Source organism: Bufo bufo, chromosome 9 (assembly GCF_905171765.1).
Source record: "Bufo bufo chromosome 9, aBufBuf1.1, whole genome shotgun sequence".
NCBI classification, from domain to species: Eukaryota; Metazoa; Chordata; class Amphibia; order Anura; family Bufonidae; genus Bufo; species Bufo bufo.
Window position 1 is genome coordinate 171258672 of NC_053397.1, and position 72089 is coordinate 171330760.

General features: G+C 44.3%; 1 protein-coding gene across 1 annotated transcript; it reads left to right on the top strand.

Annotated features, from left to right (window-relative positions):
- Positions 1–5819: 5819 nt before the first annotated feature.
- Positions 5820–59346, top strand: IFT27 (intraflagellar transport 27). Its single transcript, XM_040407212.1, has 7 exons — positions 5820–6003; positions 33956–34035; positions 39452–39511; positions 47010–47069; positions 52940–53057; positions 53328–53437; positions 58453–59346. The coding sequence occupies exons 1-7, from the start codon at positions 5871–5873 to the stop codon at positions 58549–58551; spliced, it is 660 nt and encodes a 219-aa protein (XP_040263146.1). The 5' UTR covers positions 5820–5870; the 3' UTR covers positions 58552–59346.
- The last annotated feature ends 12743 nt before the right edge of the window (positions 59347–72089 follow it).

Here is a 72089-nt window from a genome sequence, read left to right on the forward strand (position 1 = left end):
GTAATCTACCTCCAGCCTCATACTTAGGCCTCATGCACACGACCGTTGTTTGGGTCCGCATCTGAGCCGCCGTTTTGGCGGCTCGGATGCAGACCCATTCATTTCAATGGGGCAGCATCCGTGGCTCCGTTCCGCAGCCCCGCTAAAAAAATATAACATGTTCTATTCTTGTCCGCGCTTTGCGGACAAGAATAGGCATTTATATTGCCGGCGCCCGTTACGTTCCGCAAATTGCAGTTTGCGGACCGCAAAAAATGGCACGGTCGTGTGCATGAGGCCTTACTTGTTCTTTTATGTACGCTGAATAAATAATTGTTGCGGCCTCGGAGGAATTCAACACCAGTGACGACCACGTGTTATCAAATTTCAACTATTATCATTAGGGTTTTTTTCAAGAGGGGGGATTTCGTTAGTCATTTTTTTAATCCAGTTTTATATTTTTTAGTTCTTTTAAAGGATTTCTGTCACCTGAAAAATGGGTATTAAGCTGGCTGACATTAGCGATGTGCTAATGTCAGCAGAACATAACTATATTAGTGCCATCTCACTGCCTAAAGCCTGAAGTTGTTTTTTTTTTTTTTTTGTGTTCTGGTGTCTATAGCATGTCTCTGCAAGCGTTTTAATGTAAACACTGCCTTTTCAGAAAAAAAGACAGTATTTACATTACTGCCACGGAACACCTCTAGTGGCCACTCATCATTATTAAAGTTTACTACTCTACGAGGTGTGTGGATTTTTTTTATTTTTTTTTGTGTGTGTGTGTTGTGATGGAGGGCGTGATTGCATGCTAGGGTGTGGGAAGGCGGGTAAATTCTTACCCAAGTAAATTCTTGCCCAGGGTCCAATCAATATTAAAGACGGCCCTGATGAGGCCTAAGTGTTTGTTCAACCGACGTCTCTTGAAATCCATCGCAGATTCTACAGTACAAGGCCACTGGCAGGAGCGCGGGATCCTCCTTCCATTGTTTTCCATCAGAAACCACAATTTATAGCCACGTCAAGAAAGAAAATGTCCCTTGGCGTGGCTGCGTCCGTAAACACGCTGTGTGAACACGTGGCAGTGCTGATTGGATTATTCCTGTACTTTAATATCATGTGTACATTATACCAGTACATAGCATCATTATAACTTTTCCCCTTTGCTGTGAGGTCATACGTAGATGGCAATCTTTTTTTTGCGAGCTATATCATGTTGTACATTATTCTTGCTCGTGCACATGACTGCTGTTGTTTTGCGGTTTGCAAATTGTGGATCCACAATACACGGATACCGGCCGTGTGCAGTTTGCGGAACGGAACAGCTGGCCTATAATAGAACAGTACTATCCTTGTCCGTAATGTGGACAATAATAGGACATGTTCTATTTTTTTGCGGAATGGAGATACGGACACGGAATACACACAGAGTACCTTCATTATTTATTTATTTTGCTGCCCCTTTGAAGAAAAACGGTTCTGCATACAGGCCAGAAAAAAAGGAATGGACACGGAAAAAAACAAATACGTTCATGTGCATGAGCCCTATGTTTGTATAATATTTATGCTGACACATGACTGAGTAGATGATCCCTGTACTGTGGCATCACTGTGCACATTATTAGACTGTTATGACATCACTGTGCACACTATTTCACTGTTATGACATCATTGTGCACATTATTCCACTGTTATGACATCACTGTGCACATTATTCCACTGTTATGACATCACTGTGCACACTATTCCACTGTTATGACATCACTGTGCACACTATTCCACTGTTATGACATCACTGTGCACATTATTCCACTGTTATGACATCACTGTGCACATTATTCCACTGTTATGACATCACTGTGGACACTATTCCACTGTTATGACATCACTGTGCACATTATTCCACTGTTATGACATCACTGTGCACACTATTCCACTGTTATGACATCACTGTGCACACTATTCCACTGTTATGACATCACTGTATGCATTATCCCTGTACTGTGGCATCATTGTGCACATTATTCCACTGTTGTGACATCACTGTGCACATTATTCCACTGTTATGACATCACTGTGCACATTATTCCACTGTTATGACATCACTGTGCACATTATTCCACTGTTATGACATCACTGTGCACATTATTCCACTGTTATGACATCACTGTGCACATTATTCCATTGTTATGACATCACTGTGCACATTATTCCACTGTTATGACATCACTGTGCACATTATTCCACTGTTATGACATCACTGTGCACATTATTCCATTGTTATGACATCACTGTGCACATTATTCTATTGTTATGACATCACTGTACACATTATTCCACTGTTATGACATCACTGTGCACATTATTCCACTGTTATGACATCACTGTGCACATTATTCCATTGTTATGACATCACTGTGCACATTATTCCATTGTTATGACATCACTGTGCACATTATTCTATTGTTATGACATCACTGTGCACATTATTCTATTGTTATGACATCACTGTGCACATTATTCTATTGTTATGACATCACTGTGCACATTATTCCACTGTTATGACATCACTGTGCACATTATTCCACTGTTATGACATCACTGTGCACATTATTCCACTGTTATGACATCACTGTGCACATTATTCCACTGTTATGACATCACTGTGCACATTATTCCATTGTTATGACATCACTGTGCACATTATTCTATTGTTATGACATCACTGTGCACATTATTCCACTGTTATGACATCACTGTGCACATTATTCCACTGTTATGACATCACTGTGCACATTATTCCATTGTTATGACATCACTGTGCACATTATTCCATTGTTATGACATCACTGTGCACATTATTCTATTGTTATGACATCACTGTGCACATTATTCTATTGTTATGACATCACTGTGCACATTATTCTATTGTTATGACATCACTGTATGCATTATCCCTGTACTGTGGTATCACTGTACACATTATTCCACTACTGTGACATCACTGTATGTAGTGTTAAGCGAATCAGGTTTGGATTGCTGTATCCAAACCCGATTTGTTTGTAAACTTTGTTCACAGTACAGCCTCCGTCCTACCATAAAATGTATGGGCTCTGCCGAGGTCTTTGCGAACTTGCAGCAAATATTGCAAGACTTGCTTCGTCCCGCGTCCATGACGTGACACTTCGCTTAGTCGCATAAATTACAGTGTCACAATCGAAAGCTAAACTCAACTTCCTGCCTCATTAATGAAGCCGAGTTCAGCTTAGGATTTTGACACTGTCATTTATGCTACTAAACGAAGTGTCACGTCATAGACGCGGGACAAAGCAAGTCTTGCGATATTTGCTGCAAGTTCGCAAAGACCCTGTGGAGCCCATACATTTTAGTGTAGGATGGAACATTCCAAATTCGATTCGCTCAACACTAACTGTATGCAGTATCCCTATACTGTGACATCACTGTGCACATTATCCATATACTGTGACATTGCTGTGCACGTTATTCTACCACTGTGACATCACTGCGCACATTATCCCTATACTGTGACATCACTGCGCACATTATCCATCTATAATGACATCATTGTATGCGTTTATGCCTGTACTGACATCACTGTATACATTATCCCTATACTGTGACATCACTGTGCACATTATTCTACCACTGTGACATCACTGCGTACATTATTCCACTATTATGACATCACTGTGCACATTATTCTACCACTGTGACATCACTGCGCACATTATCCCTATACTGTGACATTGCTGTGCACGTTATTCTACCATTATGACATCACTGTGCACTTTATCCATCTATAATGACATCACTGTATACATTATCCCTATACTGTGACATCACTGTGCACATTATTCTACCAGTTTGACATCACTGCGCACATTATCCCACTATTCTTGATAAAAATGAGGTCTGCTCTTTTGTTAGAGACCAGTGCTTGTGAAGGACATGTCAGTCATCAAATATATTTCAGAAATGTATAGCACTCCACATACACAATGCAATTAATTTATATTTTATTTTAAGGGATTGTACATCCAAGTACATATTAATGTATTGTCAAAAAGGAAACTGCTGAATATATTTGACCAGATGTTCGGTCCTATAAGGACCTTTCTCAAAGATTATTCCTGTATGGTGACATCACCCTACCACTGTATTCCTGTATTGTGACATCACCCTACCACTGTATTCCTGTATGGTGACATCACCCTACCACTGTATTCCTGTATGGTGACATCACCCTACCACTGTATTCCTGTATGGTGACATCACCCTACCACTGTATTCCTGTATTGTGACATCACCCTACCACTGTATTCCTGTATGGTGACATCACCCTACCACTGTATTCCTGTATGGTGACATCACCCTACCACTGTATTCCTGTATGGTGACATCACCCTACCACTGTATTCCTGTATGGTGACATCACCCTACCACTGTATTCCTGTATGGTGACATCACCCTACCACTGTATTCCTGTATGGTGACATCACCCTACCACTGTATTCCTGTATGGTGACATCACCCTACCACTGTATTCCTGTATGGTGACATCACCCTACCACTGTATTCCTGTATGGTGACATCACCCTACCACTGTATTCCTGTATGGTGACATCACCCTACCACTGTATTCCTGTATGGTGACATTACCCTACCACTGTATTCCTGTATGGTGACATCACCCTACCACTGTATTCCTGTATTGTGACATCACCCTACCACTGTATTCCTGTATGGTGACATCACCCTACCACTGTATTCCTGTATGGTGACATTACCCTACCACTGTATTCCTGTATGGTGACATCACCCTACCACTGTATTCCTGTATTGTGACATCACCCTACCACTGTATTCCTGTATGGTGACATCACCCTACCACTGTATTCCTGTATGGTGACATCACCCTACCACTGTATTCCTGTATGGTGACATCACCCTACCACTGTATTCCTGTATGGTGACATCACCCTACCACTGTATTCCTGTATGGTGACATCACCCTACCACTGTATTCCTGTATTGTGACATCACCCTACCACTGTAGTTATAGACAGCACTACTTACTAAGCAATCTCGGATAGTCCAGTATGTGGCGGTGTCCGCGGTGCCAAGTCCCGGTCTCTGTGTCTCCTCACAAAACCATAAAAGATGAGATAACCGCAGCACTGTCTCCAACATTCAATATCTTCAAGGATTCATAAAGAGCTTGATAAAGACCAGTGTGGTCGAAACGTTGCTGCATTCGGTTATAATAAATCCTTGAAGATATTGAATGGTTGGAGACAGTGCTGCGGTTATTTCACCTACTATTGTAGTGTCACTGTATGCATTACCCCTATACTGGGACATCACTGTGAGCATTATTTCACTATTGTGACTTTACCAGGTGTAGTCTCTGGACTGTGACATCATCCCAGTGTGCATGTCCCTGTACTGTGACATTATCTCACAAGTGACATAGCAGTGAGATTTTTTCCCCACTATTGTGACATCACAGTGAGCATCACCCCTGTATGCTGGCATCACTGTGTGCATTATCCCCACCATGGCTGCCTGTACATGGTCCTTACACAGCACTGTCTGATGTCACACGCGCTGTCACCAGTAATGAGCATGAAGAATAAATCCTTCACTTCAGACATTCAGTACATGAACACTCAGCCAGAGCATAGCCCCTCCCCACACAACGGACTGCGGATCACGTGGTCGTGACATCACCAAAGGGCCTTTTCCTTCACCCACCACCTTCTCGCATTACTTATTGCAAGAAATGTATTCCAGAGCCTGACTCCTCCCGTACACGTGACTGATCACATGGTCATGACATCACCAAAGGTCCTTGCACCCTTGTTTTTGTTGCTATGGTAGCCAGAGCGTCTCCGTGTCTGGGGCAGATTAGCGCACCAGGTGTCTTGCGGTCATCATACATCCCGGCTGAGAGCGGTACCGGCGCCGAAAGCATGGTGAAGCTGTCAGCCAAGTGCCTTGTAGCTGGTGAGTCCCGTCCTCCATGCAGAAGAGCATGCTGTGGGGTCCTGATTCTTCCCTGCCTGCAGCAGCAGCAGCTCCTGACGTGTCCCCTGGCCAGAGGAGAGGTGATGTAGGCCTCCTCCTTCTTCCATTTAATTTAAGGCGCATTCACACACTGCAGATTTTGTTGCAGAAATATCTGTGACTGATAATCAGTTTCTGGAACTGATTATCATTGGCAGAAATATGTGCAGCACAATCTGCATTGTGTGAGTGAGTCCCATGCACGTGACCGCAGAGCCACGAAACACGGACACCGCCGGCTGCGTGCACACCTCATCGCAGTGGGGACCCATTGACTTTAATGGTCTGCAATCTGCATGTTGCAGCCAAAGGTATCTGCAGCGGCACGGCTGCAAGGACCCAGAAGACCTTCTGTGGCTTTCCAGGTCCATGCGAAAGCGGCACAAAAGATAGGGCATGTCCCTGTTTTGCGGATCTCTGTTCGTGTGCATGGAGCCTTAATCCCCTTGCAGACGAGCGTGTGCGGATTAGCTCCGGATGCGTTGCGAATGCATCCAGTGAAAAATGTGCGATTTTGCAAACAAAGTCATTCAGTTTTGTCTGCGATCGCGTTCAGTTTTTATCGCGCACATACAATGTGATTTAATGCGTTTTGCACGCGTGTGATAAAAAACTGAATGTATATAAACAACATCTCTTAGCAACCATCCGTGAAAAAAACGCATCGCATCTGCACTTGCTTGCGGATGCGATTTTCACCAGCTCCATACTTCTATGGGGCCAGCGTTGTGTGAAAAATTGCAAAATATAGGACATGCTGCGATTTTCACGCAATGTACAAGTGATGTGTGAAAACCAACGCACATGTACACAGCCCCATTGACATGAATGGGGCCGGATTCCGTGTGGGCGCAATGCGTTCGCATCACTCATTGCACCCACGTGGAATACTCACTCGTGTGAAAGAGGCCTTATGGTGATAGTATCCATCTAAAATCAGGGTGGGGTGCAGGGATCATGGCAGGGAGGCGAGTGACCGGCAGTGCCCTGAACCACAGGACAACACATCCTGGAAGCCAATGACAGGGGCTATCCTATCAGAAGTATGGCTATGCAATGAATAGGGCATTTGAAATGAAGTGTTATCAGAATATGCATTCAATTAAAATATTGTATCAGAATATACATGCAATATACATGCAATATACATGCAATTAAAATATTGTACGTTTTTTTAGCGCCCCCTGCTGTCTATTCTTCTGAAGATAAAATATAAAAAAGTGTGCTGTGGGGCTTGCCCAAGGGTAGTGGGCAGTTGCACAGGGGCGCCAAGGTGAAGTGAAGAAAAAAAAAAAAAAAAGAAAAAGTCAGGGCGGTGTAGTCTATGGAGGGTTGATACTTTGCTAGTTGGATTAGTGCTTCTGCTACACAGTATCGATATATTGCGGGGGCATATATATCACTGTGTCTGTATAGTTAGCGGTTCTATTACGCTTCTATTTATTTTTATTTTTTTTATATATATATATATATATACATATATTTTTTTTAAAATATATTTATATATTATTTATTTTATTATTCTACAATTTTCCTCAATAATTATATATTCATTATATTGTAACTATACTCATACAACCACCATCCACTATGTAATTTCCCAGGAACATTCCATATGTGAATACTTATTATACCCTTCCCATTATAATACTTTATAATATCCTTTGGTATAGAACTCATGTCATTTGTCCTTTTATACATATTCAGACTTTTATTTACACATATTTGGCTTTCTATTTAATATAAGGACTCCATGTGAGCCCATCCCTAAATGCCTATAGTCCCTATGGACTCCCCATTCTCCATTCCCGTTCGGGTTTCTCTTCCTGACCCCAACCGATGCCTCTGCGTCCCAGCCTGGAACGCACAGACGTTTGCTCCTCCCTGCCCTGTCGAGCGCCCCGCCCCTTGGTGCACTCCATACAGCATCTTCAAACGGCCCCACCTCCGGCCGGCACCTTTCCTTCCCCTCCTCCTGCTCATGCGTTCCACTGGTGGAACGCATGGCGCACATCCGCTCGAGACCCCGCCTCCTCACCAGGGTGTTTGCGTTCCACAGTGGAACGCACCAGGAGCGATCTAAGCATGTTAGAGGTTCTCAGGCTACAAGAACCCTGCTAGGCACTTCATAACTTCCTTCTTAAGATACTCTGAAATGCATTAAAGCACTATACTTAATCGGACAATGTATTTTGGATGACTGGGGGGGATCAGAGGACCGGAGGTGACGCTCCGCCTACTTCCGGTCCCCGCCAAAACTCTTGGTAAATTGTTTTTTGATTGTTTAATTAAGAGACCTATATATATTCCTGGCTACATGCACTTTATGTTATGTGTTTTTAACCAACACTGCTCTTGAGAAAGGGGAAGACACCCCGAAACGCGTTGAGCTTCTATCTATTTATGCAATAAAAAACTCTCCATTTGGAACCCTGACTACCATCATTTGGGACGTGGAGGAAAGTTTATACTACCTGACAAGCGATCTCGGCGGGGGAGGAGCAGGTATAGGTGTATTTTGCTTATCCTATATCTCCCTCCCTGGTGAAGTAAGTCGCCTTCCGTTTCTTTCTCATATAAACCTTTTAACATTATTTATTACTATTCATATTATTTATTATCTTTTTAAATACCCGTACAGTGACACATGTGTCGCCATATATCGATACTGTGACATAGAACCATCATAACAAAATATAAAGAGACACAGTGATATATAGGCCTACCATACACTGAGACTGCGTAATAGAACCGCTAACTATACAGACACAGTGATATATATGCCCCCGCAATATATCGATATTGTGTAGCAGAAGCACTAATCCAACTAGCAAAGTATCAACCCTCCATAGACTACACCGCCCTGACTTTTTTTTTTTTTTTTTTTTCTTCACTTCACCTTGGCGCCCCTGTGCAACTGCCCACTACCCTTGGGCAAGCCCCACAGCACACTTTTTTATATTTTATCTTCATATCATATTATCTCGCAGTGCACTGACGTACACTGCTTTAGGGTGCTGCCTCGGTGAATACCCACCTAACCACCTACATCCCATTCCTAATATTTTGTCACTTCTAAATAGTCCTCTTGGCGCTCCAGAGAATACTTTCCCTCCTTCCCCTTCTACTGCGGTTAATCCCCCTTCTCCCTTTTTTTCTCCTTATTTTTTCTTCTTCTTCAACAGTCTATTCTTCTGGTCCACCTTCTCCTGCATTCAGTGATCTCATAGAGAAGCAGGTGCAGCGGACATCTCTTATTCATTCATCTCTACTTTTAGAAATAAAAAAATATATATATATCTCCCTCGACAGTGGAGAAGGAAGTAGTTTACAAGCATTGTATGACCAGAAACCAAAAAACCTTTTATGCAATGTTGTGAAATGCGACTGCTGGAAAAACTCCCTGTAGGGGGAAAAAGGAACAAAACTGCTGTATCTGAACGGCATTCAGCTTTCCTATGGTTGCTTGGTGCCCCCTTAAAGGGTTTCTGCAGTTTGTTTAAACTGATGATCTGTCCTCTGGATAAATCATCAGCATCTGATCGGCGGCCTTCTCACTGTTTACCGCTGGCTCAGTGACGTCATTTGGATAGATGGGGTGAGCAGTCTTTTTCATACTTACCAATCAATCACTGGTGGTCAGCAGTGATGGCCAGTTCACAGTGTTGGCCGACGAACACATGCGATCTGCCATCTTTATTCTCAAGTCCAGAGGTAAGTCCTTACCTGTGCCTGAGCCGCGAGCCACTCTGAAACACATGCGGTCACCGGGAGCAGGCAGTTCTGAGAACAGCCTTCATCGTCGGCGAACACTGTGAACTGCCTGCTCCCGGTGACCGCATGTGTTTCAGAGCGGCTCGCGGCGCAGGCACAGGTAAGGACTTACCTCGGCATCGCCGGACTTGAGAATAAAGATGGCAGATCGCATGTGTTCGTCGGCGAACACTGCGAACTGACCATCACTAGTAGTCAGTAGGTGCCACATCACCATCTACATCATTGTCTAGATTCAAACTACTGTTAGGGCTCATGCACACGACATTTGTTGTTTTACAGTCCGCGAATTGCGAAACCACAAAACACGGATACCAGCCGTGTGTGTTCCGCATTTTACGGAATGGCCGACCCCTACACGAACTGACAGTGCCCACACTGCAGCCCGCAAACAGTGGATCCACTATATACGGACACCGGCCGTGTGCACACTATATCATGGATGCGGACCCGTTCACTTGAATGGGTCCGGAAGATACAGCGAGGAGGCACGTAGCAGAAGGCCACGGAAGCACTACATTTCAGTCCCTGCCTCCGCACCACAAAAAATATACAACAGTGCGGACTGATGGCGGACACGTTCAAGTTGAATGGGTCTGCATCTGTCAGCGCAGGCCACACGGATGCTGCCTGTGCATTGGGGAGTGCAAATTGCATGGGCGGCACACATTTGTGTGCATGAGCCCTAATTGAACAGTCCTATCCTTGTCTGTAATGCGGACAATAATAGGACACGTTTTATTTATTTTTTGCGGGACGAATATGCAGACATACGGACACGGAAGGCACACAGAGTTATTTCCGTTTATTGCGGCCCCATTGAAGTGAATGGTTCTGCATACGAACCGCAAGAAAACCAGAACGGACAAAAAATACATTCATGTGCTTGAGCCCTTACTTAATTTTTCCAGGCTCCTGATATTGACCTTTCTTCAGGATACGGTAGGTTCTTAATATTCAATCGGTGGGGGTCTGCCGATCAGCTGTTTCCTGCAGCCTCCGATGCCAGAACTAGAACAGAGCTGGAAGTACAGCTTCATTCCAAGTGCAGTGTCCGTGCTGGGTGACATTCATTTAAATGGGAGCTGGGCTGCAGTAACCCGGCACAGCCACTAGATGCTGAACGGAGCTGCGCTTCCTGTTCTGGTGTCAGAGACTGCAGGGAGCAGCTGATTGGCTGTGGGACCTCCACAATCGGATATCCGGAGCCGACCTGCACACGTTGCTTATGCAGAAAATCCACATGAAAGCCACACCAAAACAGCATAAAGAAGGCACATAAATCTGCACTATTTATCATGGTTTTGATGCATTTTTCCCCCCGTGGGTTTTCTCTTTATATTAACAACCGCATTGAAGCCTGTGGAGAAAACCACTATACATAACGTGCAGAATCGCCCAAATAATTGACATGCTGCAGATTTAAAAAATCTCATGACAGGTCAATTTCCCACACGAAACGAAAAAGCAAAGAATAATTGGGATGTGTCTTATGTCATACACTTTCCTGCTAATTTATTACGCTGCGGTTTTTCCGCACGTAATCAGCAACGTGTGCAGGTAGCTTTAAGGCACCCATAAATCCACGACAAAAACCTCACAAAAAACGCACCCAAAGTGTAGATTTTTGTGCGGATTTCATGCGGATCGTCTGCATATAAAACCTCCCCATGTGCAGGTAACTCGAGTGTCTGAATCGCCAAGGTCCACCGGCACAAAGCTTAGGATATGCATAAAAAAATCCCGCACATAGGGACTCTAACATATAACTGGCCAGCGCGTACTTTTATTAATATCCCGTACAATTTATGTATTTCATTGCTTCATATACGTTTTCTCCAGCTCCTCACGTGCTGCACATAACTGCCCTCCAGAGCTCTCCGAATCGCTGTGTCCTGTAACTGATATTACTCCCTATAGGCGGCCATACAATTCATGCTGCATACTGCGCAATATCGCTTTTTTCCAATATTCTTTCCATATTGCAGCCTGAACCATACAAGGAGCGTGCTGAGTTTTCATATTTTTATTTTTATTATTTTTATATTGAATAGATGTATTAGCAAAGAGGTTGTGTCATTTCCACATTCTCAGGATCCCCTCTATGAGCCAGAGCAAAAACCATTAGGTATCAGTGGCTCCTACTGGTAGTGGTTCTCGAGCCCAACAGCCGCAGAAAAGGTGAAATAATCTGCAGGCAGCATGTTATAGAGCAGGAGGAGCGGAGCAGATTGATGTATAGTTTTATGGGGAAAGATTCAGTATAACTTGTAGTTTACTTATTTATATCTGTGCTCATTCTGGGTTTTGAAGTCCAGGAGGCGGTCCTATCAGTGATTGACAGCTGTCTCTGTATACACAGTCATAGAGGGAAGGCTGATAGGGCCGCCTCCTTAATCCTGAAGGATTAAATGTGTGCAATCGATGTTATCGTCGATCACATACATTAGTCCCGGGTGCCTTCTGTTAACCCCTTCCCGACCAGCGCCGTAATAGTATGGTGCTGGCCGGGTCTTTAAAAATGGCGCCTGCTCATGAGCGCCGTGGGTGCCATAGCCACGGGTGGCCGCCTGCTTCTTATAGCAAACACCCGCGGCTTATGTCCGCAACCGGCAGTAATGCCGACTGCGGACATTTAACCCCTCAGATGCCGTGGTCAATCCTGACCACGGCATCTGAGCGCACTGAAAAGCGAAAGCGCACGCTTCCGGTCGTGCTCCGGCTCTCCCATGCGGCGATCGGAGGAGCCGGAGCTTGTGTGCTGCAGCCCCTGTCTTTGTGAATGACAGGAGGCTGCTGCATAGTATTTGCTATGGAGCCCTTGCCTTTAATAGGGCTACATAGGAAACAAGCAATTTTCTCATAGACTCCAATGCTAGCGCTAGCAATCTAAACTATAAAAAAGTGTAAAAAAATTAAAAGTTTTTAAAAATAGAAAAAACATAAAAATTCAAATCACCCCCTTTTCCCATAATGAAATTAAAAGAACTAAAAAAAAATACACATCATGGGTGTCACAATGTAGTAGTGGTAGTATAAAAATATATTCCCCCTACGGCAAACAGCAAAACGGAAAAAAGCATCCGAATGTCAGATTCGTCGTTAAATAAAAAGTGATCAAAAAGTCATACACACCCCAGAATGGTATCAATGAAAAGTTCAGATCGCCCCGCAAAAAACGAGCCCCCAGACAGCTCAGTACACGTAATTACAAAAAAGTTATAGGGCTCAAAATATGGCGACAAAAAAATAAAACAGATTTTTTTTCCCACTTTTGATTTTTTTTATCACTATCAATACGCAAGAAAAACTATACATATAAGGTATCGCCAGATTTGTACTGACCTGTAGAATCAAAGTAACTAGTCAGTTTTATCGTACATCAAACGTCGTAAATAAAAAAATTAATTAAAAAATGTAAAACTGTGTTGGAATTGCTTTTTTTTGCAAGTTGACCCCTTTTGGATTTTTTTTTTCCGCTTCCCACTACATCATATGCAATATTAAATGGTGCCATTGGAAAGTACAACTTGTCCCTCAGAAATCAAGCCCTCATATGTGAACAGGCTCTGGGAAGGCAGGGAGCGCAAAACGAAAACGCAAAAAAAAAACTCCGGGGGTTAAAACAGCAGGCACCCGACAGCTATGGCGCCTGCATGCCCGCGCCATCTTTAAATACCTGACTGCCTACATAATGACATCAATTTACGTTAGCCGGTCGGGAAGGGGTTAAGTGAATGTGATGCAATGAATGGATATCATCGCACTGCACAACCCCTTTAAGGCTCAGTTCACACCTGAGCGTTCTGAAAGGAGCGCTCTGTATGCGCGATTGTACGGGCGTTTACAAGCGCGCATACAGAGACAAGTGTACACACAGTGTCGCGCGTTCCCGAAAGTCTATGTACGGGAACGCGCGACAAGCGCCCAAAAAAACGCTCCTGTACTTGTGTGAGCGTCGGGCGTTTTACAGCGCGATCGTACGCGCTGTAAAACGCCCAGGTGAGAACCATTCCCATAGGGAAGCATTGGTTTCTCCTTGTTGAGCGTTTTACAGCGCGTAGGAACGCGCTGTAAAACGCTCAGGTGTGAACTGAGCCTAACTGTTAAATGGCTGATCTCTTGTACAAATTAAATAAGCCCAAAGTAGAGATAAAGGAACATAAATCTGCCATGGATAAAAGAAAGCGAAATCCTGGCCGTGACTCCTGAGCTGACTGCACAGTAATGTCTCTGAAGCTGCGGCTCAGGCCATCGGTTCCGGAAAAGACCATTTTCACACCTAGAAAACCCAGAGAATTTTACAGTATAGGATATTCCTAATATTCTAATCCCCATTTTTGGAACATTTGAAGCCCTGCTGTATTCCTCCTGGGAGCACCCATGATATCCTCCAGCAGTGCCCATTCGGGGACTCATTTGCATAAGCCCCAACCCTTTTAGAGGTCTGTTGTGCAGGATGGTCCCGTAAAAATGGATGTGTGGCGTGTAAAGAGTGTGTAACTGTGGCTCTTTATCCCAGAGGTTGTGTCACGCCTGCCTAATGACACATGGACAGAAGCCAACAACAGAAGGCTCAGCCGAAACGCGTTTGCGTGAAAATCGCAGCATGTTCTATATTCTGCGTTTTTCGCGCTGCCTTGGCCCCATAGAAGTGAATGGGGCTGCGTGAAAATCACAATGTATCCGCAAGCAAGTGCGGATGCGATGCGTTTTTTCACTGATGGTTGCTAAGAGATGTTGTTTGTAAACCTTCAGTTTTTTATCACGCTCGTGAAAAACGCATAAATGGGCATCGCACTCGCGCAAAAAAAACTGAACGCAATGGCAGACAAAACTGAATGAACTTGCTTGCAAAATCGCACATTTTTAACTGAGCACATCCGGACTTAATCTGTCACACTCATGTGAAAGGGGCCTTAATCTTGCTGCACAGCCGGTTAAAAAAGGGGACATCCAACTATTTTACTCCTAAAATAGTTGCAAGTCCCTAAGGCCGAGTTCACACGAACGTGTGTGACCCGTGCCTGTGCTGCGGCCCGCAAATAGCGGGCCGCAATGCACGATCGCCGGCCGTAGGTCAGCCGCATCGGATCGCAGACCCATTCACTTTAATGGGTCCGCGATCCGCCCGTTCCGCTAAAAGATAGGACATGTTCTATCTTTTTGCGGAACGGAAGTACGGGACGTAGCCCCACGGAAGCACTCCGTAGTGCTTCCGAGGGGTCCCGTCCCGTGCGCCGTTCCGCGATTCCGGATTTGCGGACCCATTGAAGTGAATGCGGGATGCACACGGAACTGTGGCCGTGTATTGTGGCCCGCGAATTGCGCCACGGATCACACACGTTCGTGTGAACTTAGCCTTAGTGCCCCATGGAGTCCAGTTCTCTACTTTTATTTTCCTACTGCCCACCCCTGTTTCCAGGCAGCCCCCGACATGCCCACACAACGTCCCTCCCAACTGTCGAAGATGGCGTAAAACCAGCCGTGCGACAGTATTTAGTCGGACTTGTGACTATTTTATGCCTTTTATGCCTAATATGCCCGACTGACACAAGTTTCGATATCACAGCCGCTCACCTAAATAAAACGCATTTGTGATGTCACCGTAGATTACTTGTGATATCCCAGCATGGAGTCTAACATGTAAGCATGGGACCCCATATCAAAACTTGGAATGGGGCCCGATTTTCTACTGAAAGTCAGCGGACTGACTGCTGGGCTCCAGATTCATTGCTATAGTGGCTACCCAGCTAGTTACACCCATTTATCCTCAGCTTTTCTCACAGAAACCCAGCGATGATGTCACAGCAGCGTACCAGACGAAAAAAGACATTCTGTGTCACTTTGTCACAGCCACTTACCTGACTGAAACATGCTTATAAGATCATGGATGCTTACTTGACTAAAATTAGTTGTGATGTCACAGAATGTTTGTTGCCCACTTGTGATGTCACAGTGGATTACTTTACTGGCACACCCTTGTGATGTCACAACAGCTTGCCTCAAAGAAATAAAGTTGTGACATCAAGGTGGTTTACCTTACTTGAACGCACTTGTGATGTCCCGCAGCTTACCTGACTGAAAACCTATTGTGTTTTCACGGTCAGTCGCCTAAAAGAAACAGGTGCGAGGCCACAGAAGCTCACACTTGTGATGTCACAGGTGCTTAGCTGACTGAAAAAACTGTAGTGATGTCACCAGCTTACCCAGGGGCAGACTACAATAAAAGAGGGGCCATGTGCAACAGCAGTATATTGGCTCATTGATTCTCTCCAGAAAATCCTCACTTTAGACCCCAAGCAAAGTTATATCTGGGGCCCCCCGTTGCTCTACTAATCTCTTCCTTTGTTCTCTTTAGGGTCCTTTCAGATGTCCGCAAGTGTTTTGCGGTCCGCAAATTGCAGATACGCAAAACACGGATACCGGCCGCGTGCCTGTGATTAGAAATGCCTGTTCTTGTCAGTGATTGTGGGCAAGAATAGGACATGCTCTTGCGGAACGGATGTGGACCCTGAACTATGGACGTCCGAATGGACCCTAAATTGTTCTTTTTTTGGCCAGCAGGGGGCTTCCTGATCTCTAGGGCCCCAAGCATTTGCTTGGTTTGTGTAGTGCTAAATTCTGCCCCTGTTCCCCCTGTAATTGCAGGCTTTACTTCACGTTGTTAGAGAAACATTTTCTCTAATGTACTATTAGAAACCACCATAGCAGTAAAGGTCCTGACTATGAGCTGGGAAATGTTCTGCTCTTCTTCTGAGATTTATCAAAAGTGGTGTAAAGTAGAACTGGCTTAGTTGCCCATAGCAACCAATCAGATTCCACCTTTCATTTTTCAGTGCTCCTTTGTAAAATGAAAGGTGGAATCTGATTGGCTGCTACAGGCAACTAAGCCAGTTCTGCTTTACACCCGTTTTGATAAGTCTCCCCCTGTATATTTCTGTGTAGTCTGTACGAGGTGTAGCTCCTGGGCCAAATCTGTAACAGGGCCCCCCCACCACGTACCAAATGCAAATATATGGGGGTAGATTTATCAAACTAGTGTAAAGTACAACTGGCTTAGTTGCTTTTCATTTTCCAAAGGATCTGACAAAAATGAAAGGTGGAATAGGATTGGTTGCTATGGGCAACTACGCCAGTTCTACAATACACCGGTTTGCTAAATGACTCCCATAGTTTATAAAACTGGCGTCTTATGTGTCAGGGAGGCTTTTGGATCTCCTCAGGCACCAGGGCCCAGGTGCAGTAGCTACCTCTACACTCCTAAAACCAAGTCATTACAGCTTAGGCTTGTTTCACGCTTGCATTTGCAGTTCCGACAGGCTATTCGGGCCGGGAACAGACTGCCGGATCTGGCATTGCCGGATACAGCTGAAACGCAGTCCGTCCTCATTAACTGTAATGGGGCCCGGTGGTGATCCAGCCGCGATCCAGCAAATATGCAGAGAAACAGCCATGTCTATGGTAGCTTCGGACTCATCTCTCTCACTGAGTCTTTGGCGGGTCTGTACTTTGAAAGTATTGAATGCCATCACAGCCATGACTGACCGCTGAAATGTACACTGTGCTGCCCTAGGTGAGGACCACATACAGTGGGGGAAATAATTATTTGACCCCTCACTGATTTTGTAAGTTTGTCCAATGACAAAGAAATGAAAAGTCTCAGAACAGTATCATTTCAATGGTAGGTTTATTGTAACAGTGGCAGATAGCACATCAAAAGGAAAATCGAAAAAATAACTTTAAATAAAAGATAGCAACTGATTTGCATTTCATTGAGTGAAATAAGTATTTGAACCCTCTAACAAAAAAAGACTTAATACTTGGTGGAAAAACCCTTGTTTGCAAGCACAGAGGTCAAACGTTTCTTGTAATTGATGACCAAGTTTGCGCACATTTTAGGAGGAATGTTGGTCCACTCCTCTTTGCAGATCATCTCTAAATCCCTAAGGTTTCGAGGCTGTCTCTGTGCAACTCTGAGCTTGAGCTCCCTCCATAGGTTTTCGATTGGATTAAGGTCCGGAGACTGACTAGGCCACTCCATGACCTTAATGTGCTTCTTCTTGAGCCACTCCTTTGTTGCCTTTGCTGTATGTTTTGGGTCATTGTCGTGCTGGAACACCCATCCACGACCCATTTTCAGTTTCCTGGCAGAGGGAAGGAGGTTGTCGCTCAGGATTTCACGATACATGGCTCCGTCCATTTTCCCGTTTATGCGAATAAGTTGTCCTGTGCCCTTAGCAGAAAAACACCCCCAAAGCAAAATGTTTCCACCCCCATGCTTGACGGTGGGGACGGTGTTTTGGGGGTCATAGGCAGCATTTTTCTTCCTCCAAACACAGCGAGTTGAGTTAATGCCAAAGAGCTCTATTTTGGTCTCATCAGACCACAGCACCTTCTCCCAGTCACTCTCTGAATCATTCAGGTGTTCATTGGCAAACTTCAGACGGGCCTGCACATGTGCCTTCCTGAGCAGGGGGACCTTGCGAGCCCTGCAGGATTTTAATCCATTGCGGTGTAATGTGTTTCCAATGGTTTTCTTGGTGACTGTGGTCCCTGCTAATTTGAGGTCATTAACTAACTCCTCCCGTGTAGTTCTAGGATGCTTTTTCACCTTTCTCAGAACCATTGACACCCCACGAGGTGAGATCTTGCGTGGAGCCCCAGAGCGAGGTCGATTGATGGTCATTTTGTGCTCCTTCCATTTTCGAACAATCGCACCAACAGTTGTCACCTTCTCTCCCAGCTTCTTGCTAATGGTTTTGTAGCCCATTCCAGCCTTGTGCAGGTCTACAATTTTGTCTCTGACATCCTTGGACAGCTCTTTGGTCTTTCCCATGTTGGAGAGTTTGGAGTCTGCTTGATTGATTGATTCTGTGGACAGGTGTCTTTTATACAGGTGACTAGTTAAGACAGGTGTCCTTAATGAGGGTGACTAATTGAGTAGAAGTGTCTAACCACTCTGTGGGAGCCAGAACTCTTAATGGTTGGTAGGGGTTCAAATACTTATTTCACTCAATGAAATGCAAATCAGTTGCTATCTTTTATTTAAAGTTATTTTTTTCGATTTTCCTTTTGATGTGCTATCTGCCACTGTTACAATAAACCTACCATTGAAATGATACTGTTCTGAGACTTTTCATTTCTTTGTCATTGGACAAACTTACAAAATCAGTGAGGGGTCAAATAATTATTTCCCCCACTGTACAGGCCATATCAGGTTGTGGACCTATAGCAATGAATGGGCCCGCGTGCAATCTGCAAAAAAACGCGGATCGGACAGGCATACAACATATGATTGTGTCGTCTAACCAGTCCTTAACATATTACGTGATCGCACACTGTTTATAGCTTTTTATAAATAACGTGCATTGCAATCACCCAGTGCTGACATTTGGGATTTCCAGGACCTGCGTGATACCTGTATCTGAGGCCGGAGCCGCCATACTCGGGGAATTCTGTTTATATGACACCAAATCACAGCTACTTATTGGTCTAAAGTGGCCAAGAAAGTGGCAGCGTTGTGTGGCGGCACTCTGATTATACACATTATCATATCGTATATCCGGATACAATACCACACTGCGGGGCACATGATTACACAGGTAGAGAAATTGCACGTCTCGAGAAATAGAGCTCTGAGTACCTTTAAACAGACAAGAGAGCAGCAGAATTATTCTCCGTAATTACAGACCCCCGAAGAGTTTATTGCTCTCGTATTAAGGAGAGAGGCCGTTATTGGGAAAGAAAGAACTGAGTGGCAGAGCTGAGATTTTCCACGCGCTCTCTTAGAAGGAGGTTTGGTATGTCCTGTAGCTGGTAATGGTAGGCCTTACAGTGAATGTTTAACGGTGTAATCAGTCTTTTTTTTTATTTAATTTTTTTGCTTTTTTTAAGAGAAATTAGGGGTGGGCGATATGGCCTAAAATCTATATTGCGATATAATTTTAAGCATGTGCGATATGCGATATATATTGCGATATATTGTTTTCTATATTGGGGGGGTTTAAACTTTTTTTTTTTTTTATTACTTTTTATTTAATAACTATTAGCCTCCTTAAGGGCTAGAACCCTTGTCATATTCACCCTAATAGAGCTCTATTAGGGTGAATAGGACTTTACACTCTCCCTGCTGCCCTGTGCTTTGTGCACACAACAGCAGGGAGCTGACCATGGCAGCCAGCCTCTGATGTGCCCCCCCAGCCTCTGATGTGCCCCCCCCCCCAGCCTCTGATGTGCCCCCTCTGGTAACTCAAACCCACCCCCCTCCTGTCCTCCCCAGTATTAATCATTGGTGGCAGTGGCCACAGGGTCCCCCTCCCCCATCATTGGTGGCAGTGGCCACAGGGTCCCCCTCCCCCCCCATCATTGGTGGCAGTGGGCAGTTCCGATCGGAGTCCCAGCAGTGTAATGCTGGGGCTCCGATCGGTTACCATGGCAGCCAGGAGTCACGCTACTGAAGTCCTGGCTGCGATGGTATGTTAGTGAGCAGCATTATACTCACGTGCGCTGTGGCCGCCGGGCGCTCCTTCTCATAGGTCTGTGCGGCGCATTGCTAATGCTATAAGCATTAGCAATCCGCCGCACAGACAGAAGAAGGAGCGCCCGGCGGCCACGGCGCACGTGAGTATAATGCTGCTCACTAACATACCATCGCAGCCAGGACTTCAGTAGCGTGACTCCTGGCTGCCATGGTAACCGATCGGAGCCCCAGCATTACACTGCTGGGACTCCGATCGGAACTGCCGCTAATGATGGGGGGAAGGAGGGGGACCCTGTGGGATATGGCCGGCACATTCATTGGTGGTGCAGTGGCCACAGTCCCTCCCTCCTTCTCCCTCCACTGTGCCGGCCGGCTCATCAGGAGAAAATGGTGCGCGCAGAGAGCGCGATCATATCGCGGTCCGGCGATATGGCGAAAATCCATATCGTGGCCCAAATTTATATCGCCTATATCGCCTATACCGCCCACCCCTAAGAGAAATACACAATTTTTATTAAAGGGGTTGTCAGAGTTATTTTTTTGTTCTTTTTATGTTCCTAACTAAGCAAATATAACAGCTTTCCAATTAACTCACTTTATCTGCAGTGCCTGGTTTCTCAGATTTCACTGAGGGTCACATGACCTGTGATGTCAGCTTCTCTCCCTGCTCTGATAAAGGTCGTTTACAAGCCTGTAAACGAGACGTCACTGTGCTGGCCACGCCCCCCTTCACTGCCGTCTGCTCTCTCTCTCCTAAGATTCTTAACCCCTTCAGCTGCACATACTGGCTAGCTGCAGCAGGCAGTGAGGAGACAATTCTGGGCACAGGATCTGACAGACTAGAGAGAGCATTGCACAAGAAGGTAGGGGGAAGATCCTGTGTGTATTAGCAGTGTCATTATACAGCTGGGACTTGTAGTTCTACACTTACAACATGCTGCAGAGTCTCCCAGCGGGCAGACATGTCACTCAGGGCAGCTCTTGTATCCACTCCCTTAGCAGTGTCATTATACAGCTGGGACTTGTAGTTCTACACTTACAACATGCTGCAGAGTCTCCCAGCAGGCAGACATGTCCCTCAGGGCAGCTCTTGTATTCACTCCCTTAGCAGTGCAGGGGGAGGGGCAGAGATTGTTTTTATTGCATGTAAACAAAGGGCCAGAAAAGAACCAGGGAAATGAGGAAATATATATTTTTTTTTTTGCATAAAACTTGCTTAGCTCAGTTATATATCAGATTTTCAGTGCAATATTATTTTTTTCATAACTCGGACAACCCCTTTAAGTTGGAATGTTTTCTTAAATCACTAATAAATGTAATCTACAAGGCTTGGAAAAAGGCCCGTGTATGGTAATACATCGGCAGGTGTCTTTACAACAGGAATGCAGGGATTTCCTAAACTCTCTGCTACCAAATGAAGACATTGGAGCTCGTTAACTAAAGACTGTATTTTCATTTTCCGGTCTTTGTAAAAAATTCTGCTGAAATAAGCTGTAGCTAATTTACTAAGAGGCGCAGGCCTATTTATGAATTTGTCGCATCTGTGATTTCTGTGCGCCATAAATTAAACCCTGCACCAGGATCTGGCATACATTTCAGCTATAATTTACGACAAAATGTAAATGTTGAGCCATGGTGGCCTGTCCCCCTTGACTATGCTCCACCAATCTTTTTATGGAAAGAGCAGTGGAGAAAGGCATGTCCCAAAATTTTTGCTCAGAATGCCCTTTGCATTAAAACTTGGAGAAAAACTTTTCTACCACAGAAGACTGATGTACAGTGTGGAGTCCACTTCTCTTTTTAAGTGGTTATCCGGGAAATGCTAGGTCATCATTTTCAGATCGGCGGTGGTCTGAGTCCCGGCACCCCTGTCAAACAGCTGTTGCGCTCACCTGATCTCTCTAAGTAAAGCACCGTACGTTGTATAGTGGCTATGTTTGGTATTGCAGCTCAGCCCCATTCACTTCTATGGTGCTGAGCTGCAAATAGTCCATGTGACCGATATATGGTGACATCATATGGCCTAGGGAAAGGCCATGGCACTCAGCTGATCTGATCCTATCTGACATCCGGGACCCCCCCTTCCCCGATCTGATATTGATGACCTATTTTAAGGATAGGTTATCAGTAGAGATGAGCGAATCGAGTCAGACTAAGTGGAATTCGATCCAAATTTCAGGAAAAATTCGATTTGCAACGAATGCGAATTTCCTGGCGCTTCGTGATAACGAATCACAATTTTTTCCTAAAATGGCGGCTACACGTGTGAGGACTGAGAACATGAGGCAAGGAACTCTAAGAAGGCGGGATCACCCAGATTGACATGCATGCATGCAGCCAATCAGCAGCCAGCCAACCCTGTGATGTCACAGCCCTATAAATACAGCAGCTATTTTAGATTCTGCAATTTTGCAGCTTTCTGAGTGCAGGGACAGACGTGAGAAGGCACTAGGGACAGCAATAGAAAAAGCCTCATTGCAAACAAAGAAACAGAAAAAACGATTTATAAGTGCAGGTAAACGATAGGGAGGAATCATTTCACAGCACCTTAGCGCAGGGAGAGACGTCAGAAGGCACTAGGGACAGTGCTAGAAAAGCGATTTACAAGTGCAGGGAAAGATTATTTGGGGATCCAAATAGCCATTATACAGCTCTTGTCATTCCAGCAATTTGTTCTTGGGCTGCAAGTGCTACGTTAAAAAGAAAAATATATACGCAGTTCACTTCTGCAGTTATATGTGTTGAAAGTGTTTAGTGGCCTATTTCAGTACAGAAGGAAAAATATATACGCACTTCACTGGTGCAGTTACTGGTGGCAAAAGCGTTTAGTGGCCTATTTCAGTACAATAAGAAAAATATATACTGTGGCAATGTGAATAGTGATGGGTGCAGTAAACTCCCGGGTAAGCATGGAAAAGGGGTGTTGTTTGCACCAGGAGCGTGTCACCAAGGGCCCGGCCTTGGTGGAGTAAAGGCCCTAGATATAGGTGGCCACTAAGTTAGTTGGTTGACACCAAGATAGTTAGCTTAGCTGGCTCCAGCTAGTCCGGGGCGGGCTTTTACTGGGAACAGGCAATGTGCAGGGTGGGTGCCTGTTCCCCATCCTCCAGGCTTATGTTTTGGTTGCTGTTTTGTGCTGATGTGCTTGAAAATAAAGCATTGTTTGGACTTCAATCTGGTGTCTGGCGAAGATATCTGTGAGAATGACCCCCGAAAAGGAGCTAATCCCCCACAATACGCACTTCACTGGTGCAGTTATTTGTGGCAAAAGCATTTAGTGGCCTATTTCAGTACAGAAAGAAAAATATATATGCACTTCACTGGTGCAGTTATTTGTGGCGAAAGCGTTTAGTGGCCTATTTCAGTACAAAAAGAAAAAAAATATATTCTCAGTGCCACTAATTTTTATTTGGCTGGAAAACCCCTTAAAAGAGGTTGTCTCGAGATACACTCACCTAAAGAATTATTAGGAACACCTGTTCTATTTCTCATTAATGCAATTATCTAGTCAACCAATCACATGGCAGTTGCTTCAATGCATTTAGGGGTGTGGTCCTGGTCAAGACAATCTCCTGAACTCCAAACTGAATGTCAGAATAGGAAGATTTAAGCAATTTTGAGCGTGGCATGGTTGTTGGTGCCAGACGGGCCGGTCTGAGTATTTCACAATCTGCTCAGTTACTGGGATTTTCACGCACAACCATTTCTAGGGTTTACAAAGAATGGTGTGAAAAGGGAAAAACATCCAGTATGCGTCAGTCCTGTGGGCAAAAATGCCTTGTGGATGCTAGAGGTCAGAGGAGAATGGGCCGACTGATTCAAGCTGATAGAAGAGCAACGTTGACTGAAATAACCACTCGTTACAACCGAGGTATGCAGCAAAGCATTTGTGAAGCCACAACACGCACAACCTTGAGGCGGATGGGCTACAACAGCAGAAGACCCCACCGGGTACCACTCATCTCCACTACAAATAGGAAAAAGAGGCTACAATTTGCACGAGCTCACCAAAATTGGACTGTTGAAGACTGAAAAAATGTTGCCTGGTCTGATGAGTCTCGATTTCTGTTGAGACATTCAAATGGTAGAGTCCGAATTTGGCGTAAACAGAATGAGAACATGTATCCATCCTCTGATGGCTACTTCCAGCAGTATAATGCACCATGTCACAAAGCTCGAATCATTTCAAATTGGTTTCTTGAACATGACAATGAGTTCACTGTACTAAAATGGCCCCCACAGTCACCAGATCTCAACCCAATAGAGCATCTTTGGGATGTGGTGGAACGGGAGCTTCGTGCCCTGGATGTGCATCCCTCAAATCTCCATCAACTGCAAGATGCTATCCTATCAATATGGGCCAACATTTCTAAAGAATGCTATCAGCACCTTGTTGAATCAATGCCACGTATTAGTATGGTGTTCCTAATAATTCTTTAGGTGAGTGTATAATCGCCTGTAAACACAGGATGGGAAATAAATGTGTTTGGTAGGGGTCCGACTGCTGGACACTCACAAGAATGGTGGTCCCAAGTCCATTGAATGAGTGGAGCGAAGGTCAAGCATGCACTCTGCCTCTCCATTCAGTCTTTAATGGGACTAAATGGGACTTTATGGGAGAAAAAGCAAACTAAACCCAAGGCTATCTCTGTGCATGTGGGTGTCTGCTGGGGCCAAGCTGCAGTACCAGACACAACACTTGGACAACAGTGGTGCTGTGTTTTATGTAGGGCCTGGCAATAGATCAAACTAATTTGATTAATTGACCCTTTTAGTACCAAGTGAAAAAAATAATATTTTTCTCTTCTGGAAAGCTATATCAGTCCCTGATACAGCTCTCCAGGTCACCGCGGGAGCCCAGCACTGTGTACCCTGTAAGCGACCATGGTATCTAGGCAGTTACACTGAGTCTCCCTATCACCAATGGCCCCAAGCGAGGCGTTGATGTGTTGCCATGGCAGTCAGGAGCCTAACAAAGTCCCCTAGGCCTGTCATGACTGTATGTCTATTAAACTGTCCAGCAGACTTGGCCTAATAGGCAGCCTGTTACAGTGATAGAGTAAAATGCACTGCATGTCCCATTGAGATAAAAAATTTAAGGTTAATAAAGTTTATATAAACAAAAATAAATAAAATCATTCTTTCCATAAAAAAAGTATATTTTTCATTAAAAAAAAAAAAAACGCACACAACCCCTATGGTGTCACATACAACGTAATAAAGATAACATTTTATTTACACCACACCGTAACCAACGTAAAAAAAATGAGAAAGGCAAAAGATAATGAAATTGTTCCTATCCCCCTCCCCCCACAAAAAAATTGAAATCAGTAAGTCCCTTGTAAGCCAAAATGGTACCAATGTAGCCACATCTCGTCCCACAAAAGACAAGCCCGTATACGGCAACATTATCAGAAAAATGACTCTTGGAATGCAACAACATAAAAAAAAATAGTTTTCGCATTAGATGCTGTTATTGTGCAAAAACAACAACAAATAAGACTACATATATTTGGTATCACAATTATCATGTTGACCCATACAATAAAAGTAATGCACTAGTTATGCTACACTGTGAATGTTGTAAATTTAAAGTGCAAAAAACAATAATAGAATAGCTTTTTTTTTTTTTTTCTATTACTTTGTGGCAAAAAAAATAAATTAAAAAATACATGCCAATAAAAGTTAATCAATAATTTATATGTATTTAGTTTGTATTTAATTTATATGTTGCTTAGCTGTCCCGACAACAACAATTCATCAGAAAAATAAATTATTGCCCGAAAAAAATGAATAAAAAAAATAATTGGGAAATTTTTATAATCATCCTTAAAGATGACCTTTCACCACTCCTGACATGCCTGTTTTAATAACTTCATGCATTCCCCGTGTAATAACAATTCTGGAGCCTCTATTCTTATGTCTGTATGTTGTGCCATTCCTTTGTTAATTCATACTAGAAGTTATTAATTAATTTTTCTATTAGCTTTCAGTAAGGGTACAGAGGGGTGGTAACCAGTTGGAGGGGTGTACCTGCACAGTCTGACTCTATCCAATCAGTGCTGCCATTTTCAGACTGTGCAGGTACACCCCCCCCCCCCCCCCCAACTGGTTACCTCCCCTCTGTACCCTTACTGAAGGCTAATAGCAATTCATTCATAACTTCTAGTAGAAATAATAAAGGAATGGCCCTCTTTAACTTTGTCTATGTACTAATTATTGCCATTTGCTGAAGTTAGACAACCCCTTTAAATAATCTGAGCTTGAATTTATCTAATTTAAGACTTTATAAGGACCTGAGGTGTTTTTTTAAAAATTATGCCCGACACATGAAACCATAGAATTGAGGGTGTACTTTGCGCAGGATATATATATATATATATATACACACACTGTATATAGTAACTTAGGCTACTTTCACATTAGAGTTAATATTTTCCGGTATTGAGATCCCTCATAGGGTCTTAATACCGGAGAAAAACGCTTCCATTTTGTCCCCATTCATTGTCAATGTGGAGTAAATGTAGCAGAAGGGAGTGCTCCTCTGCATTCCGTTCCATTCTCATACCGGAGAGCAAACTTTGCTTTCCATCCTTGGATGCGGAGCAAGACGGATCCGTCATGACCCACCATGCAAGTCAGGCCTCATGCACACGACCGTTTTTTTTCACGGTCCGCAAAACGGGGTTCCGTTGGTCCGTGATCCGTGACCGTTTTTTCGTCCGTGGGTCTTCCTTGATTTTTGGAGGATCCACGGACATGAAAAAAAAAAGTCATTTTGGTGTCCGCCTGGCCGTGCGGAGCCAAACGGATCCGTCCTGAATTACAATGCAAGTCAATGGGGACGGATCCGTTTGACGTTGACACAATATGGTGCAATTTCAAATGGATCCGTCCCCCATTGACTTTCAATGTAAAGTCAGGAGTTAATATACCATAGGATCGGAGTTTTCTCCAATCCGATGGTATATTTTAACTTGAAGCGTCCCCATCACCATGGGAACGCCTCTATGTTAGAATATACCATCGGATTTGAGTTACATTGTGAAACTCAGATCCGACAGTATATTCTAACACAGAGGCGTTCCCATAGTGATGGGGACGCTTCAAGTTAGAATATACTACGAACTGTGTACATGACTGCCCCCTGCTGCCTGGCAGCACCCGATCTTTTACAGGGGGCTGTGATCAGCACAATTAACCCTTCAGGTGCCGCACCTGAAGGGGTTAATTGTGCGTATCATAGCCCCCTGTAAGAGATCAGGGGCTGCCAGGCAGCAGGGGGCAGACCCCCCTCCCTCCCCAGTTTGAATATCATTGGTGGCCAGTGTGCTCCCCCCCCCCCGGGCCCCCCCTCTATTGTAATATCATTGGTGGCCAGTGTGCGGCCTTTCCCGCCCCCCCCCCTCCCTCTATTGTAATATCATTGGTGGCCAGTGTGCGCCCACCCCGCCCCCCCCCCCTCTATTGTATTAATACCATTGGTGGCCAGTGTGCGGCCTCCCCCCCCCCCGATCATTGGTGGCAGCGGAGAGTTCCGATCGGAGTCCCAGTTTAATCGCTCTGGGGCTCTGTGCACAGGTCTGTGCGGCGCATTGCTTAATGATCTGTCACTTGCCAGTAGGAGGAGCTCCCGGCCGATCACAGACAGTGCAGCAGCCAGCAGGTAAGTATGATGCTTCTAATATTGTAATATTGCTAAGTAACCATGGCAACCAGGCCTGCAGTAGCGTCCTGGTTGCCATGGTTACCGATCGGAGCCCCAGAGCGATTAAACTGGGACTCCGATCGGAAATCTCCGCTGCCACCAATGATCGGGGGGGGGGGGGGGGGAGGGGAGAGGGGAGGCCACACACTGGCCACCAATGATATTACAATAGAGGGAGAGGGGGGGGCGGGGGAGGCCGCACACTGGCCACTAATGATATTACAATAGGGGGGGGCGGGGGGGCCGCACACTGGCCACCAATGATATTCAAACTGGGGAGGGAGGGGGGTCTGCCCCCTGCTGCCTGGCAGCCCCTGATCTCTTATAGGGGGCTATGATATGCACAATTAACCCCTCAGGTGCAGCACCTGAGGGGTTAATTGTGCGAATCACAGCCCCCTGTAAGAGATCGGGTGCTGCCAGGCAGCAGGGGGCAGTCATGTACACAGTTCGTAGTATATTCTAGCTAGAAGCGTCCCCATCACTATGGGAATGCCTCTGTGTTAGAATATACTGTCGGATTTGAGTTTTCACGAAGTGAAAACTCATCTCTGAAAAAGCTTTTATGCAGACGGATCTTCGGATCCGTCTGTATGAAAGTAACCTACGGCCACGGATCACGGACGCGGATGCCAATCTTGTGTGCATCCGTGTTCTTTCACGGACCCATTGACTTGAATGGGTCCGTAAACCGTTGTCCGTCAAAAAAATAGGACAGGTCATTTTTTTTTGATGGACAGGAAACACGGATCACGGATGCGGCTGCAAAACTATGCATTTTCCGATTTTTCCACGGACCCATTGAAAGTCAATGGATCCGCGAAAAAAAACCGGAAAACGGCACAACAGCCACGGATGCACACAACGGTCGTGTGCATGAGGCCTCAATGGGGACGTTTTCTCTGACACAATCTGCCATAGAAAACGGATCCGTCTTGGCTATGTTAAAGATATCATAACGGGTGCAGACGGTTGTATTATCAGTAACGGAAGCGTTTTTGCTAGACCCTGCCGGATCCAGTAAAACCGCTAGTGTGAAAGTAGCCCTTGTTTGCAATATGTAATATGTTGCTTAACAGCTTATTTTTCCCAAATGTTCTTTACAGTTTTCTAAATTGTTTGAAGTGCAGCTTAGTAGTGGGATTGGATTTGCTCAATCTGTGCAGTTAGGCCCCATTCCCACGCTTGTCTCTCACTGTTCCCACATAGCGCCTCGTCACTCCCAGGAGTTAGTTTAATACACCTGACATCGCTCCAAAGTACTTTTCTGCCTTCTGAAGATTAGCATTTACATGAAGGTGGGTGTACCGGCTGGAATATACGGTAATATGAGAAATGCTTTCAGTTTCTCCTCCACCCTGGGCCTGCTTCATTTTACTGTGGATAGGAGCTTTTTTGGTGGATTCAGGAGCTAGGCTACTTTCACACTTGCGTTGTTCTTTTCCGGCATAGAGTTCCGTCACAGGGGCTCTATACCGGAAAAGAACTGATCAGGTATGTCCCCATGCATTCTGAATGGAGAGTAATCCGTTCAGTTTGCATCAGGATGTGTTCAGTTCAGTCGTTTTGACTGATCAGGCAAAGGAGAAAACCGTAGCATGCTACGGTTTTATCTCCGGCTAAAAAAACTGAAGACTTGCCTGAATGCCGGATCAGGCATTTTTTCCCATAGGAATGTATTAGTGCCGAATGCCGGATCCGTCCTTCCGGTATGCGCATGCGCAGACTGAAAAAAAGGTGAAAAAATAAATGCCGGATCCGTTTTTGCCGGATGACACCGGAAAGACGGATCCGGCATTTCAATGCATTTTTTCGACTGATCAGGCATTTTTAAGACTGATCAGGATCCTGATCAGTCTTACTAATGCCATCAGTTAGCATACATTTTGCCTGATCCGGCAGGCAGTTCCGGCGACGGAACTGCTTGCCGGATCTCTCTGCCGCAAGTGTGAAAGTAGCCTTAGACACATATGAAGACCCTGCATTCAGCAGACATTTTAGGCTACTTTCACACTCGTGTTTGGTACGGATCCGTCATGGATCTGCACAGACGGATCTGTTCAGATAATACAACCGCATGCATGCGTTCAGAACATTTGTATTATCTTTAACATGGCCAAGCCGGATCCGTCTTGAACACCATTAAAAGTCAATGGGGGACGGATCCGTTTTCTATTGTGTCAGTGAAAACCGTCCCCATTGACTTGCATTGTGTGCCAGGACGGATCCGCTTGGCTCAGTTTCATCAGACGGACACCAAATCGCTGCAAGCAGTGTTTTGATGTCCGCCTCTAAAGCGGAATGGAGACTGATCGGAGGCAAACTGATGCATTCTGAGCGGATCCTTATCCGTTCAGAATGCATTAGGGCAGAACTGATCCGTTTTGGACCGCGTGTGAGAGCCTTGAAACGGATCTCGCAAACGGAAAGCCAAAACGCCAGTGGGAAAGTAGCCTTACAAATATTTGACATCCAGTCCAAGTTTTCTTCTTCACTCAGTATGACGTGCTGGGGGCAAACAGCGAAACTAGTAAAATGTTAGCCGACAGAAGCAAAGCGCTGAGTTGGAAGAAGAAGGGGACACCATCTTGGTCCAGTAATGTGCAGCAGTAGTTGTCATTGCATTTGGTGTTAAGGATCTATAGTGTACAGATTGCCTTGAAACTTGCATTTCGTGGACCATAGTGCAAGAATTAACCTAGTAGGTCCTTTTGTGAAGTAAGAGAATTTGCCCAGAATGTCACTTTCAATTGACTGATGTCCAACAACTCGATACCTTCAAAAGTAGTCACCGCGTTGAACATAAAAAGCACATTAGCTCCGCTCTGTTAAAGGGAATATCTCACACATTTATTTCTGATTTGAGTATATATATATAAAAAAATAAAGCGTGTGTTTTGTATAGAAGCTATTGTTAATTTCAAAAATTTCCCTACTGTCATATTAAGTGATACAAAGGGTGTGCGCTTCGTGGCAGCTACTAGGAATGAGGGCTACCTAAGGCTACTTTCACACTTGCGTTTTTGCCTGATCCGGCAGGGTTCAGCAAAAACGCTTCCGTTACTGATAATACAACCGGCTGCATCCGTTATGAACAGATCCGGTTGTATTATCTTTAACATAGCAATGACCTGTCATGAACACCATTGAAATCCGTTTTCTATTGTGTCAGAGAAAACGGATCCGTCCCCATTGACTTGCATTGTGGGTCATGCACATGTTTTTCTCCGCATCCCAATGACTGAAAGAAAACCGCAGCTTGCTGCGGTTTTCTCTCCGGTATGGGAACGCAACCAAACGGAACGGAATGCATCCCGTTCTGTTCAGTTCCGTTTTGTCCCCATTGACAATGAATGGGGACAAGATAGAAGCGTTTTTCGCCGGTATTGAGATCCTCATAGACTATTACATTCTCCAAGAAGTGATGGAATACAGCACCCCCCACACACACTTATCTGTGTGTATGGTGTTGATTCCCTTCCTTATATAAGCCTCCAACAATACAGTAGAGCTATCATTAAATACACCCTCTGCTGACTCTGCCCCAGTCTATACAGCAAAGCGAAGTAAGCTGCAGAAAAGGTGTCACGGCTGTATGTGAGCAACAAGAGCATACACAGTGGATAAAGCTACTGACCGGACCCAAACTAGGGAGGATAAAGGGTGACCCCTGTCAGACCCTCAAAGCTCTCCCTATGCTGCTAAGCACATGCCCGGATCCAAATGGTGGATCGAGGCATGCCCGCGAACCTAAGACTGATGACCACTGTAACCCCTACAATAGTGGAAGGGGCACGGCCACCGGTGCCCTGCTCAGTATATGGACGGAACCAGGGTCGCCTCTGATCCGGTCAGCAAACAAACAGAAACACACAATGTCTGCACACCTAATTGAAGGAGCTGCGGCAGCAGTGAAGACAGATCCAAAGACAGCTGGCAATATCCGGAGTACTTGCTGCAGCAGAACACAGGTCCAGTGAAATGATAGCACACAAGTGAAGATACTCAAGTAAGAGATACAACTCAAATGAGAAATATAATCCGCACCCTATAAAGGAGGAGGGGTGATTTAAAGGCAGAGAAATCAAACACAGGAGGAACAGCTGGGAGGAAGGAAACAGAAAGTAAAGACCTAATCACAGGGGCGGAGAAACAGAGCAGAGAGAACTCCTCCAAGCTCTAGTAGTGACATCATCACAGGGGTGGAGAAACAGAGCTGTGAGAACGTCTCAAAGCTCTGGTAGTGACAAAAGGTCAGTGTCAGCCTAGCACTTGTCTTCTGCCAGATAGTGTGAGAACTGGTACAGGTTTATACGCGACCCTGATGAAGCAATAGCGAAACCTAGGTCGGGTGAATTGAGAGGGACTGATATGGTTTTGTGATATGCGCATTTATTTGCTACAGTACGCTTGTGAGTATAATAAATCCTTTTTATATAATTTTGGTTGGTGGTCCTTCACTATTTTGCACTAATTTGGCTTTCACAGAAAGTGACTTGGAACCAATAAATCCTTTGGCTTACGGAGTTGTACCTTTGCCTATGTGAGGATTGTGGTTTCAAGTAAAGCGGGATACCACCGTAGGATTGAGAGCAGCGCGTTCCTGTATTGAAGCAAACTGACTGATTATGTGAACGGAACCCACTTCACTTTGGGACTTGCAGCGCCATTGATGGGCAACGTATCGGAGAACTTTTATTTTATTTTGATATACGCGTATCTGTATACACAGCGCTCATTGAGCTCCGTGGAAAGCAGGAACAGTAAAAAAAAAATTATAAAAAAAAGTATTTTCCTTTGCCCAGCTGTCAATATCAAAGAGCTCTCCAGAGAAACCTGCCTAAACCTGTTTTTTTTATTCCAATGCATCTAAAGCAAAGGTACCCATACACCTGTGTCTAAAGTTGGTCAAAAAAGATTGCTCAATGAAATTTCTCAAGAAGTGATCATTTAGCAGACCAATGACAGACCATCATCTTCTGGAAAGAAGTCAGCCATTTGTGTCCAGTAGTCAGCAGTGGTGTAGGTTCACTTCTATAGGACTGATGTAGACAGTGCTGTGTTAGTCCCATAAAAATGAATGGAGCAGGGGACCGACATGCACGCTACTGCTTCATTAAGAGATCACTAACCTCCCTTCTTGGAATCGCTGAGGGTGCCAGCAGTTGGACCTATCCTCAGGATAGGTCATCAATATCAGGGATCTGCTACAATCAGCTGTTAGAAGAAGCTGGGCGTTCCTCTTCCTAGGCCAGTGACGTCACGTTCATAGGTCACTTGGCCTAGGTGCAGCTCAGTCCCATTGAAGTCAATGTAGCTGAGCTGCAATACCAAGCACTGCCACTACATAATGTACGGTGCTGTGCTTGGTAAGCGCCCGGGAGGCCACCACATTCACCAGAGCGCCGGTGAGCACCACAGCTTCCCCGAACAGCTGATCAGCGGGGGTTGTGATATTGATGACCTTTCCTGTGGATTCAACAGTGCTTGTGTAGTCTGACTCTCCAGTCATGCTCCTTTCTCCACCTCACCTTCTGCTAACCTATGGAATGTAAATTAACAATATGTAGGAAAATCTATAAGGAAGCATGACTGCAGATTTCGACTTATAAGTGGTTTTGTAGTCTGTTACCATGGAGATGCTCAGCATCTGCATAGAAATTGTAGATGCAAAATGATTGGAAATCTTTAATGAAGACCTATTGCAAAGTTCTTTCATTTGTCATTTTAGATGCATTAGGACAATTAAAAAAATAATTGGGAAAGTGGACAAAGAACACCGTGCTCGGTGCACAGTAGGAAATGGCCGAATCTTTGTTGGATTGTGCTGTATTCTTGTCTTCTCATTGGGTCTCTTGGTTATTTTATCTATTATTTTGTCATATACAATAGTACATTATGACCGTTTTATACTTGCTTCTATATAGGTGACTCCACTGTTGGGAAGAGCACGCTAATCCAGCTGTTTCGTAGTGATGGAAGCCACTTCACAAAGAACTATAGCATGGTACAGTATGACCACAGCAGTTAACAAAACTGACATATACTTTCTTAGGGCCTTTAATGGAAATTGTGCCTAGTCCTGGAGCATTAGAAGCATAACCAAGCAGATTTACCATCCAGGAGCCTGAGAAAGCTGGATGATAACCCCTGTGTAAGCTGTAGTGCCTCCATATTGATACCAAACTTTCCTAGAAGCAGACACTTAAATGTAATGATGTTTCTTTCACATTTGTCAGACATATTAATTAGCCCAACCCAACGTAAATATCAAAATCCTAATGATCTATGATCAGAATGCTGATATTAATATTGTCCGGGCTTTTAATATTGATGACCTATCCTTAGAATAGGTCATATAGGAGAAACCGCAGCACTCTCTTGTCTTCAATTCAGTGTAATTTATTTCACCAGCAAAAAATGCGACGTTTCGACCGTAATGGTCTTTCTCAAGCCTCAGGCTTGAGAAAGACCATTACGGTCGAAACGTCGAGGCTTGAGAAAGACCATTACGGTCGAAACGTCGCATTTTTTCCTGGTGAAATAAATTCCACTGAATTGAAGACAAGAGAGTGCTGCGGTTTCTTCTATATGACGCATCCAAGGGGGAACTTCTGACTGGCTCCCAACACGGCTGGCACCACCACAAGATAAGGCTTTAATTTTTCGTTGTGCTGCTATACGCATTTTTTTCTATCCTTAGAATAGGTCATCAATATCAGATGGGCGGGGACTGACACCTGACACCCCCGCCGATCAGCTGTATGGGGAGACGGCGCGTGAAGTGTGCACATGCCGCCTCTCTTCTCTCTTCCTGTTCAACACTGCTGTCTATGGCATCAATATTAAAAGCCCGGACAACCCCTTTAAATATCTGATCAATGGCGGGCTGACCAATCCTGAGGGTTTTTCCCTACAAGACAGAAACACTTTGGAGCAGATTTATCATAGACAGGTGGCATACGCCTCGTCATAAATTAGGTATACTGATATCTATATAGAGCCATGAAAATAGAGTCTTTAGAAATGTTGTTACAAGGGGAATGCAACATGTCAGAAGAGGTGACCGCTCTTATTTAAGCCTCAAATGTAAGTCAGTTTGTAGGATTTTACTAATTTTCCTGAAGAAACACTAAGGCCTCTTTCACACGGGCGTTGCGGGTGCGTTGTGCGAGTGTAAAACATTGTAATGCGTTTTGCACTCGCGTGAGAAAAATCGCGCATGTTTGGTACCCAAACCCGAACTTATTCACAGAAGTTTGGGCTTGGGATCGGTGTTCTGTTGTCACGGATGGTGTTGCAGAAAGCTGGAACTTATAAATAAACATCCGACTGGCTTGATCCCAAACTAAGGAGCATATGGGTGAGCCCTATAAAACCCCTAGAGCTCTCCCTGACTGCTATGCCCATGCAAAGATCTTTATGGTAGACGATTGCATGTCCACGTACCTAATACTATGTGACACCTGAAAACCCTATAATAGTGAGGGGACACGACCACCGGCTCCCTGCACTTAATACGGACGGAGTCAGGGTCACCTACAATCAAGCCAGCAAGGAAACACAAATAAAGGAAACAGACTTATCTGAGGAATCAGGAGAAGGAGCATCCAGCAGTGAACAACTCATCCAGGAAGAAGTATAAACCGCAAAGTGAGGCAGTATGGGAGGGAATATAAAGGGAGACAATCAGTGCAAATAGATGACAGCTGGGAGAAGGAAATGACAAAGTAAAACCAAAACAAAGAACTTCATGCAAGAGGTAGCGAAGAACGTCTAACAGACCTTCTCATAGAGCTGGCAGTGACATCTGTAGATTGTATTATTTTCCCTTATAACATGGTTATAAGGGAAAATAATAGCATTCTGAATACAGAATGCATAGTAAAGTAGGGCTGGAGGGGTTAAAAAAATTATAATAATAATTTAACTCACCTTAATATACTTGCTCGCGTAGCCCGGCATCTCTTCTGTCTTCTTTTTTTGCTGTGTGCAGGAAAAGGACCTGTGGTGACGTCACTCCGGTCATCACATGGTCCATCACATGATCCATCACCATGGTAAAAGATCATGTGACGGACCATGTGATGACTGGAGTGACGTCACCACAGGTCCTTTTCCTGCACACAGCAAAAAAGAAGACAGAAGAGAAGCCGGGCTGCGCGAGCAAGTGGATTAAGGTGAGTTTAATTTTTTTTCATTTTTTTTTTAACCCCTCCAGTGCTATTTTACTATGCATTCTGTATTTAGAATGCTATTATTTTCGCTTATAACCATATTATAAGGGAAAATAATAATATTCGGGTCCCCATCCCGATCATCTCCTAGCAACCGTGCGTGAAAATCGCACCGCATCTGCACTTGCTTGCGGATGCTTGCGATTTTCACGCAACCCCATTCACTTCTATGGGGCCTGCGTTACGTGAAAAACGCACAAAGAGGAGCATGCTGCGATTTTCACGCAACGCACAAGTGATGCGTGAAAATCACCGCTCGTGTGCACAGCCCCATAGAAATGAATGGGTCAGGATTCAGTGCGGGTGCAATGCGTTCAACTCACGCATCGCATCCGCGTGGAATACTCGCCCGTGTGAAAAGGGCCTAAGGCGAGTTCACACGGGCGAGTATTCCGCGCGGGTGAAATGCGGAAGGTGGACCCATTCATTTCTATGGGGCTGTGCACATGAGCTGTGATTTTCACGCATCACTTATGCGTTGCGTGAAAATCGCAGCATGCTCTATATTGTGCGTTTTCCAAGCAACGCAGGCCCCATAGAAGTGAATGGGGCTGCATGAAAATCGTAAGCAGCCGCAAGCAAGTGCGGATGCGGTGCGATTTTCACGCACGGTTGCTAGGAGATGATCGGGATGGAGACCCGATCATTATTATTTTCCCTTATAACATGGTTATAAGGGGAAATAATAGCATTCTGAATACAGAATGCTTAGTACAATAGTGCTGGAGGGGTTAAAAAATAAATAAAAATAAATTAAACTCGCCTTAAGCTCCTTGCTCGCGCAGCCGGCATCTCTTCTGTCTTCATCTTAGCTGTGTGCAGGAAAAGGACCTGTGGCGACGTCACTCCGGTCATCACATGATCCATCACCATGGTAAAAGATCATGTGATGGACCATGTGATGACTGGAGTGACGTCACCACAGGTCCTTTTCCTGCACACAGCTAAGATGAAGACAGAAGAGATGCCTTTCTTAAAGGGTCCATTCACACATCTGTATGTGTTTTGCAGATCGGCGGGTCCGCAAAACACGGACACCGGCAATGTGCGTTCCGCATTTTGCGGACCGCACATCGCCGGCACTATGATAGAAAATGCCTAATCTTGTCCGCAATTGTGGACCAGAGTAGGACATGTTCTATTTTTTTTCAGGAACGGAATTGCGGACCCGGAAGTGCGGATCCGGACAGCACATCGTGTGGCCCCATAAAAAATGAATGGGTCCGCAATTCCGTTCCGCAAAATGCAGAACAGAATTGCGGACGTGGGAATGGAGCCTAAAGGTTTCTCCAGGCTTTTAATTTTGCTGACCTATTCTCCGGAGAGGTCAGCAATATCAGATCAGTGAGGTCCGACACCCGGCATCGCCACTGATCAGCTGTATGAAGGGAAGGTGCGTGCAGTGCGTGCGTACCGTCTCCCTTCTCTCTTCCTGCTCACTGCTGCGATTCCTATGTTGAGCAGGAAGAGAGTAGGGAGACAGCATGCACGTACTGCGTGCACCTTCCCTTCATACGGCTGATCGGCGTGGGTCCAACACCCAGCACCCTCACCGATTTGATATTGAGGATAGGTCATCAATATTAAAAGCCCGGAGAACCCCTTTAAAGAAGAGGATGATAATACCCAGTTTTCATTTTATTGAAAAGTTTTACTCCAAAAAATATGCTTTGCATAATCTTTACCATCAGTTTTGCACACTTTTCTATTCGTTTCCTGCCTCGTTCAACAAGGGGCATGGCTTTGCAGGAGATGAGCGTGGCCTAATTCCACCTCCTCTGCATATAAAAATGCACCAAAATTTGCACTCAGTTTTACAGTAAAACTACACCAACTTATAGGTGCCAGGACAAAATTTTTGGCAGACGGACAGATTTTTGGTGCACAGACAGAATCGGGTGCAGGATTTAGAACATGATTTATAAAGGTTCGTGGGCAACAATAATAAACTTATCTAATTTTAAGACTGGGATTCGTATTCTTAGGCTGCGTTCACACGGGCGAGATTTCCGCGTGGGTGCAATGCGGTAGGTGAACGTATTGCACCCGCACTGAATCCTGACCCATTCATTTCAATGGGGCTGTTCAGATGAGCGGTGATTTTGACGCATCACTTGTGCGTTGCGTGAAAATCGCAGCATGCTCTATATTCTGCTTTTTCACGCAACGCAGGCCCCATAGAAGTGAATGGGGTTGCGTGAAAATCGCAAGCACCCGCAAGCAAGTGCGGATGCGGTGCGATTTTCACGCACGGTTGCTAGGAGACGATCGGGATGGAGACCCGATCATTATTATTTTCCCTTATAACATGGTTATAAGGGAAAATAATAGCATTCTGAATACAGAATGCATAGTAAACTAGCGCTGGAGGAGTTAAAAAAATAAAATATATAAAAATTTAACTCGCCTTAGTCCACTTGATCGCGTAGCCCGGCATCTCCTTCTGTCTCCTTTGCTGAACAGGACCTTTGGTGACGTCATTCCGTTCATCACATGATCCATCGCATGATCTTTTACCATGGTGATGGATCATGTGATGACCGGAGTGACGTCACCAAAGGTCCTTTACCTGTAATTAATGCTCACCACAGGTCCTGTTCAGCAAAGGAGACAGAAGGAGATGCCGGGCCGCGATCAAGTGGACTAAGGTGAGTAAAATTTTTTTTTTTAGCCCCTCCAGCGCTAGTTTACTATGCATTCTGTATTCAGAATGCTATTATTTTCCCTTATAACTATGTTATAAGGGGAAATAATACAATCTACAGAACACCGATCCCAAGCCCGAACTTCTGTGAAGAACGCATTACAATGTTTTGCACTCGCGCGGAAAAATCGCGGGTGTTTCCGCAACGCACCCGCACATTTTCCCGCAACTCCCGTGTGAACCCAGCCTTAGACAGTGCAAACTGCACCGCTATTAGTGAATCTGCACCGCTATTAGTGAATCTGCCCCATAGAGTTTTATGCAAAGATGCTCCATTGTTGCTGTTACATGGAGATACATGGAGAATGCAGGTAGTCCTGTCAGGAGAGGTGACGGCTCCTCTAAAACCTCATGTTTATTTGTCGACTATCCTCAGAAATTAAAGTGCAAGCAATGGGATTGTATATTCTCAGATTATAATGTAGGCACCCGAACCATTTTCACAGCCTGATGTGGCTCACAGTTATTTCTTTTCTCAACAGACAACCATCATGGATGTCATAACGAAAACGGTGCAGATTCCAGATACAGGTGACAGTGTGGTGAGCATGTAGAGAGTTTCCTGCATCTGTGTTTTTGTCTGCTTAGCAAAAGTACATATTCACACCAATGTAATTCAGATTGGTGTGTACAACAGGCTGCACACGGACCCGTAGAAGTAAATGGTGCGACTGCTATTCACATCTCCATTTTACTTCACAAACCAAGGGTCTGTACAGGGAAACTCAGGGTACATATGTGTTACATTGGTAATCTGTGCCCGCTATCACACCCCTCCTCCTGCAGCATTGCTAGGATTTATCCCGCCTTTGTTTCTGTATTCTGGTATTCTCTGCAGCACTGCAAGGGTTAATGCACTTTGGTTTCTGTGTGCACCTGCTTGTCTAATGAGCTCATCAGCCTTACTATATATTCTGTGTTGTGTGCCCCACCCCTTGTCAGAGCTACCGGTTCTGTATGGTCTTTATTGTCTTCTGAATCATGTGACATAGAAACATAGAACATAGAATGTGTCGGCAGATAAGAACCATTTGGCCCATCTAGTCTGCCCAATATACTGAGTACTATGGATAGCCCCCGGCCCTATCTTATATAAAGGATGGCCTTATGCCTATCCCATGCATGCTTAAACCCTTTCACTGTATTTGCAGCTACCACTTCTGCAGGAAGGCTATTCCATGCATCCACTACTCTCTCAGTAAAGTAATACTTCCTTATATTACTTTTAAACCTTTGCCCCTCTAATTTAAAACTGTGTCCTCTTGTGGTAGTTTTTCTTCTTTTAAATATGCTCTCTTCCTTTACCGAGTTGATTCCCTTTATGTATTTAAAAGTTTCTATCATATCCCCTCTGTCTCTTCTTTCTTCCAAGCTATACATATTAAGGTCCTTTAACCTTTCCTGGTAAGTTTTATCCTGCAATCCATGTACTAGTTTAGTAGCTCTTCTCTGAACTCTCTCTAGAGTATCTATATCCTTCTGGAGATATGGCCTCCAGTACTGCGCACAATACTCCAAGTGAGGTCTCACCAGTGTTCTGTACAGCGGCATAAGCACTTCACTCTTTCTACTGCTTATACCTCTCCCTATACATCCAAGCATTCTGCTGGCATTTCGTGCTGCTCTATTACATTGTCTTCCCACCTTTAAGTCTTCTGAAATAATTACTCCTAAATCCCTTTCCTCAGATACTGAGGTCAGGACTGTGTCAAATATTCTATATTCTGCCCTTGGGTTTTTACGCCCCAGGTGCATTATCTTGCACTTATCCACATTAAATTTCAGTTGCCAGAGTTCTGACCATTCTTCTAGTTTTCCTAAATCCTTTTCCATTTGGCGTTTCCCTCCAGGAACATCAACCCTGTTACATATCTTTGTGTCATCAGCAAAAAGACAAACCTTACCAGCGAGGCCTTTTGCAATATCACTTATGAAGATATTAAACAAAATCGGTCCCAGTACAGATCCCTGTGGAACCCCACTGGTAACATTACCTTGTTTTGAATGTTCTCCATTGACTACAACCCTCTGTTGTCTGTCACTCAGCCACTGCCTAATCCACTCAACAATATGGGAGTCCATGCTCAATGACTGCAGTTTATTGCTAAGTCTTCTATGTGGGACAGTGTCAAAAGCCTTACTAAAATCTAGATATGCGATGTCTACTGCACCTCCACCGTCTATTATTTTATTCACCCAGTCAAAAAAATCTATAAGATTTGTTTGACATGATCTCCCTGAAGTAAACCCATGTTGTTTTTCATCTTGCAATCCATGGGATTTTAGATGTTCCACAATCCTATCCTTTAATAGGGTTTCCATTAATTTGCCTACTATTGATGTCAGACTCACTGGTCTATAGTTGCTCGATTCCTCCCTACTACCTTTCTTGTGAATGGGCACGACATTTGCCAATTTCCAATCTTCCGGGACGACTCCTGTTACTAATGATTGGTTAAATAAATCTGTGACCTATAATCCGTTTCTCTGACTCTGGACCATGCTCTACATGACTCCCGAGTCTGTGTGTCTTCTGACCTGACCTGTGCCTGTGTTCCTCTTCTGCCTATTGCCTGGATTGAGATGCTGTGCCTGCCCTGGTCCTTGGACTGTTTCTTGGATTCACATGTACTCTGCCTGCCTGACCTCAGCGTGATTCTGACTATGTGTATTGTCTGATTCCTTGGTGCTTTGCAACCGGTGTCTCTGCCCCACCCCCACCCCCTGGGTCAACTGCTAACTACCCTGGGACTATTCCAAGAGGTAGCAGTCTGGTGGCTCCCCTGCAGCAAAGGCCATATCCCTATACAGGGTTTAAAGGGTGAAAACCAGGGAACCGCTAGAACATCACTCAAACCGTTTTTTGTTTTGGCACAGTGGTTCCATGACCATCGTCTGTAACAGCATGCACTACTTTTGTCATTGTCTCGCAGAAGAAGATTTTTAATAAGGATGTCTGAAAATGGCTGAAGTAGGAGTGTTTTCCATAGTTGAGCAAAAACGGCAATTGGATGATTTCCAAAAATGCTCATGCTGTACGATGACTTGCCTGTTGAATTGTGTTGTTCCTGCCAAGGCATCACTTACACATGATAGGGTGGTATGTTAGATGGCATGCTACAGTGTAGTTGTAAACCTATTCTTCTATATTAGCAAGCTTCATTTAAAGAAGCATTTATCTTTTCCACCACTTGTAGTGTCCATCTGGTAAATAGCTGTGTAGGTAATTTTCTTACCCATTGCTTTCTTCCTGAATTATCAGTCTCTGTTCCTTCAGTTGTACCACATGACCGCACTCTGACTCCCTAAATCAAGCAGCCTCTTTAAAGGGTTTCTGTCACCAGAATTAACCCTATTAAACTAGCTGACATTAGCGATGTGCTAATGTCAGCTAAACCTAACTGGCCTATTCCTACTTTTATCTTTTATTTATAAGATGCTAATTAGCCTCTAGGAGCGGGGGGGGGGGTGTTGTTCCTGCTCCTAGAGGCTCCGTTCTCCCACCTTTGTCGCCTCCCTTCAAGTCCTGATTGACAGGGCCAGGCAGCGCTCGCATCCGTCTGCCAGCCCTGTGCTCTGGTGAAATCTCGCGCCGTTCGGTATTCGGCCTCCTAGAGGCTAATAAGCCTATTATAAAAGTTTGATTTCTGGCGTAAAGGGGGCATAGATAAAAGTAGGAATAGGCTAGTTAGGTTTAGCTGACATTAGCACATCGCTAATGTCAGCTAGTTTAATAGGGTTAATTCTGGTGACAGAAACCCTTTTAAGGCTACTTTCACACTTGCGTTCAGAGCGGATCCGTCTGGTATCTGCACAGACGGATCCTCTCCTATAATGCAGACGTTTGGATCCGTTCAGAACGGATCCATCTGCATTATAGTTCAGAAATAATTCTAAGTGTGAAAGTAGTTCAGACGGATCTGTCCAGACTTTACATTGAAAGTCAATGGGGGACGGATCATTTTGAAATTGCACCATATTGTGTCATCTTCAAACGGATCCGTCCCCATTGACTTACATTGTAAGTCTGGATGGATCCGTTTGGCTCTGCACGGCCAGGCGGACACCCGAACGCTGCAAGCTGCGTTCGGATGTCCGCCTGCTGAGCGGAACGGAGGCCAAGCGGAGCCATCCTGATGCATTCTGAGCGGATCCGCATCCACTCAGAATGCATTGGGGCTCTATGGATGCGTTCGGGGCCGCTTGTGAGAGCCTTCAAACGGAGCTCACAAGCGGAACCCCGAACGCTAGTGTGAAAGTAGCCTAGGTCAGAGTGTGGTCATAAGATAAATGAGTTTTCAAGGAATAGTATAATAATGTCCTCCAGCAACCTATCCTAGAATGTTAGTAGGATGGTTGCCTCCACTTCTACAGCTACTTAGGGGATTAATGGGGGGCAGAGCCTCATTAAACTGCTGGCCGCTGCTGGGTTCCTTTTGCACTGACGAGACCTGCTGTCGTGCTGCTCAGCCTGCCTGTTTATCTAATTTACTATCGCTCCATTACTATCCACAGTGGAGCAAAAACTCTGCTCTGCAATATATAGTAATGACGCAGTCATGGCTGAGCAGCCTAACAGGAACAGGGAGCAGGATCTCATCTTTACTATAGTTCCTGCACTATATTTATAACTTTCCCCTATGAACTCAACATTCATTCCCTAGCTCTGTCTGGTGTCAGATGTCTATTACCGGCCATGTGTCTCTACACACCCTGCTGCATCAGACCCCCATACCTGAAGGGTAGGTAGGGTAGATACTGTATACCCTGTACTAGTGGCTAAGAGCCAAAACATCCTCCCAGATACAGCCAAGAAGGGTGAGTGGATCTGGTAATATGTCTGCTCTTCTTTATTCTCCTGCGTTGTATGACATGGGCCTAATCCTGCTTCAGTTGTGGGCGCAGCAGGTACAATGTCCTTTTAGTTTTTTTCATTGTGGTATGTTGGGGGGGGGGTATGTTGTGCTGCTGGGTTAGGTGCATTACGGAGCATTGTGGTATTTGGTAAGCGTCACCACTGAAGTATGTTTCCTACACTGTTGTAGTTGTGTGGCACGGCCGGAAAGGTATTTTGAGATGCACCGTGGTGTTTGGTGACACTGAGGAGGTGTGTTCTGTCCTGCGCGGTGTTATGTGCACTGCATGATGGGATTTGGTTGGCACTTCTGGAGTAATATGGGCACTGCGCGGTAATATTTGTTGGCTGATGAGACCCTGGCTTACCCATGCATTGACCGGTGAGGCTCAAGTAGAAAAAGTTCAAGAAACCCTGTGATACATTGTGTCCCTCGATGCACAGATCGTATATGTCGCATTAAAAAGGTTGTTTGGTTTCAAGAGAAAGCCAGACATCAAATTTGATACACCTGCAATTAAGAATAGATTGTTACTTACCCAAGGGATCCTGTGCCGTTCCTCTGGTTCTTCCAGGGCACTGCTAAGGCCAGTGATTGGCTGCAACAGTCACAGGTTGTCGAAGTGATGTCACCACTGCAGCCAGATAAACAGAGCCCTGTCGGGAGAACCGGGGCGAGAGGTGTGGGATCTGTCAAGTAAGTAACTATCTCTATTCTTTATTGCAGGTGGGATCGCCTGTGTTGTCCGGTTCCCTCCAGAAACCAGACATCCCCTTTAAGTTTAGCATCATACATAAGAATGATATAGTGACAGACAGCTACAGAAAAGGGGAAAATTGTATAAGGGGTCTCAAAGCATAGTTACACTTGCTTACATCTACATAAATCATTGGCACGTGAAAACCTAGCTTTCTTGCAAAAGTGTGAGATAAATCATTCCTAAATGTGGTGAGTGCTCAGTTCTTGGGCAGGACAGCTAATCCTTAACGCTCGGCAAACAGGTCAATTAATCAGGGGGATCTGAGACAAGTTCAATTCATCAGCACAATCGAGACCCGGGCAGCTCCTGCTAACCAAGAATTCCCGACAAATAAGCAAATGCACTATTATATCAAATCCACATCAAAACAAAATAGTGTTTACTCAGAGTGTCTTCATGGTGGTTCTGTCTCTGCGGTATTTCCGAAGGCAGTTGTGCAGTTAGAAGATAGGAATGTAGGAACTCTTATTCATGTACTGTGTTACTGACCCCGACTAACCCTGCTGAGGGTTATCCCAGGAAAAGTATTACTGTGCAACACATAAGTATTGATATAATATACATGCAATAAAAATATTGTTCAGTGTTTTAAGCACGTTACATTTTCCTCTTTTGTGGTGCCCCCTGGTCCACCTTCTCCTGCATTCAGTGGTGGACTAACCTGCTCAGTGGCTTCCCTGCCCCTTTCCCGTCCCCTCAGCACTGGTGTAATGGTCTCGTAGAGAAGTAGGTGCAGTGGCCAAGGCACCTTTCATTCATTCATCACTACTTTTAAATTTATAGAAGTACATAGCTAGATCTCTCTAAAGAGTGGAGAAGGAATTAAGGGGGGCATTACATACCATATGTATTTCTGGGGCTATATGTAAGGGACTGCTTCTATTCAGGGGAAGAAGGGGTTAATACAAATTTTTGTGCATCATGAGCTTCTACCCATCTACAAAAAAAAAATAGTCCTCCATATATGTGAGTAAAAAATTATTTTAAAGGAGTTCTGCGGGATTTACACATGAATGACCTATCCTCAGGAGAGGTCATCAGTATGAGATTGACCGGGGTCCAATTCCCCGGATCCCCAAAGATGAGCTGTAGGAAAAGGCTGCGGTGCTCCATGAACGCCTAGGCCATGTGACCAATGAACAGCTCAGTCCCTCAAAACACTGTTCCATGGCCTGTGAATGGTTAAAAGCAAACATCTTATATTAATTTCACCGATATCCCAACACTGCCGTTCCTGTTTTGCACCACTTCATGCTACTCTTCTCAACACGGCTCGTAATGCTTTTCAGCCAATCACTGGCTACAGTTTAAGTATTTATCAAGCCCGGTGAACGCCGTAACGGGAAAAAAAAACCAAAATGGCTGAATCACCATTTTCACTTCACCCTCCCCAAAAAGAAATAAAATAAAAAGTAATCAAAAAGTCTTATTTAACCCAAAATGGTATCTAAAGACTACAGCTCGCCTCACAATAAGGGTCCATTCACACGTCTGGATCCGTTCCGCCATTATGCGGAACAGGTGCGACCCATTCATTTTCAATGGGGACGGAAAAGATGCGGAAAGCACACTGTGTGCTGTCTGCATCCGCATTTCCGGTCCACGGCCCCAAACTTCGGGTCTGCAAAAAAATAGAACATGTCCTATTCCTGTCTGCAGCTGCGAACAAGAATAGTCATTTGTATTGGGGTGCCGGCCCGGTGTTTGATCCGCAAAACACTGAGGACGTGTGAATGGACCCTAAGTCCTACACAGCTCCACAGACAGAAATATCCTGGTGACAAATTCCCTTTAAAGCCAGGCTTTTGAACCAGCTTCTGTTTGAGTATACAAAGGAAATTGACAATGGATTTCCCCTGTACACACGGTGTGAGAGACCACCCTCCAGATTTGCCAGCCCAGGAGGCAGTGTGATAGTATAAAATATATACATTACTGACCTGTTAAATTCCCCTGCTACTCCAATATAGCCACTCCGGTGGTCTTTTCATACATTGCTGCAGTAATGATATGCCATACATCCACATGACTGTAACATCCAATCACTATCCCCGGCTATGGTGCTTGCAAAGAACACTGAGGCCAGGGATTGGTTGCAGTGGTCACATGGGCATACATGATGTCATCGCTGCAGAACAAGTAAACACTGACTGGCAGAGACCACCAGTGGTGGATTTAACAGGTGAATGATAGTTCTTTTTGAATCATATTTAAAAAACCCAGACAATCCCTTTTAAACAAGTGATTAAAAGCTGATCTTGTACTGTTTGTAGTAGCGATCGTTTCAGCGGCCCCTCCGCTATCACTCACTTCTCTCATATGTGCTTTAAGTAGATCTTATCTAATTACCAGAAAGCTTCAAAAAAACATATTTTAATCCACTCCACACTGTACTATGGTTCACTTTGTATTCTTCGCTTGTAGGAGCTCTTTCTTTGTGATTCTCCGGGGAAGGCAATGTTTAATGAGATGACAGAGGTATTGGTAAGTCTTTTTCACTTTAATTATAATACTTGTTATTTGCTGATTTTCAAAGTGGCACAAAAAACGGTAAAAAAAAAGGTTCAAAACCGGTAAATGTCAAGAATGTACTAAGTGACTGCTTTCTAGAAATTGTAATGCAGCGCCTTACTCGAGTATTCTCCCTGCTGGGTGTTTTGCCAGTTTTTTTACATTTTGTAGATTTTATGTAATAGACCCGACAAAAGTACTTTGTTTAAAAAAAGAAATAAAAACTGAAAAGTTGCGGGAGCTTTTGCTATGAAACCCCTACATACGGTCTGGTCCAACCAATTAACTTCCAAAGTCAAATAAGGTACTCCTGTGTGCAAAGTGTCACATCATGTGAGTATAAATACCAGTCTTCTGAAAGGCCCCGGAATCTACAGCATTACTAAGCAAGCAAAGTGAAGACCAAGGAGCTCTCCATTCCAGTCGGAGACAATGTTGTGGAGGAGTATAAAACAGGGTTGGGTTATAAAAATAAAAAATCCAAAAGCTGGAACATCCCACGAAGCACCATTAAATCCACTATAATAAAATGACACATTTCCAGACCTGACAGGAGAAGGTGCCCACCGAAACTCTCGGACCGAGCAAGGAGGGAGATTCAACAAAGACACTAAGGATAACACTGAAGGAGCTCCAAAGATCCACAAAGGAGAAGGAAGTATCTGTCCATTGGACCACTATAAGCTGTACACTCCACAGAAGTATATGTGCATAGGACCACTATGAGCCATACTCTCCACAGAGGAGATGGAAGTATCTGTCCATAGGACCACCATAAGCTATACACTCCACAGAGGAGATGGAAGTATCTGTCCATAGGACCACAAGCTATACACTCCACAGAGGAGATGGAAGTATCTGTCCTTATGAACACTATGAGCCATACTCTCCACAGAGGAGATGGAAGTATCTGTCCATATTACCACCATAAGCCATACTCTCCACAGAGGAGATGGAAGTATCTGTCCATAGGACCACCATAAGCTATACACTCCACAGAGGAGATGGAAGTATCTGTCCATAGGACCCACTATAAGCTGTACACTCCACAGAAGTATATGTGCATAGGACCACTATGAGCCATACTCTCCACAGAGGAGATGGAAGTATCTGTCCTTATGAACACTATGAGCCATACTCTCCACAGAGGAGATGGAAGTATCTGTCCATAGGACCACCATAAGCTATACACTCCACAGAGGAGATGGCAGTATCTGTCCTTATGAACACTATGAGCCATTCTCTCCACAGAGGAGATGGGAGTATCTGTCCATAGGACCACTATAAGCTATATTTATTTACAGTTAGCCTAAGACTATTAATTGCCTTCTTTTAACATATGTCATATTTTCCATAAAGCTTTAACTTTTAATATTGTCATTGATATTATGCTTTGACCATTAAAGTTGTGTTAAAACTCTCAGTTGTGTCGCCTTATTAATGTGTATTGTCAGCACTGTATTGTCAAGTGCTGCTTGATTTGTGGTGGGAGATTGGTAGCTGCGCGCTAGCTCCAAAACTTCTCTGACTTTCCTCTCTAACTACCACATATAAATTGCAAGTTCTTGCTGACATATAGGCTTCACTTCTGTCTCTAAAAAGTCTCCCTCAAACGCTGCCCCCTGACATGTTTTGCCAGCTGTTCTGCCCGATCCCCTGGAGACGCCAGAACAGCTGGCGAAACATGTCGGGGACGGGAGGGCAGCGTTTGAGGGAGACTTTTTAGAGACAGAAGTGAAGCCTATATGTCAGCAAGAACTTGCAATTTATATGTGGTAATTAGAGAGGAGAGTCAGGGAACTGAGAGTTTTAACACACCTCTAATGGTTAAAGCATAATATTAATGACAATATTAATAGTTACGTTTTATGGGAAATATAACATATGTTAAAAGAAGGCAATTAACAGTCTTAGACCAACTGTAAATAAATGCTCCTAAGTGCCTCAACATATATTAGGGTCTGAATTATGTAAAAACTATAAGCTATACACTCCACAGAGGAGATGGAAGTATCTGTCCATAGGACCACTATTGTCACGGATGAAGTTAGCAGATAGCTGGAAAATATAAATAAACGAGCGACTGGCTTGATCCCAAACTAAGGTCCTTATAGGTGAGCCCTATAAAACCCTAAGAGATCTCCCTGACTGCTATGCACATGCAAGGGTCTGTATGGTAGACGATTGCATGCCCGCGTATCTAATACTGTGTGACACCTGAAAACCCTATAATAGTGAGGGGACACGACCACCGGCTCCCTGCACTTAATACGGACGGAGTCGGGGTCACCTAGAATCAAGCCAGCAAGGAAACGCAATAAAGTAAATGACTTATCTGAACAAACAGCAGAAGCAGCCTCCAGCAGTGAATACCTCATTCAGGAAGTAGTATAAACCGCAAAGTGAGGCAGTATGGGAGGGATTATAAAGGAAGACGATTAGTCGAAATAAGTGACACCTGGCAGAAGGAAAGGAAATGAGAAAGTGAAACCAAAACAAAGAACATCATACAAGAGGTAGAGAAGAACGTCTGCCAGATCTTCTCACAGAACTGGCGGTGATAACTATAAGCCATACACTCCACAGAGGAGATGGAAGTATCTGTCCATAGGACACTATAAACCAGGCATCCTCAAACTGCGGCCCTCCAGCTGTTGCAAAACTACAACTCCCAGCATGCCCAAACAGCCTACAGGTATCAGCCTATAGCAGGGCATTGTGGGAGTTGTAGTTTTACAACAGCTGGAGGGCCGCAGTTTGAGGATGCCTGTTATAAGCCATACAGGTGAAACTCGAAAAATTTGAATATCTTGCAAAAGTTCATTTATTTCAGGAATGCAACTTAATATTGTGAAAAGGTTCAATATTCTAGACTCAAAGTGTCACACTCTAGTCAGCTAATTAATCCATATCCCCTGAGCAAAGGGTACCTGAGATTGTGACTTTAGGGTTTTCATAAGCTGTAAGCCATAATCATCCAAATTATAACAAATAAAGGCTTGAAATATCTTGCTTTACATGTAATGAGTCTATCTCATATATTAGTTTCACTTTTTAAGTTGCATTACTGAAATAAATGAACTTTGCATGATTTTCTTTTAATTTTTCCGAGTTTCACCTGTATACTCTTCAGAGGAGATGGAAGTATCTGTCCATAGGACCACTATAAGCTATACACTCCACAGAGGAGATGGAAGTATCTGTCCATAGGACCACTATAAGCTATACACTCCACAGAGGAGATGGAAGTATCTGTCCATAGGACCACTATAAGCCATACACCCCACAGAGAAGATGGAAGTATCTGTCCATAGGACCACTATAAGCCATACACCCCACAGAGAAGATGGAAGTATCTGTCCATAGGACCACTATAAGCCATACACCCCACAGAGAAGATGGAAGTATCTGTCCATAGGACCACTATAAGCCATACACCCCACAGACGAGATGGAAGTATTTGTCCATAGGACCACTATAAGCCATACACCCCACAGACGAGATGGAAGTATCTGTCCATAGGACCCCACAGAGGAAATGGAAGTATCTGTCCATAGGACCACTCTAAGCCATACACTCCACAGAAGTATATGTGCATAGGACCACTATAAGCTATACACTCCACAGAGGAGATGGAAGTATCTGTCCATAGGACCACCATAAGCCATACACTCCACAGAGGAGATGGAAGTATCTGTCCTTATGAACACTATGAGCCATACTCTCCACAGAGGAGATGGAAGTATCTGTCCATAGAACCACTATACGCTGTACACTCCACAAAGGAGATGGAAGTATCTGTCCATAGGACCACTATAAGCCATACACCCCACAGAGAAGATGGAAGTATCTGTCCATAGGACCACTATAAGCCATACACTCCACAGAGGAGATGGAAGTATCTGTCCATAGAACCACTATACGCTGTACACCCCACAGAGAAGATGGAAGTATCTGTCCATAGGACCACTATAAGCCATACACTCCACAGAGGAGATGGAAGTATCTGTCCATAGGACCACTATAAGCCATACACCCCACAGAGAAGATGGAAGTATCTGTCCATAGGACCACTATAAGCCATACACCCCACAGAGAAGATGGAAGTATCTGTCCATAGGACCACTATAAGCCATACACCCCACAGAGAAGATGGAAGTATCTGTCCATAGGACCACTATAAGCCATATACCCCACAGAGAAGATGGAAGTATCTGTCCATAGGACCACTATAAGCCATACACTCCACAGAGGAGATGTAAGTATCTGTCCATAGGACCACTATAAGCTATACACTCCACAAAGGAGATGGAAGTATCTGTCCATAGGACCCACTATAAGCCATACACCCCACAGACGAGATGGAAGTGTAGTGACAGGTTCCCTTTAAAGACAAACCTAAGAACATATGATCGTTGTTCACCAAACAGCATGTGCAGACTACCAAAACACAATGAAGATGGTTCTCTGGTCAGATGATAATAAAATGTAACTTTTTAGGATTCATTATGTGTGGTGCAAACCCAACACTTCCCATCACCAAAAGAACACCATTCCCACAGTGAAGCTTGGTAGTGGCAACATCATGGGGTGCGATTGCTTTTCACCTGCATGAACTGGATGGATGGCAGTAAATACAGTGCAATTCTTGAGGAAAACTTGGATGGAGGTTCACCTTCCTGCAAGGCAGTGATCCCAATCGAAAGCAAATCTGGAGCAATAGGCAAACATGGCGCCCGCTCACACGTGCAGAGTGTGTCATGGCCGGCGGGTCTCAGCTGTTTCAAACAGCAGAAACCTGCAGCTAATTACCTCCTTTTTTGCTGGCTTGATGAATTTTTCCATCACATTATACGTGGCTTGTTTCCAGGGGTTACGACTTTCCCGTAATCCAGCAGTGGTGGTCGTGCTTGCACACTATAGTGAAAGGCGCTGGTCTCTCTGATGGCCGTGACCATGGGAGTGTGCATAGGCACGTGCTTTTTTCTATAGTGTGCAAGCTCTTCTGAATTGCAGGGTGGTCTGTAACCGTGGAAACGAGCAGTGTATAATGTGACAGAAAAATGTATCAAGACAGCATAGGAGGCAATATGGACAATCACAATACATTAGTAAGTGCCTTGTATTAACTTTATCTACATGATAAATGCCATTTGCTGAAGTGAGACAACCCCTTTAATGTTTAGGGTACTTTCACACTAGCGGCAGGACGGATCCGACAGGCTGTTCACCTCCGGCGCGGTGAGAGGCCGCCGGACTAAAAAGTCGAACATGCAGTACTTTTAGTCCGGCGGCGCTGCGCCGGAGCTCCGCCCCTGTCCCCATTATAGTCAATAGGGACGGAGCGGCGGTCCGGCGGCACGGCGAAATAGCGGCAGGACGGATCCGACAGGGTGAACAGCCTGTCGGATCCGTCCTGCCGCTAGTGTGAAAGTAGCCTTACCTGACAGATCCTGCACCTCCAGTTCTTTCTGGAGGGCTTTGTTTTCCTGGCTGCAGCGATGACGTCATGTCAACACATGACTGCTGCAGCCACCGGCCTCTGTGGTGCACTGAAGAGGCCAGTGATTGGCTGCAGCGGTCATGTGCCGTTGACATGACATCACTGATGCAGGGAAAACCGAGCTCTGCTGTGAGAAGCGGAGCGTCAGTGTGGGATCTGTCAGGTAAGTAATCTATTCTTCGTTATAGGTCGATAACCCTTTGTTGTCCAGTTTCCTCTTGAATCCAGACAATCCTTAAAAGTTCTATATTTTTTGTCTTAATTGTTGTTTTGCACCTTCAAAGAGGTGGAGGTGACTTGTGTATGGCCTCCTCAACGAGCATCACTATTCTCTTCTCAGTGGGATCAGCCTGGTGCCTTTTGCTTGATATTTGATGTCACAAGCGAGATTTCGTTTAGTAACTGTGCAAAGTGGTTACAACGAGTAAAATCGAAGACCACAAGCCCTTACTTACCCGGTAGGTAAAACTGGCACTCACCAGGTGATTTCTCCGATAATTTATTGTAGAATTTGAAAAATCAAGATTAAAAAGAACAAAACTAGTGCAAGGGAAAAGGCAGCTGTCAATCGGGTTACAACTTTAATTTTCCAAAAGACTCCTTAGAAGTAAGAGCTGTAATCGAATTGGTTGTTATCAACATCTCCCATTTTCCCTTACGCTAGTTTTATAAATCTCTCCCTTTCATCATCTTCTACTTTGAATTCATTATTTTTATCATCCTGTCAGGAGTTCTGGTGGGAAATAAGACAGACCTCACTGGCCGTAGAGTAGTGGAGAAGATCCAGGCTGAAGAGTGGGCAGCGAGCCATGGGCTGGAGTATTTTGAGACCTCAGCGGTAATTACAACCTGTGTACAAAGCAGATGACGGAAATACAAATGAGTCCTAACTGTGTGTGTGGTACAAGACGTCTGCCTGTCTCCAGCACTGTCCTACAAGGAAGGCTTAGTAGGAGGAAAAAAACATGACTACTTTTTTACAAAAATGTATAAGATAGGTCATTGATATGTTATTGGTGGATGTCTGACTTCCAGTACCCCCACCAGACTCGAGTGCCGCAGCCTCCTCCTAGGCCAGTGACTCTACATTCATCGGTCACATGTCCTAGCCGCAGCTCATTTCCATTCAAGTGAATGGGGCTGAGCTGCAATACCAAGCACAGCCACTGCACAGTGGACAGCACTGTGCATGGTAAGCTGCGAGGAGGCTGCAGTACTCCCTAGTCTCCCACTCCCTGCACATAACACAGGAGACTCACTGCACTACATACATATATTCAATGCACAGCACCTCAACCAGCCTATGTTCATATAAAAACCTGATAGATTATTAAAGAAACTCCCCAGTTTAATATTATACACACGATCAGAGCTGAGAGGACTTCTAGGTATAGAGGAAAGCCACCAGTGTCCTCTTTTCCCCAGGACCTACCTTCTCTAAGTTACAGGGACCCCCATATTCAATCATCTGGTAGCATCTTGCTGTAATATTTGAATGTATCCGTACAGTGGGTCCCCCAAATGAAATTTTACTGGTGGACCCTAGGCACCACAGTCCAACACTGATCATAGTAATGCTCTTACGGAGCTAAGCTGCAGTGTAAAGCAGGGCAAACAATGTGTCTCTACATCAGTGCGTGAAGCTGACACAGAGACACTTACTGTACCTGAGTGCACAGAGCAGGGCATGGCAGCGTTACACTGTGTCGGCGACTGAGAGGGTGAAGATTCAGGGTTATCTGCAGAGCTGAGATCTGCATCAGAACTGCGGGTTCAGCACTGAAAATGAGGGGTTCACTTCACACCCAAAACACATATTGCTGACAGCACAGTCACTTCTCACCTAAAGTCATCGCTTCCGCAGAAGTCACTCTCATCATCCTCTACAATGTCATTTGCAAGTTGCTTGCAGAGGAATTAAATCCTGACTCCCGTGGCACAGAACACTAAAGTTTCTCTGCTGGGCGCTAGGAAAGCCAATCAGCAGCAGGCTCTGCAAGCACTGCAAATACTGATTGGCCAGCCCAGCGCCCAGCAGTGAGACAACATAGAGTGCTAGTCGGGACTCCAGTGGGTGCAGCGCTAGACCCCCATAGCAGCTGTGTGGTCTGCGTCTTTTGGAGGTACACCACTGACCACAACTTTACCCTATGCACAGAATATCTGGGACCACCGTTGATCACGAGAACTGGATCCTGTGTCCCTTTATGAATGAACTGGCAGGTTGAGCGTGCACATAGCTACTTTGTTCACTCTCTATGGGACTGCTGGAGATAGCCGAGTACAATGCTCAGCTATTTTCAAAAGTTCCATAGACATTGAATGAAGCAGAAGGGAACATAGTTGACCTACCATTCAATTTCCCCAAAGATCATGGAGCATCCATCAGTCCCCACCGATCAGATACTTATCATCTATCCTGTAGGTAGGGGATAAAAAAAATAAGCTGAGCTGTAAAACCAAGAAAGGCCATCACTATCTGATCAGCAAGGGTCTGACTATGTTGATTCATAAAGAGGCTCAGACACACCACTAATTAATATACACTGACTTCTTTATTAACTGCAAGGTATGAAATGTACAGTTGATGTTCTCATTAGAAGTCAGGGCACTGTTCTTAAATGTGGCCCTGTTGATGATGGGCCTTTGAAGAGTCGGGCCTTCAGCACTCGGCAGAGAAAAAAAAAACACTGGAGAAAACCTCTAGGAAACCATGGCTGAAGGACTGCCCTTCCCCTAGGCGGTGGAGGAAAACGATGGCACGTGACAAGGATGGTAGATTTTTTTCTTGAAATCAATTGTAATAGTCAAGTGCGTTGACTTCTGCAGAGACCAAGGCTGGAATCTGCCTTTTGATGCAGCAGGGAACTGTCACGGTCCCTCCCATAGGAAAACGTATCTCAGCTTGTCACTAAGAAGTGATCCAGCTGATAGACGATCATAAGGCGCAATTACCACAACCCGGTACAGGATACATCAAAATGTATTATGAGACAACGCGTTTCGGGGTCTAGACGGCCCCTTTATCAAGTCTGTGTCACCCTAATTTTATGTGCAGCTGGGTGTATACTGCCTGGTTTCTTTTAAAAATGGGTCATGTCCGTACCTTGTCCTAGTTGGAATAAGTGTAGCGATGTCACCGCTACGGTCCTGTGTGCGGCACGTGTGGAAATGGCGCGCCTTTTCCACACGTGCCGCACACAGGACTGTAGCGGTGACACCGCTACACCTACTCCAACTAGGACAAGGTACGGACATGCGTGGCGACCTGGCCTTCGCCCCAAGGGGTCTCCTGACGCATCTGGCAGCACCGACCTGCGAATTTTATACCTTACAGCCCACCTGCAATACGGTTGCACTCAACTCCGGTGCAACTAAAACAGGTGAGTCTATCATATCCACCAGCTCTTTGAAGCAAGCTGTTGTACCTCGATTTACTTACCCTATGAGCGCCTCTCTCACCCTTTGGCAGTTACTTCACGGTCCCTCCCATGACAGAGGTGAGAAGATCAGAGAGACTGGCAGCCCATGAGGGTATCTGACAGTCTCTCTCTGTTTTCTCCTTTCAGTGTTGTGTTTGGTAATGACCACACCTCTTGTCAGGTGCAGCTTGTAGTCATTACTGAGGCCCTATTTAGTTCTGACTCACACTGCTTACCATGCGGTTGATATTTGCTGCTGGAGTTGGTTGAGCTGGTGTGTTGTTCCTTTGGATCTCCTGCTCCTCCATTCTGCTTTAAGCTAAGTGCATTTTGTCTTGCATTTTGTTGTTCGCTTGTGTGTGTTGTTGTCTAGGCCTCAGGCAGACACTGGTTCCTTCATCCGGGAAGGAATCAATTGTCTCATTCCCTGCCACCATTCCTAGGGACTTCCAGGGTCTTCAGGGCCTAGGTTCCGGTGTATGAGTATTTCCACCTTCAGGGTCTACTCATACTGGCAGGAGTCAGGGAGAAGTCTAGGGATTCCTAGGAGGTCACCATCCCTCTCCATTAGCTTTGAGGCCTAAGCTTGAGTCTATTCCTTCTGTGTGTCATTTGGTGTTATCCCCTCCCCCATTACCCGTGACAGGAACTCACTTCTTCAGTGAATACATCTGACTGCGGAAAGTCCAGTGAATGACAAGTCCAGTGGTGAATGCAGAGACCGAGCCCGGGATCTGCCTCTTAATGCAGCAGGAAACTCACATCTTTGGTGAATACATCTGTCTGTGAAAAGTCCGGTGATTGTCAAGCCCGGTGGTTATTGCAGAGACCAAGCCTAGAATCTGCCTTTGATGCAGCAGGAAACTCACTTCTTTAGTGAGTACGTCTGACTGCAGGAAGTCCGGTGGGTGAGTGCAGAGACCGAGCTCGGAATCTGCCTCTTGCTGATGCGTAGGTCATCTGATCCTGACACTGTGGCCACCATGTCGCTGACTTGTGGTAGAGTCGTCACCTCCAGCTGTATCCCATATTCATTGCCAGGACACAGTGAGACTCCCGCTCTGGTACAGTGATCGGCAGATGCAAAAAATATACCTAACTAATTATGACTGAACATGGAGCAGCGGACAATTACATGTAAGGCTACTTTCACATCTGCGATTTCCCTTTCCGCTATTGAGATCCGTCATAGGATCTCAATAGCGGGGGGAAAACACTTCCGTTTTGTCCCTATTCATTGTCAATGGGGACAAAACTGAATTGAACGAAACGGAATACACCAGAATGCATTCCGTTCTATTTGGTTGCTGTAAGCAGCGTTTTTCTGTCCGCAATGTGGTGCGGAGCAAGACGGATCCGTCATGACTCACAATGTAACTCAATGGTGGCGGATCAGTTTTCTTTCGTGTCCCCCATTGACTCACAATATATTTAGAGACTGAACCGTCTTGGCTATTTTAGAGATAATACAACCGACTCCGTTCAGAATGAATGCAGACTGTTCTATTATTATGACGGAAGCGTTTTTGCTGATCCATAACAAATCCAGCAAAAACGCTGGTGTGAAAGTAGCCTTAGTGACACCCAATTTACTCCCAGTCACTGTGGGTCATTGTAATCCCTTTAACTGTATTATTAAACTTGGGCCCATGTTTCTAACAGCGATACCAACTCTCATCAATGTCATTGACTGTTATAGCTGTTATTCTTGTTCTGGGACCCACTGCTGTATCCAGCATAAACACAATACAGCTTATACACCCAAGGAAATCCACCACAGTGAAAGGAAGGGTCCAGCGTGCCTCATAAAATCTAATGCTTTATTCCGTTATTTGCATTAAAAACACATCTTCAGAGCAGTCATCTGACGCGTTTTGACCGACTAGTGGTCCTAATCATATGATTAGGCTAGGTTTACATGCGTGACAATTAGCCGCACAGCAAAAAGGGTACAACTACATTGCGACATGCGCCGCACAACATTCATGTCTCGCAACATTTATTGTACTGATAGTCTATGGTATCGCACTGCAACTGCAAAGCAACAGTCGCACAAAATCCAACTTGGATGGATTTTTTGTGACTGTGTCCCAGTCGCAGCATGTCCCAGTGCAACACCATAGACTATTTTTACAATAAATGTTGCGCGACATGAGTGTCACACGACGCATCGGCATATAGCCTACATTAGCATACAGTCAAAAGGCTTCAGGTAATTGCTCTGAAGATGTGTTTTTAAAGCAAATATCGAAATAAATCATTAGATTTTAGTAAGCACACTGGACCCTTCCTTTCACTGTGGTGGACTTCCTTGGGTGTGAACACACTGTGGATCGTTGTCTTGGATTGCTGGCATAACCTATAAGATGTGTGCTGAATTGCCATTCCACACAGTGATTGTGCCTTACATCAGACTATTCATCTATTGCAGAAGGAGCTGGAAAACTTTGATCAACCATTTCGAGCCTTGGCCAAGTCATTCCATCGTCTGTACCAAGAGAGAGTGGAGAGCTTCAAGAGTCTTCTGTAGAGTCTTCAATAGGAAAATGATCTGATGGCTATGGTGATAATGATTCAAAGTGACCATGTTAATGAGTTGGACTTTTACCTTATGGAACATTCCATCATTTTGGGAATAAGGCCCTGTATGCGGTATATATTTGGTTTGTTTTTAACATGTTTTTATTTAGTGAATAGTACATATGTGTTTCTATACAAAAATAAAGATTTATACAGGTTCTGCTTTTTAAAAGACTTTTACAGATGTATATGGCACAAGTAGGAATACTGCATGGAGTGCTGCAGTATTTCCGTTTTTCTTGTATACAAGGGGTCCAAGGGCTGGGGCCCAACACTGCCCTCATAGACTATGGTAACAACAAAAATCTGTGGTGCTGTTTAACCTTTGGATGCGTATGGTACAAATGGAGATATGTGAGATAAAGCAATGATCACAGGGCAGTCAGTTTTTAAATACTTCTAGTAATTAATCTGTTTAAGGTGGGTTCACATTACGGTTAGAAATTCCGTTATAGTGTTCTGTTATAACAGAGATATAACGGAATTTTAGGACGGCATGCAAAACGGTACCCTTTAAGAGGCATTCCATTTTGCTTCATCCTAATACATGTCTATGGGCACAAATATCGGTTCCGTCAGGACTTTTTTTATCATGTATAACGAAACAAAAAGTAACCGTTATTACATAGTGTAAAAAGGTACAAGGAATCATCGTGGATGATAGGTACGTGTCAACGAGGTTCCTGGCCTCGGTGGAGTAAGAGACGGTTTTTATGTGTCGGCAGCAGTTGCTGTTTGACACCTTAATACTTAGTGTGGCTGAATAGCTGATCCGGGACGGCTCTTACTGGGAGTAGTCAAGGTGCTGGGTGGGTGACTACTCCCCATGTTCCAGGCCGGGTTTTGCCAGGCCTAAAAACCAGCCAGCACTTCCAGGTGAGGGGGATTACCTCAGTCTGACAGTGGAGCTCAGGAGGTGTGTGTGCTGGGATCTGATGCTTGTGCCGTGATGGAGGGCTGAGACCCGTTGTAAGGGAAACGGGCCCCGTAAAAGCCTGCTATGGACGGCTGGAGGCAGAACTGCCAACAAGGTGATTTTTTTGCTATGTGGACTTTTCATTGTGTGTGAACTAACACCAAGACTGCAAAGTGACGTTTGTTTTTGCTGTATGTGTGAATAAACACGGAAGTTTGATTTAAGAACTGGTAATTTGCCTCTGTACTGCGTCCGCACACCCTGTCTACCTGAGAGAATCCCCACAATAGACATGTTTTAGGATGGATCAAAACTGAATGCCTCTTAAAGGCTTCCATTTTGCATTCCGTCCTAAGATTCCGTTATATTCCGTTATAACTCTGTTATAACAGAACACTATAATGGAATTTCTAACGGTAATGCGAACCTGTCACCTGGATTTTGTGTACCGAGCTGAGGACATGGGTTGCTAGATGGCCGCTAGAACATCCGCAATACTCAGTCCCTATAGCTCTGTGTGTTTTTATTGTGTTAAAAAAAAAAAAATTTGATCCATCTGCAAATTAACCTGAGATGAGTCAGAGCTTGAAAATATGACTCTTCTCTGGTCACACAAGTAAGATATGACTCTTTTATGTTAATTTACATAAAAGGCAGGAAGTACAAAAATGCCTAATAATTATTGAATTCGTCTGCAAATGAAATTAAAAGTGTAATTTATATGTTTAGGGTAACACAATGAACATTTAGAAACGCTCAGTGAGGGTAGCATAGTAGAGGTGACAGGCTCCCTTTAAAGAAGACTACATTCTGTCCTCAGCAGTGATGGTCAGTTCGCAGTGTTCGCCGACGAACACATGCGATCTGCCATCTTTATTCCCAAGCCCGGCGATGCCGAGGTAAGTCCTTACCTGTGCCTGCGCCGCGAGACGCTCTGAAACACATGCGGTCACCAGGAGCAGGCAGTTCCGAGAACAGCCCGATGAAGGCTGTTCTCGGAACTGCCTGCTCCCGGTGACCGCATGTGTTTCAGAGCGGCTCGCGGCGCAGGCACAGGTAAGGACTTACCTCGGCATCGCCGGGCTTGGGAATAAAGATGGCAGATCGCATGTGTTCGTCGACAAACACTGCGAACTGGCCATCACTGGTCCTCAGCCTGATATAGTTGTTTTACAGGGAATAATGGAGGTGCTTTATTATTATTGGTGCATCATACAAAGGGTATGCCAGTCTGTGTAGGAAAAAAATCTAAAATGTTGAGTGGCTAAAAAATGCCACTCCAAAAAAAAATGTTTTATTTCATGGCATGTTTTACAAACCCCCAAAAATTGTCCCAAAATAACTAGGTGTGGAAGCACCGAAATGTTGGCATTAGTGATGGTTCTCCAAGGTGGTTTTACCTTTTGGCCCAGGAGAAAAAAAAATATTTTTACAGCCTTATCAGACTTGACCGGTTTTTTCCAATGATTTCCTATTATCGGTACAGTGAATCATGTTTCATATAGCTGAGTATGCACTTACTAAAGTCCCTTATCCACGCTGGGGTCCACAAGCTAATTGTTTGATCTCAAGTACACGCTGTCTAAAGTCCATTCCATAGGAAGCCACTTAACGTGTATGTATGCCTGAGGAGTATAGGAAGAAGGCAGAGCGCTTGGGAGAAATCTTTGCACAGACCGTGCATCCAAACCAGCTGCACTGGTCAGATTTGAAAATTGCAAAGACAAAGTGAAGAACGCTCGGTAACTATACCATCCAGACGCTGCTGGTAACTGGATACATGCAGTATTCAGTTATTTTTTCATACTTCAAGGGGTTGTTGATTTAAAGGGTATCTGTAAGCTACAAAACACCCCCAAACTTAGATAAACAGTGTATAGTGTAAGTGATGCTGATTATGTAATTTTTATCTTCATACTCCAATGCTGTCCTCTGCCAAATCAGCAGTAAAATGCATTAAGAGGACTTCTTTTTGAGTCCTCTCCATTGTGCATGATTCCTCTCAAAGCATTTTTTTTGCTGGTTTGTTGGAGCACAGCATCGGAATGCAAGTGAGTATGAAGATAAAAATTACATACCGTAATTTAACTCTACACTGTACGACGCTTACTCTAGTTTGGGGAGGTGTTTTTCAGAGCTGACAAATTTCTTTTAAAGACATTGATGGCATATCACTACAATGTAGAGCCACTGGAAGTAGGGAACACCGTATATACACTCACCTAAAGAATTATTAGGAACACCTGTTCTATTTCTCATTAATGCAATTATCTAGTCAACCAATCACATGGCAGTTGCTTCAATGCATTTAGGGGTGTGGTCCTGGTCAAGACAATCTTCTGAACTCCAAACTGAATGTCAGAATGGGAAAGAAAGGTGATTTAAGCAATTTTGAGCGTGGCATGGTTGTTGGTGCCAGACGGGCCGGTCTGAGTATTTCACAATCTGCTCAGTTACTGGGATTTTCACGCACAACCATTTCTAGGGTTTACAAAGAATGGTGTGAAAAGGGAAAAACATCCAGTATGTGGCAGTCCTGTGGGCAAAAATGCCTTGTGGATGCTAGAGGTCAGAGGAGAATGGGCCGACTGATTCAAGCTGATAGAGCAACGTTGACTGAAATAACCACTCGTTACAACCAAGGTATGCAGCAAAGCATTTGTGAAGCCACAACACGCACAACCTTGAGGCGGATGGGCTATCTATAACAGCAGAAGACCCCACCGGGTACCACTCATCTCCACTACAAATAGGAAAAAGAGGCTACAATTTGCACGAGCTCACCAAAATTGGACTATTGAAGACTGGAAAAATGTTGCCTGGTCTGATGAGTCTCGATTTCGGTTGAGACATTCAAATGGTAGAGTCCGAATTTGGCGTAAACAGAATGAGAACATGTATCCATCCTCTGATTGCTACTTCCAGCAGGATAATGCACCATGTCACAAAGCTCGAATCATTTCAAATTGGTTTCTTGAACATGACAATGAGTTCACTGTACTAAAATGGCCCCCACAGTCACCAGATCTCAACCCAATAGAGCATCTTTGGGATGTGGTGGAACGGGAGCTTCGTGCCCTGGATATGCATCCCTCAAATCTCCATAAACTGCAAGATGCTATCCTATCAATATGGGCCAACATTTCTAAAGAATGCTATCAGCACCTTGTTGAACAATGCCACGTAGAATTAAGGCAGTTCTGAAGGCAAAAGGGGGTCCAACATCGTATTAGTATGGTGTTCCTAATAATTCTTTAGGTGAGTGTATATATATATATATTTGATTCGAGCTTTGTGACATGGTGCATTATCCTGCTGGAAGTAGCCATCAGAGGATGGATACATGTTCTCATTCTGTTTACGCCAAATTTGGACTCTACCATTTGAATGTCTCAACAGAAATCGAGACTCATCAGACCAGGCAACATTTTTCCAGTCTTCAACAGTCCAATTTTGGTGAGCTCGTGCAAATTGTAGCCTCTTTTTCCTATTTGTAGTGGAGATGAGTGGTACCCGGTGGGGTCTTCTGCTGTTGTAGCCCATCCGCCTCAAGGTTGTGCGTGTTGTGGCTTCACAAATGCTTTGCTGCATACCTCGGTTGTAACGAGTGGTTATTTCAGTCAACGTTGCTCTTCTATCAGCTTGAATCAGTCGGCCCATTCTCCTCTGACCTCTAGCATCCACAAGGCATTTTTGCCCACAGGACTGCCGCATACTGGATGTTTTTCCATTTTCACACCATTCTTTGTAAACCCTAGAAATGGTTGTGCGTGAAAATCCCAGTAACTGAGCAGATTGTGAAATACTCAGACCGGCCCGTCTGGCACCAACAACCATGCCACGCTCAAAATTGCTTAAATCACCTTTCTTTCCCATTCTGACATTCAGTTTGGAGTTCAGGAGATTGTCTTGACCAGGATCACACCCCTAAATGCATTGAAGCAACTGCCATGTGATTGGTTGACTAGATAATTGCATTAATGAGAAATAGAACAGGTGTTCCTAATAATTCTTTAGGTGAGTGTGTGTATGTGTATATATATATATATATATATATATATATACACAGGAAAAATGGCGGCACTGGAACACAATCAAAGAAAAAGAGGGTGCACGTATCCAGGGGATTAGGCTTCTTACCCCAATATGTAATCCAGAAAAGTAGGCGGCACTCCGAGAAAGATGACAAGTGAACTTTATTCACCCAGGTGGTGCAACGTTTCGGTTCTTCACTAGAACCTTTTTCAAGCAAAGTAACAACTCAAATCACAACATTATATACAGGTGAATTAATTAGCATGTTCAACATGTGACCACACTCCACCCAGTGGGTGTGTTACAAAACATGATCAGCCAATACCAACAGTGTATATATCCAAAAAGAAAAAAAGAAAAACCAAATGTACATACATTGAAGCATACATGAAAAAAATTTTTGCATATAGAAATCATTAGTGATATACATATTTGTAGACAGTGTATCCATAATCACAAACTGTACCGATCAATTACAGAGTCGATCCGCCCAATAGTGCACTGTGATGTGATAAACTGTAAGGAGACATAGCAGAGAGGATGGGGAAACGATCGAAAAAACATACAAGAGGGACAAGAAGAAACCTGCCATGCCGTTGTTCCGCGTTGTTTATATTCCACTGCGCAAACGCAGTATCGCACCATTAAGGGATATCCAGGCCGAGGACTTCTGATGTCATCAAAAACCGGCCGCAGCGTCATCTTACAGAGTCTCGCCCCACAAGGGGGGTGCAGTCGTACTGATGGACACTGAGAAGTATGTAGGTGAGATTATGCGCCAGTTGGGGGATTCACATGTCTACAGAGTCTTAGACTCGGATCCCAAATTCATGATTACTGGTATTATAAATAGATGCCTGAGGGAAGCCATGACGGCAGGCATCATCGATGAGGGTCTTTGTGACTATCTTGAGGTGGCACATCCGGTCACCCCGGTGATCTATGTGCTGCCCAAGATTCACAAGACCCTCATCGACCCCCCGGGAAGACCGATTGTCTCGGGTAGTGACTCCATTTTTAGTGGCATTGCAATTTTTTTGGATAAAGTTTTACGTGACTTCTCAACTGGTGGCTCTTCCTACATACAAGATACATCAGATTTCCTTGTTAAACTTCATGACATTGACCTGATACAGATACCCACAATACTATTGGCATTGTTTGATGTCACGTCACTATACACTTCGATAGTGCACGAGAGGGGCATTCAGGCAGTTGAAAAAATGCTGAGAACATCTACATACACCCCACAGGCCAGTGAGTTCATTGTAGATTTGCTCAGGATTGTACTGCAATACAACTACTTTTTATTTGGAGATACATTTTATTTACAACAGCGGGGTGTGGCAATGGGGTCCCATGTGGCCCCCACCTACGCAAATATTTTTATGCGGTGTTATGAGGAAGATGTCGTCTATTTGTCCCACCACTTCAGACATGTGCTGAGGTGGTGGAGATACATCGACGACATCTTCCTCATATGGACAGGTTCTGAGATAGAGTTGATCGATTTTCATGGCTTTCTTAATAGCCATGATTCGGATCTGCAGTTTACTCTCATTCACTCCGCAACTGAGATCCAGTTCTTGGACACTAAAGTGGTGTTCAAGGAAGGGGTGCTACAGACCGAACTGTACACCAAACCCACTGATGTGAATACGTTGCTCTGTTTCAACAGTTCTCATCCTAGGAAAATGATACAATCATTGCCCTTCTCCCAGTTTCTTAGAGCCAAACGTATAGTATCTAATGAGACTAAACTAGAAGAGACCTTGAGCTCCATGGCCCATAAATTTCAGGATAGGGGCTATCCTAAGCGGCTGTTAAAAGAACACATCAACAGAGTACAGAGTTTGGATAGAGTTGACCTCTTAACACCAAGTAAAACTACACACAAGGTGGCCAGAATTCCTTTTATTTCGGTATATGGTGAACATAGTCCTTCGGTCAATAAAATTTTGAACAAACATTGGGGCCTACTAGGCACTAGTTTTAGTGACATTTCTGAATTCCAACGCCCACCTCTTCTCTCATACCGTAGATCCAGGAATTTGAAGGATCAGTTGGTGAAGGCAGATATAGGCTCAAAGGGATCCTTAAAACAGACTACGTTGGCGCAGTTGGGTCTGGGGTGTTATCCCTGCCTCAACTGCGTCAACTGCAGATACATTCGTAAGGGGAAGGTCTTTATACACCCTGTGACGGGAGAATCTTTCAAAATTCCTTTTCACCTAACCTGTGACTCCAGCTACGTTGTCTACGTACTATCTTGTCCATGCAATTTATTATATGTAGGGGAGACGACAACGGAATTGAAAACTCGCCTTAATAACCACCGTTTGAGTATTAGAAAAAAAAGGAAAGACCTACCGGTATCCAAGCATTTCACGGAAGCCAAACATAAGGAGGGCGACCTGAAATGCTGGATAGTGGACCAGATTCCCCAACCCAGGCGAGGTGGGGATAGATCCAAGGCATTGAGACATAGAGAGCTGAGCTGGATTCACAGGCTGGGTAGTTTGAAGCCTCATGGCTTAAATGTAGATTATAATTTTGGGGATGTTTTATAGGTTGGCTTGCCCCTGAAGTCAGGTCGGATGTCAGTAGGCGTCTCGTGTATACACTAAGGGAGTTAATTAACTCAATTTAAATATATATTTTTTTCTCGCCTAACAATTAACTATTTTTTCTTTTTTTCATATAGATCACTCACACTTCACCATTTGAGGATTGGCATAGACGGTCGGGGTGATCGAAACATACTATAGAGAAGAGGGTTATGTGGGACGTATTTTTTGTCCTTCATGGTTATTTTCATTATCTTTTAGTCACCTGCAAAAATGTTTTATATTTGCCGTTTGCGCATCCTGATAAGCACCAGGGGTAACTTGAGTTATAAGATATTTAGCTGCTGTCTATACTTTGTGACATCCGTATGCCCAATAGAGGAGATCCCTCTTGGGTATGAGGGCACTCAGTAACCACAATGTCGTTCTTGCAGGGACCGCGAGATCGTGACCGCAGCATGACTTCATGTGGATATGATGGGTGACATTCTGGTTTCTAGACTGTCCCCTTCTTTCTGGGTTGCCCATACCCTTTGATTAAGTGGCTAGGATGTATTACACTGAGTTAATAGACGCAGCGATCTGTTTCCATCAAGTAAGATGGTGCCGGGAACAGACCGTGTCCACTGAGCATGCGCGTGGGGCGAGACTCTGTAAGATGACGCTGCGGCCGGTTTTTGATGACATCAGAAGTCCTCGGCCTGGATATCCCTTAATGGTGCGATACTGCGTTTGCGCAGTGGAATATAAACAACGCGGAACAACGGCATGGCAGGTTTCTTCTTGTCCCTCTTGTATGTTTTTTCGATCGTTTCCCCATCCTCTCTGCTATGTCTCCTTACAGTTTATCACATCACAGTGCACTATTGGGCGGATCGACTCTGTAATTGATCGGTACAGTTTGTGATTATGGATACACTGTCTACAAATATGTATATCACTAATGATTTCTATATGCAAAAATTTTTTTCATGTATGCTTCAATGTATGTACATTTGGTTTTTCTTTTTTTCTTTTTGGATATATACACTGTTGGTATTGGCTGATCATGTTTTGTAACACACCCACTGGGTGGAGTGTGGTCACATGTTGAACATGCTAATTAATTCACCTGTATATAATGTTGTGATTTGAGTTGTTACTTTGCTTGAAAAAGGTTCTAGTGAAGAACCGAAACGTTGCACCACCTGGGTGAATAAAGTTCACTTGTCATCTTTCTCGGAGTGCCGCCTACTTTTCTGGATTATATATATATATATATATATATATATTTTTTTTTTAGGAGACCATATGTTCACCATGTTTTATATACATAACTGTATAATGCACTGTTGTATTGACCCAGTTTGCATTGTGTAGGTCTCGTTTTCCAGTGACAACCCCTTGTTGCACACATTTACTTAACATAGAACGACGCCGGTTACACAAATAAATGGTATTTTTATGCGTGCCAAATATTGACACAAGGTGCAGGTCCATTGTTGCACTGAGTCTACCCCATCTCTGTAGCATCATGCTATGCCCCTAACACAGTCACTGTGACATATGTTAATTAGGATGCATACCAGGTTTCTTATATTAGGTTGCAGCTTCCTCAGCCAGAACCTCCTGGAATTGTTTCCTGACAAGTCCCATTCATCCTGGGGAGAAGATAGTGAGGGTCTTCTGGGGGAGGGGACGAAAGAAAATGGTTGAGAGAATAGAATCTAGAAAGAAAATAGAGTGAAGCTTGGAAAACCTATAATCTGCAAGGATCCTATATATAAATATATATATATATATATATATATATATATACAGTGGGGGAAATAATTATTTGACCCCTCACTGATTTTGTAAGTTTGTCCAATGACAAAGAAATGAAAAGTCTCAGAACAGTATCATTTCAATGGTAGGTTTATTGTAACAGTGGCAGATAGCACATCAAAAGGAAAATCGAAAAAATAACTTTAAATAAAAGATAGCAACTGATTTGCATTTCATTGAGTGAAATAAGTATTTGAACCCTCTAACAAAAAAAGACTTAATACTTGGTGGAAAAACCCTTGTTTGCAAGCACAGAGGTCAAACGTTTCTTGTAATTGATGACCAAGTTTGCGCACATTTTAGGAGGAATGTTGGTCCACTCCTCTTTGCAGATCATCTCTAAATCCCTAAGGTTTCGAGGCTGTCTCTGTGCAACTCTGAGCTTGAGCTCCCTCCATAGGTTTTCGATTGGATTAAGGTCCGGAGACTGACTAGGCCACTCCATGACCTTAATGTGCTTCTTCTTGAGCCACTCCTTTGTTGCCTTTGCTGTATGTTTTGGGTCATTGTCGTGCTGGAACACCCATCCACGACCCATTTTCAGTTTCCTGGCAGAGGGAAGGAGGTTGTCGCTCAGGATTTCACGATACATGGCTCCGTCCATTTTCCCGTTTATGCGAATAAGTTGTCCTGTGCCCTTAGCAGAAAAACACCCCCAAAGCAAAATGTTTCCACCCCCATGCTTAACGGTGGGGACGGTGTTTTGGGGGTCATAGGCAGCATTTTTCTTCCTCCAAACACAGCGAGTTGAGTTAATGCCAAAGAGCTCTATTTTGGTCTCATCAGACCACAGCACCTTCTCCCAGTCACTCTCTGAATCATTCAGGTGTTCATTGGCAAACTTCAGACGGGCCTGCACATGTGCCTTCCTGAGCAGGGGGACCTTGCGAGCCCTGCAGGATTTTAATCCATTGCGGTGTAATGTGTTTCCAATGGTTTTCTTGGTGACTGTGGTCCCTGCTAATTTGAGGTCATTAACTAACTCCTCCCGTGTAGTTCTAGGATGCTTTTTCACCTTTCTCAGAACCATTGACACCCCACGAGGTGAGATCTTGCGTGGAGCCCCAGAGCGAGGTCGATTGATGGTCATTTTGTGCTCCTTCCATTTTCGAACAATCGCACCAACAGTTGTCACCTTCTCTCCCAGCTTCTTGCTAATGGTTTTGTAGCCCATTCCAGCCTTGTGCAGGTCTACAATTTTGTCTCGGACATCCTTGGACAGCTCTTTGGTCTTTCCCATGTTGGAGAGTTTGGAGTCTGCTTGATTGATTGATTCTGTGGACAGGTGTCTTTTATACAGGTGACTAGTTAAGACAGGTGTCCTTAATGAGGGTGACTAATTGAGTAGAAGTGTCTAACCACTCTGTGGGAGCCAGAACTCTTAATGGTTGGTAGGGGTTCAAATACTTATTTCACTCAATGAAATGCAAATCAGTTGCTATCTTTTATTTAAAGTTTTTTTTTCGATTTTCCTTTTGATGTGCTATCTGCCACTGTTACAATAAACCTACCATTGAAATGATACTGTTCTGAGACTTTTCATTTCTTTGTCATTGGACAAACTTACAAAATCAGTGAGGGGTCAAATAATTATTTCCCCCACTGTATATATATATATATATATATATATATGCTACAGCCATGCAGTCAACACAAAGACTGTCTTCAGATAGGACTATATACCAAGGTGATTTTTAGCATTTATGTACTTTATTTTTACATTCTGAATCCAGAGGCCAAAACAAATGAAGGGCTTCCTATCTAATACATGGGCGGGCCAGGTTCACTAGAGTCCCAGTTTGTTAAAAGCTCTCTAGCAGAGGAAAAGCACACCAATGATACTTGAGGTGATTTTATTCAAATCCAGTAAAACACCTCTGATGTTCGGGTATCAAAATCCTTCATTAGGAGCTCCACTGCTGTCTCCATGTTCTCAGGAATTCACATGGTCTTCTGCATTCTGCCGTGAACCTGAGTGCATGTCCATACTGGCATCCCATGTTACCACATGTCAGATGAAGGGTTGTTGATACTCGAAATGTTGTGACTAATTTGCATTGGTGTTTTCATTGGATTTGGATAAAATCACCTCAATCATCATTAGTGTGCTGTTCCTTTACTCTTCCTAGTTGTTCACATTTGAATGGGGAGCGGTTGGGAACATGCACCCAACAACCCATGCTACCTGACAACCAGTGTCGGACTGGGGTACCTAGGGCCCACCAGTAAAATTTATTTTGGGGGCCCACTGTACGGATACATTCAAATATAATAAATAATCTAACAAGTTTTTTATGTGAACATAGGCTGGTTGAGGGGCTGTACATTGACTATATGTATGTAGTGCAGTAAATCTAATGTGTTATGTGTCACTTGTGCAGGGGGTGGGAGACTAGGGGCCCACCTTGCTCAGGGGCCCACCGGGGGATTCCCCTGTACCCCTGTGGGCCAGTCCGAGCCTGCTGACAACCCCCATATACTGTACCAATATCTCTGCAAACATCGTCCAATTTGTAGTCCAAAATATTAGGCCATTCACCCATACATAGCCAGAATTAGCTTACGCCTTGTAATTCAGTAGCATCTTGTTGTACACAGACTGAAAAGTCGTGTTTTACCTGATACAGTAGTGAAGAGTAGGATGAAACATGGACACCCCGTGGATTATGTAAGCTGGTGCAAGTATAGTTGAATTTTTTCAGGCAATAATAAGCAGGTGGAACATTCTTTAAAATAGCAATGTGTTTTACAATACAGAGGGTAACGTTTTAAATCAAACATGAAACACTAGACCGAAATCTGTGTAAGGGGAATAATCTTATAGTCGGTTGACAAATTGTGTTTTACACTAGAGAAAGCTTTTTTCTGAATTTGCATATTTGAAGGCACATAAGACATTAGGCCTAAATCTGTGAATGGCTCTGATACTGCACTAATTCCAAGGTAAATTGTCATTAGCAGTGTCTTCAGTGTGTTTATGGAAAGGGAATTACATTTTATTGTGCGTCTTTTTTTTTTTTTTTTTAAATATATTTTATTGAATTTTCAAATAAACATAGGATATAATCATAGCATCAATTAGGCAACATGATAAATGCTTTAATACTAACATTCCTGTTACAGAGATCCTATAACTCCCAACCCTCAACTCCCCCTTTCCCCCTCCCCCTACCGCCCCCCCAGACGCTGCATTAGACATTGGTCTGTTTTCCTGTTAATCGCTAGAATAATGTTTTTCAGTATTCAAAAAAAAAAAGGTCTTGAGCGGATCTTATATATCTTCTTATCAGTATAGGATTGAGGTTGATATGATAGGCGTTATAGTTTATGGCGTTCTCATATCAGATTAGCTCTTTTGCCTCGTCCAGGGAATAGAATGCTTGGATAAATGTCATCCATTTTGTGTGGTATGATTTGGGTGTTTTATCCTTACAGCTATCTGCTTCCCATCTGTCCGCCAAGAGGCATGACTTGGCATGATCAACAATCTCATGTATAGTCGGTACATTAGGTGATAGCCAATGTTTCAGTATACATCGTTTAGTGGCTACTGGTTAGTAGGACAACCAATGGTGTCCGAGGTGTAGTGATATGGAAGAGTTCCTCAGCTGTGCCTGAAGTTTAGTGTTGAGTACCTGCGCTAGACGCTCCCAAAGGCCTGCCACTTGCGCACATTCCCAAATGCAATGGAAAAGGTCAGTTCTAGGGAGCGTGCATTTGGGACATGTTGTCTGTTTCCCCCCAGTTGGGATATCTTTCCCTGCCTTGATATTAAAACCATATATGGCTTTGTGTAAAAGCTTAAAAGCTTTCTCTGCATCAATTGCTATAATGGCCGGGGACTCTCCAACCCGAGGCTGCATTTTGTTATCCTCTATCACCGCTAGTACTTTCCTAATGTTTGTCACCGCAGACCTCTTTTGTGTAAAACCCGCCTGTGCTGGTGAAAATAGTTCGGGCATCAATTGATCTAGTCGACTCGCTAGGATTTTAGATATTATCTTTATGTCTGCGTTTATGAGGGATATTGGTCTATAAGAGGATGCCATCAGTGGGTCTTTGCCGGTTTAGGTAGCACTTTTATGTAGGCGGTACGAGCCGATGTTGACCTCCCTATACAATGACTATATGTTGGGCCGACAGATGTCTGCAAGTGTGCAATGG

Bases quoted from the DNA above. Each gene is read 5' to 3' on its own strand.
- IFT27 (XM_040407212.1), top strand. From the start codon at position 5,871: ATGGTAGCCAGAGCGTCTCCGTGTCTGGGGCAGATTAGCGCACCAGGT. The intron at 6,004-33,955 runs GTGAGTCCCGTC...GCTTCTATATAG, and splicing joins AGCCAAGTGCCTTGTAGCTG to GTGACTCCACTGTTGGGAAG. The intron at 47,070-52,939 runs GTAAGTCTTTTT...TTCTCTTCTCAG, and splicing joins ATGAGATGACAGAGGTATTG to TGGGATCAGCCTGGTGCCTT.